Source organism: Corylus avellana, chromosome ca2, assembly GCF_901000735.1.
Source record: "Corylus avellana chromosome ca2, CavTom2PMs-1.0".
Taxonomy (NCBI): Eukaryota; Viridiplantae; Streptophyta; class Magnoliopsida; order Fagales; family Betulaceae; genus Corylus; species Corylus avellana.
This window is the reverse complement of record NC_081542.1, coordinates 11,719,947-11,792,035: the sequence shown is the minus strand read 5'-3', so window position 1 is coordinate 11,792,035 and position 72,089 is coordinate 11,719,947. Positions and strand designations below refer to the sequence as shown.

The 72,089-nt window shown below is 36.1% G+C and overlaps 4 protein-coding genes across 7 annotated transcripts; 3 read left to right on the top strand and 1 right to left on the bottom strand.

The window, feature by feature from the left end:
- The first annotated feature begins 10,687 nt into the window (after positions 1-10,687).
- Positions 10,688-19,354, top strand: LOC132169058 (uncharacterized). The gene is made up of 8 exons (XM_059580148.1): positions 10,688-11,204; positions 11,281-11,448; positions 15,307-15,396; positions 15,493-15,603; positions 16,892-17,175; positions 17,592-17,600; positions 18,082-18,390; positions 18,743-19,354. The coding sequence occupies exons 1-8, from the start codon at positions 10,688-10,690 to the stop codon at positions 19,352-19,354; spliced, it is 2,100 nt and encodes a 699-aa protein (XP_059436131.1).
- A 5,877-nt stretch (positions 19,355-25,231) lies between these two features.
- On the top strand, positions 25,232-31,266 carry LOC132168798 (ETO1-like protein 1). Of its 3 annotated transcripts, XM_059579851.1 has the most exons (7): positions 25,236-25,446; positions 25,669-25,850; positions 25,979-26,184; positions 26,311-28,023; positions 28,368-28,659; positions 30,033-30,342; positions 30,863-31,266. In XM_059579851.1, the coding sequence occupies exons 3-7, from the start codon at positions 26,057-26,059 to the stop codon at positions 31,090-31,092; spliced, it is 2,673 nt and encodes an 890-aa protein (XP_059435834.1). In that variant the 5' UTR covers positions 25,236-25,446; positions 25,669-25,850; positions 25,979-26,056; the 3' UTR covers positions 31,093-31,266. The 3 variants fall into 3 exon arrangements, with proteins under 3 accessions (XP_059435836.1, XP_059435834.1, XP_059435835.1); XM_059579853.1 differs by lacking the exon at positions 30,863-31,266 and having other exon boundaries at positions 25,232-25,446; positions 25,667-25,850; positions 28,368-28,654; positions 30,033-30,163; XM_059579852.1 differs by having other exon boundaries at positions 25,667-26,184.
- Positions 31,267-34,340: 3,074 nt separating this feature from the next.
- On the top strand, positions 34,341-37,732 carry LOC132171168 (probable protein phosphatase 2C 51). 2 transcript variants are annotated; one of them, XM_059582411.1, is made up of 6 exons: positions 34,341-34,497; positions 35,310-35,619; positions 35,983-36,233; positions 36,347-36,473; positions 36,800-36,974; positions 37,226-37,732. In XM_059582411.1, the coding sequence occupies exons 1-6, from the start codon at positions 34,348-34,350 to the stop codon at positions 37,461-37,463; spliced, it is 1,251 nt and encodes a 416-aa protein (XP_059438394.1). In that variant the 5' UTR covers positions 34,341-34,347; the 3' UTR covers positions 37,464-37,732. The 2 variants fall into 2 exon arrangements, with proteins under 2 accessions (XP_059438394.1, XP_059438395.1); XM_059582412.1 differs by having other exon boundaries at positions 34,410-34,497; positions 35,329-35,619.
- Positions 37,733-39,666: 1,934 nt separating this feature from the next.
- Positions 39,667-69,650, bottom strand: LOC132170489 (uncharacterized). Its single transcript, XM_059581487.1, has 21 exons — positions 69,353-69,650; positions 67,694-67,922; positions 67,034-67,139; positions 66,793-66,934; positions 66,341-66,605; positions 65,309-65,676; positions 53,463-53,536; positions 52,713-52,866; positions 52,152-52,338; positions 49,265-49,484; positions 48,618-49,118; positions 48,393-48,450; positions 47,794-47,881; positions 46,570-46,644; positions 46,386-46,469; positions 46,073-46,216; positions 42,565-42,637; positions 41,189-41,271; positions 41,015-41,069; positions 40,265-40,377; positions 39,667-40,190 (listed from the first exon to the last, which is right to left on the bottom strand). Exons 1-20 carry the CDS (start codon positions 69,636-69,638, stop codon positions 40,312-40,314), a joined length of 3,258 nt encoding a protein of 1,085 aa, XP_059437470.1. The 5' UTR covers positions 69,639-69,650; the 3' UTR covers positions 39,667-40,190; positions 40,265-40,311.
- Positions 69,651-72,089: the final 2,439 nt, after the last annotated feature.

Genomic DNA, 72,089 nt, shown 5'->3' with positions numbered 1-72,089 from the left:
CTTCACGTTAGTTTTCCTTATCCATCTCCATGACCAAATAATGTGGGTTCGGCTGATGTGTATGACGAGTCCTACTTGGAGTCCTATCAATTTTCTCCGTAAATTCTTGCACCGCGATCTTAACTAACCCATGAGCTGCGCCATTAGCATCACATTTGTAATACCTAATTTTAAATGATATACATTAGCATTATAGGGTTCTTAATTTTAAACACGACCCACAAACTCAACACCAAATTAGTAAATTAGAGTTAAGAGGTTTAAACCGTTTAATTAAATAGGTTGGGTTATAGTTTTTATCTTAAACAACCATTTACATCTAATTAGTTTAGCTATGCATGGGAGGATTACAATGAACTCCCAAGCATCATTATGCTCCATAAACTGTATAATATCATTCATCATAGCATTAAACCATTCTAATTCAAGTTCACATGTTTTCCCATCCGACCTAACCATATTGGATCATTTGAGCCACCAATTTTTTGAAAAATTAGCGATACTTTATACTGGCTGGTGGATGATTGGCTTTTTGCAGTTCGTCAAGGACTCCATGCCCCTCCACTTCTTCATCCGCTACAACAGGGAGGGCAAGACCCCAAAACAAATATTCACCGAAACCCACAAGGACCTCATCGAAAAAGGCGGCGGATGGCTAGAGAAAACCTCCAAATCATGCTCTGTCGTCGCTGCACTCATTGCCACTGTGGCCTTCGCCACATCATCCACAGTCCCTGGAGGAGTGAAGGAGGGGAAAGGCACTCCAATGCTCGAAAACCAGCCGGCATTCGACATCTTCGCCATCTCATCACTCGTTGCGCTCTGCTTCTCGGTCACTGCCGTGGTCATGTTCCTCGCCATATTAACATCACGATACCAAGAGAGAGATTTTGGGAGGGACTTGCAGACAAAGCTCTTGGTAGGCTTGACGTCGCTGTTCGTTTCCATAGCTTCAATGCTCATCTCCTTCTGTGCGAGACATTTCTTTGTGCTAAAGGATAAGCTGAAATATGCAGCGTTCCCGGTGTATGCGGTGACGTGCTTGCCGGTCACGTTTTTTGCTATGGCGTAGTTTCCGCTCTATTTTGATCTTATATGGGCTACATTCAAGAAGGTACCACAACGTAGCTACAAGGCTGTGCCTCTCTAAAGTGTTTATGCAATTTGTTTTTTTTTTTTCTTTTGTTTTTGTTTTTTTGTTTTTTCTTTGTTTTTATGGGTAACTGTGTTTGCGTTTAACGGAAAAGAAAAGTGTTTTTATATGAAATTATATATTAATGTTGGACTATAATTCCCTTGCTGGTTTTGTTTCTTAATTGCAACCGTATGTGGTGAGTTTTAATTACTAATGAATGATGAGTTTTTTTCTTGTGTAACCTCTTGCTCTCAAAAGCGTAGAAATTTAAAATCTTAAAAGAAATTAGGGGTGTCAAAAATTACCGGAAAACCAGAATCGGAATTGAGAAACCAAAAAACCGAGAACTGGGGACCCGGTTCTGGTTCCGAGTTGGAAAAACCAAGTACCTGATTTTTGGGACTCGGTTTTTACCGTGTTACTATATATATATATTATGCTTTCTTTCCCCCATATCTCTCTCTCAGTTATAATCCAACCACCCCGTCAAATAACCTCGGTTGACCTATTAGTCCTGTCTTAAGCCTGGGTTTTGGCGTCTTTGGGCATGGTTAAGGGTTAGTTTTGGCCAAGGGTATGTGTTGTGAGTTCTTGGAGTAGAGCCTATGTCTAAAGAGAATATTAGATCTTAGCTTTTGAAGATGTGGAGATCCAGTTCTTCTGTTAGCTCTAGGTCTTCCTTACCACCCGATGTCGTCAATATTGGTACCTATATATATATATATATATATATATATATATATATATATATATATATATATATATATATATATATATAAACCGGTTACAAAACCGTGTACAAACCTGACCAGCCGATAACCGGGGTCTCGGTTTTTCCAAAACTAAGAACCGGGTACCCCGGTTCTGGTCCCCGGTTTTAGCCAAAAACGGGAAAACAGGACCGAATTGACACCCCTAAAAGAAATATACCCATGGCCACAAACAATGAGGAAAAAGGAGATTAAATCAGAACATAAGCCTTTATGGGACAGAAATTTGCTACAAACTGATTTGTAGTTAATTCATACAAAACAATCTAATAAAGTGACATGTGCCCCATGACTATTAAAAAAACATGTGAGAAGCATATGTTATTAAAAAAAAATGTCCCCTTTAATGAATGTATGTATGGAGAAAGAAAATGCTGACAGGTTCACATTGTATTTGTGAAAGAATTGCCCCATTTATGTCAAAACGACTAAGGTTAAGCTCCCAACAGCTAAAATCTGTGTTATCTTTTCTTAGAAAGTTCAATCACGTCACTAATGGGAGAAAATTGAAGTCAAATATCAGAAGGTAACAGGAAAATATTAGCATGCAGGAGAAAAGTCTAAGAAAGACAATTCAATCACAACATATATGAAAAATCTCAAACACGTACATAGAGCCAATTAAAATTTAGGGGAAAGTCCACGTACCCCCTTAAACTACCATCTAATTGACAATGTCTCACCCTAAGACCTTGTTTGGTTCACAGATTGTCTAGTCCATTATAAAATGATTAGCTGTCACGGAGAATAAAAGAGTGTGAAATAGATTAGCTATTCTTATTCATTTGTTTGGTTGTAACGCTGGAATAGACTAACTAATCATATTCCTTAGTTTAATACAATGCAATATGTTGATGAATGGAATTATATTGTGATCTTATTTCCTAAAATACCCATATAATACAAATACAATTGATACCATCAAGGACATTTTAAAAAAAAAAAACATAAACAACTATACTGTAATTTTGTTTTTGTTTTTGTTTTTAATTATGTCATGTATGTGGGCTTTTTTTTATTTATTTATATAAAAAATCACATAATCATCATATCAAATCTGGGTCCAAACTTTACTAAAAGATAAAATCTAACAATACCCATTTAGTTTTTCTCGAACAAAAACAATATAGTTGGAGAAAACAGAATCAAACTAAATCTTGAATTCTAATGTCAATCAAACTTAATCAAAAAAAATAAACGGTACAGAAATTAAAAAAAAAAAAAAAATCATAAAGACGGAGAAACATAATGAAAGAGAAACGTTATAGAGAACGAAGAAAAACTGAGAGAACGAAGAAAAAAAAAAAAAAACTAAGACTCACTTTGAGAGGTTGAGATCGTGAGAGCCTCGTGGGTGTGAGAATGGTAGGTTTTTTTTGGCAATTTTATACATTAATTTTAATCCCAAAATTGAGTGGCTTTACTAACTATGTGTGTATGAGATTAGTAGTCCCATGGGAATAGACTATTCCTATAAATAGAGTGTTACCAAACAAAGGACTAGTTATACCTAGTGTTAGCTAGTCCAATCCAAGGGTCTGCTCTGTGAACCAAACAGTGCCTAACTTTCAAATGTAACAATATTGTCCCCTCTCGAACTACAAAAAATTGTCAATGTTCCCCAATGACAACATTACCCTTAGTAAAATAAAAAATAAAAAAAAAAAAAAAAAAAAAAACTTCTAGAAAAAACCTAAAACTAACAAAAAAATAATCCAAGCAGTGCCCAAATTTTTTTTAAAAAATTCGATTTTTTTATTTTTATTTTTATAAAAAATGAAAATTTTTGTTTTCTATAATTTTTTTTAAATAAAAATTTCCGTTTAAAAAAATAAAAATTTTAGTTTAATTTTTTTTTAATTTCCGTAAAAATGTATAATTTTTAAATTAAAATTTTTTATTTTTGTGTTTTTTTTTGTGTGTGTGTGTTTTTTTTTTTTTTTTGAATTTATAGGGGTTTTTTTTTTTTTTTTTTTGTCTTTTTGAGAAATCTATAGTGGCTTTTTTGTCTCATTGCTGGTCTTGGGGGGAATATTGACAATGTTTATTAGTTTTTGAAGGACATTGTCACAATTTAAAGTTTGGAGGGAACATTGTCAATTGTGTGGTAGTTTGATCAGGGGGTATGTGGACTTTACCCTAAAATTTAAAATACTTACTATTAAAACAGCTGCAACAATCAATAATCATATTCAACCACAATTGTTGCGGCGTTTAGTGGCAGCAGTGCTTCGTAGGAGGGAACAACGTGAGAGAGGAGGAGGATGAGTAGCCTGCTAACCTTAGACACAAGTGGCAGTGTGGGTGGCGTTCAGCCAAATTTCATGCAAAATCACGTGCCAGATTTTGGATGGTGGGCATCGCCGGTGATGGTGTGGGTGGCATTTGGTGGTGATAGTGCTTGGTGGTGGGCATGCGGAGGCCGAGATGGGAGAGGAGGAGAGGAAAACTTTTTGGGCAGAAAATTATAAAATTTCAAACCCTAACCTGCTTTACCCACACATGTGATTTTGATTTTTTATTTTTTTTTTAATATATAGCATAACCTTGGTTCTGTTAACGAGGTCACATCTGTCATCACATAATCCATATACTTTACCTACAAAGAAAATGTTTTCTTTTCTTTTCTTTTCTTTTTATTCAATAATGGGACAAGGGTTACATGGGAAGAAACAAATGAAAGGGGGTTGGCTCCCCAACAACAAAAGCCAAGCAAAAAAGGCAATACAAAGATGGAAACAAACAATAGGCAATGGATTGAAAAAGGATTTGAGCCTCTCTAAGGGCTACACAAAGCGGTACACAAGGGCAAAATGACTTGGTTAGAAGCCCCATGCGGTAAAGGCAACCACCACCGTTAAGTGGTTATTGCATGGAAAGCATTACCGAAAACCGAATAGGATATGTCAACGAGGAACAAACACCAGTTACAAAAGACTCCAATATTAGATTAGTCCACAAAAGAGCTAGGAGATGATAACCCAAAGAACACAAAAAAGGCAGCAAAACACAAAGAAAGTTGTCGAAAAACAACAAAACACCAATAACTAGCTGCGACGACACACTACAAAAAAACAATTTTTTTCTCACTGGAGTTTTCTGACGTGGCGCTTCTAACGCGCGTTGATTGTCAGAAGCATAGGTGTCAGGAAAAAAATTTTCCTGACATGCCAGTGGGTAGAACGTTAGAATTTTCTGACGTTCTACTATCTCACACATCAGAATTTTTTGACGTTCTATTGTCTCACACGTCAGAAAAATTTTCTGACATGGTAGAGATGCCACGTCAGAAAATTGAAAAATTAAATAAAAAATTAATTGATTTTTTTAAAAAAAAATTCTGGAAATTTTTTTTTTTCAATTAAAAAATTTATTAATTTAAATTAATTTTCAATCAAATTATTTTTTTTTTGGCAATTCCTCTGCACGGCAGCTTCCTCACGCACCATGGTGCAAATCTGCACCATGGCCACTCCCTCTCTTCTTTTCTCAATTTTCTCTCTCTCTCTCTCTTCTTTTCTCTAGCTCTCCCTTTTCTCCATTTTCTCACTCTCTCCCTCTTCTTTTCGATCTCCATTTTCAAAAACTCAAACCGAAAAATTCTTCAAAAAATTAAAACCAACCATCAAAAAATCAATCTGAAAAAACAAAAACCCAAAAATTAATCTTCTTATCTTCTCCTCTTCTTCTTCTTCTTCTTCTCTTCTCCTTTTTTTTTTTTTTTTTTTCTCCTTTTCTTTTTCTTCTTCTTCTTCTTCTTCTTCTGCTTTCTTCGATCTGCTGCATGCTTCTCAATTTTTTCTCTTCACCCTCCTGTTTTTCTTCTTCCTCTAGAGCTGCCGTACGTCAAGACCGCAGAGAAGTAGGGAGATTGAGACAGGAGAGAGAATGTGTGGGGAAAATAAATGAAGAGGTAAAGAATAAGAAGAGGGAAAAAGTTGAGGGGGGAAATAAAAAGAGGGAAAAAAGTTCAAAATTCCGCCCATTTTCTGAAATTGGGAGGGCCACTGGAGGTGATTTCCTGATGTGCCAGGTGTCTTACGTCATAAATCTACTCAGAAAAAATAATAATAATGATCTATATATATATATATATATATATATGAGATATGCTATAGTGCAATAAAATAACCATTTTTAGCCCATATTAGTCCTATGTGGTAAGAGGTCATAGGCTTATCAGTGGGTGGGGCCACAACAATTATAAATGGAGCCTATGATCTCTTGCCACCTAACACTTTATGGGCCAAAAATGATCATTTTATTGCATTATAGCATTTCTCTCTCTCTCTCTCTCTCTATATATATATATATATAATGTTCTGATGTGGCAAACTACCACGTCAGAAAATTCTGACGTGGTAAATGTAGCCACGTCAGAAAATATATAATTTTTTAAAATTGCTAAATCTGTAATAATTTTCTAACGTGGTACTATTCACACGTCAGAAAATAATTTTCTGACGTGGTAAAATTCCCACGTCAGAAAATTAATGACGTGACAACAAAATATGTACTATAGCCACATTAGAAAATGCTATTTTTTTTTGTAGTGACAGAGAACGGTGGAGCCATGATTTGGAAAGGTCACGTGCAGATGAGAGGGGGTCCACACCCTGGCGCGTGGAAGACACTCACAGGCAAGTGCGATATATCCATGTGCGGCGACGAGAAGACCAGTGGGAGGCAAGGAGGTCTAGTGGTGGGGCGCATCTAAGGGCGGGGCTAACAGGGGTTTACAGATTTGGCCTTGAAAAAACTAGATCTGTAAATTACTATAGATCCAATAAACAACCGGTAATGGGGAGTGGAAGAGAAGTGGAGAGCGGCACGGCGGCGGTGGACAACGGGCCAAGGGTGGAGATCAATCGATAATGGTTGTATTTGGGGGAACCAAAAAGAGCAACTATGTAGGAAGACAAAAACAACATAAAAGAAAGTAAGAAGGAAAACAAGGGGGGATGGGAGGAGGAAGGGACAAAGATCCATCCTTCGTCCCTTAGAAAACCACTAGATCGAGGTGGTGGAAAAACCTCACAAGTGGAGGTGGCAAATTAAGCCTTAGTCATTTTAAGGAGAAGGAAGAGAGTCTCTCGATCTCTAGAAACTAGAGAGAGTAGCCTTCTGTAAGTGTTTTGTAGCGTTACTCCAAAAGAATAATGCTGCACTTACTCTCACTTCTTTACACAATTTTTTCACACTCATAGATAGCCTTAAAACCACAATTGAATATGAGATGGATTATTATTGGATTTTGATTAATGGTGGTTTTAAATTTCTTACTAATAACAAAATAATGACTATACAAATAGTTTTCGAAATATAACTTGAGAAAAGCTTACCTACGCTGGAAAGTTTATCTACTTATTTCTTCTTATTTTCTCATTCAATGACATGAGAGCTAAGTAGTATGATCATGTCCTTCCTTTCAAAAAAAAAAAAAAAAAGTATGATCATGTCCTTGAAACTTTTAAGAAAACTTCACTTAATCCCCTTAAATTTTCATTGTATTTTCTATTCCTCTCCTAAACTTCAAAAACTCTCAATTTAGTGTATTTATGTTTAAAAACTCTCAATTTTCATGCACCCCAGCCTGGTGAAAGAAAACAGAAATCTAAAGAAATTAAAAGAGAACAACATAATGGAATAAAAAGCATACAAAAGATTTGATGTGGTTCGATCTATAACTTAAGTTCACATATTAAAGCATTAAATACTACATTGTGCTCTTATTCAATTAATACTTTTACCAAAAGACTGCTATTTATAGAAGAATTGGGGCACAAAAGATTTTATGAGGTTTGTTGTATAACTTACATCCACATATTGAAACGTTAAAGACTAAATTGTGCTCTTATTCAATTGATATTTTTACAATACAAAAAATTCCTATTTATAGGAGAATTGGGGCAGATAAGTATGGTAATCAAATCTAATTGAATATAATGACAGTCAATCCTAAGGTAATTAATAATTACCATATCTTATATCCTAATATCCCTTAAATTCAAAATTCTGTAAGCTTCAGTTTGAATGTTATTTTATTTTTTCTAAAGATGATAGCAGCCACCTGCGAAGGCTAGAGTTGGTGGCCGGAGACTTGCTGCGGTTGGTGGTAGTGGCAACAAGGATGGGTGTTGTGGGTAGCAACAATGACAGTGACCGGAGATAGGCCTTTAACAACAATAGGCTAAAAATGTTGGGCCAAAATTAATAGGGCCAAAAATGGGGCCAAAATAGTAACTATGGACCAAAATAAAAATCAACAAAGCGCTGAAAGCAAACCAACTATAGGCCTAGGTCATCAAATAAGACCACAAAGGCTAAATGATCGGGCCCAAAAAATGGCCAATATATAAAGGGCCAACATATATATGTACAGCTTTGACCTTTATTTTCAACTAAATTCTTTTTTTCTTTTTTCCTTTCTTTTACATCAACAAATCTAATAAACAATAAACAATACTTCAGAGAAACCACTTTCGGGTGATCCATCCAATGCATTAATTGCATGCATATATGATTTTTCTACTGCCTATTCTGCAAGACCTTAATTTATTGCCACCGTCTCATCAGTCTCTATGGCTCACCATTTTTGCCTCTAATCGTGTTGGAAATGATGTAACAAGTGAGTCAAGTGAGAAGAATAGCCATGATAAATAGCTACCACTGGAGTCTTCGAAAGAGTCATTGGCGACATATTGCCCCATTTCTTTCTTTTTCATTTTTTCTTTTTCCAGATCGAGCCAAAAAGAAAATATTGGCATGCACACTCTTGATATGCCGGGGCTGAATTCTCTTGGAGTTTCAAAGAAAATTTTTGTTGGGAATATACAATACAAAAATATAATTTGCGTAGCAGAAAATAAAATATTCACATACCAAAATCGAATTTTATGAAGAAGGAATTACTTACTTGAATAGAATAGCTAGTCCTTGGCTTTTAAGCAAAAGACTTTGCTCATTGTTCCTCCAAGAACACGTGTGATCTCAAGAGATTATGAGACATTCAAATTTTTTCACCAATATTTAACAATAACCAAGGGAGAGTGTTATTGTTTGGGTTTTAGTTTTTTTTCGAATTTGATGTTTCAATAAAGCTTTGATGGCGAAATAAGGGCCGTTAAAAGTTCTGACACTTTGGTGGCACGAATCTTTAAGGAAAGTATTATCCATGGAAAAATTTTCGAGGCCTGAATTGGATACAAGTCGTCGTATGCCTAGAGAAGTATTTGGAATGTTAGAGAACTTGTAAAAGCAGGTTTGATTTGGAGAGAGAGGGATCAGGCCAACATAAAAATTTGGGAAGATAAATGGTTCCCTAGTCCTTTACATATATAGTTCAATCTTCAATGAGGGTTTTGGACAGAAATGCAAGAGTTCAAGTGCTTATTGATGAAAAAACTAGATGGCAGAAAGTGCCGCTCATTTAGGAGATTTTTAATGAGGATGAGGCGAAGAGGATTTGTAGTTTGGCTAGGAGTCCCTTTAGGCTTTAGACAAACTGATCAACTGTTACATGCCTACTTAATGAAAAATAACATAAAATGATATATTTAAGGTGATTCGAGGTAACATGGGCCTCCAAAGTAAGAAACAAACTGAGTTTGCCAATATAATTCTCTATTACTTTCATTAATCAAGCAACAAGTTATATAGACTAATTACAACACCAAATAGAAACATAATTGAAAGACAACTCTTAGAGATACATATGACATCTCCTAAGACTTCTAATACTATCCCAACACTTAGGACTTAACCGTAGACTCTAATAGATAGTTAATAACTAAATAACATATATAGATACTAATTAAATAATAAGTGAGACTCTTGTTCCTATCCTTTTCTCGTAACAACTAATTTGGATAAGTAGGCCTGAAGGGAAATTCTTAGTTAGAAGTGCATATTAGTCATTTTGTTCAAGTTGCAGGCGAAAGCACCACTGCTTGCATTTTTCTTTTACTTTTGCTTTACATAAATTATAAATACATTGTGTAACAAGACACCGCAGTCCAAATAGACTCAACATGATGCTTTTCTTTCGGACATTTTCTTTTTCCTTCTTCTTCTTTTCTTTTTTTTTTTAAAGTGGTAAAAATCATTTAAAACAAGTATGGGGACGGTTGGTTTCGTGGGAAGACCAGTTAATGTAGTGAAAGAAATAATTAGCCACCCCTTTAATTTACTTTATTATCATTTTTCTGCTTTCTCATTTAAACAACTCGTATCTCTTTTTAAAGTCATGAGATTGGAATTCTTTCTTTCAAAAAGAGAAGAGTAAATAAATTATATATGTTGTAAAAAAAGATGGGGAAAATTCATCCTTAATACTCATCGATCATGTGAAGCATATATAGTTTGCTTCAGTCCCACGTCTTGTGGAGAGCCTAATCACTTTGCTTATTCAACATGACTTCACTTTTCATCTATTTCAGCTTAGTGCAGAATCAGTGGTGTACTCCAGTAAACTTAATTACTTCATACATTTTTCCCTGAACCATGTTTACGGAAAATGTATTATCATAAGCCACATTGCACTGTTCTTGATTTCTTTTTGTTTATTATGTTTCTGATTGTCGGGAGATTAAAGTGGTTGTAATCTATTTGAGAATGTGGAATAGGCATTCCTTTTGGGGTGTGGTTGTGTGTTTTAGTGTGGCAATAGCAGAGGACTCGGTTTTTAGTATAAATCAATACACCAATCCCAGAGTCTCACCAGCTTTTACCACCTACACAACCCAAAACCTAAATCTTTTTCATTTTGTGCTCCTAGCTAGTAATGGCGAGTGTAGTAGGTGGAGGAGAAGAAATCAAGAATGAGTTGTTTCAAATGGCGATGGAAGGCGAATGGGATAAAGTTGTCGAGATATATGGAAGCAACCCAGAGGCTCGCAAGGTGACGGTCACCAGGTCAGGGGACACCGCACTACACATAGCTGTCTCCGATGGCCAAGAAGAGATAGTCAAACAACTTATAGATGAAATTTCCAATGGACAAGAAGAAGGCAAGGAGGCTCTTAGAATTAGAAACGACCATGGGAATACTCCTCTTCACGTTGCTGCATCAATGGGGAGTGTGGGTATGTGTGAATACATTGCACAAGTTGATCCTTCATTGGTGGGTGCTCGTAATAAGGACAGCGAGACCCCATTTTTCTTGGCTGCTTTCCATGGCAAAAAAGAAGCCTTCCTTTGTCTTCTCAGAATCTGTGGTCGCTCTGATGGCTATGAGTATTCCAAGAAGAAAAATGATGGCGAGACTATTCTTCATGTTGCCATAGCTGGAGACTATTTTGGTGAGCATTAAGTTAGTTTGTGTTAGGATTTAAATAATATAATATGCTAAAACAGGTTTGATTTTGCACTTGACAGATTTGGCATTTCAAATAATCCAGCTGTATAAAGATCAAGAGAAAAAAATGGACCTAGTCAACTCAGTGAATCAGGAAGGATTCTCACCGCTGCATCTACTAGCGAGCAAGCCTTCCGCATTCAGAAGTGGTAGCCACCTTGGACGATACCACAAAATCATTTATCACTGTAAGTACACTAATTAAACCGCTTTCCTTCTTCCTTTCTATTGCTGTTGCGTGCTCTTATTTACTTCCCCATTATCATTTCTCTCAACAACTAAATGTCTAGGCAAAAAAGACACCAAATCCTTGAGAGGCCGGCATATAATTGGAGTAATAGTGTAATACTAAGAACCACTTACGAAAAGGTTTTACCTTCACAATGAGTGGATGGAGCATGGGCGGAGGGAGGGGGGGTTGAGAGGGGCCAAATGCCCCCCTCCCCTCAACCCCTAAGGAGAAGAACAATAATTATAAGTTACATTATAAGTTATAAGTTATGAATGACAATAAATTATTATAAGTTAAACAATAATTAAATTTTGTTCAATTATTTATTTATTTTGTTAGTTATAAATAAAAAAATATTTGGAGTAAAAATTGAACAAAATTTTGTTCAATTTTATTCACTTGACGAGTGATCCGCCAGTGGGATGGAAGATCACTCGTTGGAGTGGTTCCCACAAAAGTCATCCGGGTGAATATCCGAATGGGAATGAAAATGTAGTACCTAGCATTACACATGTAATATGGGTTAATAATTGTGTCAGTCGCAATTTTTTTAAGAGGACCTTACGTAGGACTCAATTGACATAAAGGTCTTCCGAATAGAGAGGCTTCTTACAAAGCCTTGAAGGGTCTACTATTGTACAAGTACAAGTTGTACAAGCTCACCAAGTGGCAATTCAAACGGAGAGTCTAATATACAAATGATCATCATCCCAAAAGGAGATAAGTGCATCTTTTCCTCCAAAACTCGATCTCTCTCTATTATATTTTTTTAAGAATACTTTATTAACTTAAATATCAGAAGCTCTCTTGCCCGCCCTTGAATCGCGCCATTTCAGTGATTCTCTTCTTGTCTTATAAGTAACACGTCGTCTAATTCAATCATGCGAAAATCTGCTTCTGCAGTTAGCAGTACCGCCTTTGAGAACAACATTCCTCATCTTTCTAAACGTGCAGCTAGGACTAAGGGCTGGGCAATACAAACAAAAAGTTCCTAGACTACCGAAACAAGACAGGTAAACAGAAAAAAAGAGGCAATGCATCAAATGAATAACGCAGGCCTATACTTTCTTAGTACGAAGACCAAGAAAATTGGTCACCAGTGAAGGCAGTAAGACTTGGTGTGTCAGAGATGGTGCAACCAAATGATCTAAGGAGAAGAACAGAAATGAAAAAGTTCTACAATCCTCCCCAAACCACAAAAATCATATAATTACAAACGGCGACAATAACTCTAAAAAACACAGAAAATAACAATAGATAAGCAAAATACAAAACCCATAACAAACTAAATAGTAGCATCGATGGATGAAAGGGCAGTGGAAGGCCGCAGGGAGACCGGCATAGGTGATTGGAGGTGGCAGAGTGGCGGAGATCAATCAACAAACCATGTCATATGGAGGACACGCGCCTGCGAGTAAGATCTATTTGCAGGCATGTGTTGCGCATGCTCTAGCACGTGTTACACACACTCCAATGTGTGGTGGTTAGATGTGGACGAGTCTGGCGGTAGACAATAGCGGAGACGCCCACAAGCAAGGTGGAGTCGCGCGTGAGCACTATAGCCTTCCTGAAATTGATAAATCTGATTTTGAAAAAATCAAGTCTAAGGATTTCAAGAAGGATGAAGATCCGAGATTGTGAGCGGCTAATGAAGGTGTTGATCGGACAATTTATAGGAGAGGAAGGGGCAATGCAGTTATTGAAAGTAGATAAAACACCAAATGTGTTAGATATATAGGGCCTCTGAAGAGGCTGCTATAGCCTTCAGTTAGGCAAGAAGTGCCTCCAAAGAGGCACGCAAGAAGGGGAGAGGGAAGGAAGAAATGGAATCAGAGGGGTAAGGGGAGGAGGAGTCCGTGGGGTTGGGTTTTATTTAGAGAGAGTTTTGGGAAAGATGAATCCGGATACCCCAAGCAGCTATTAGTGGACCGGCTAGGACTAAGTTGATGGGTCTCCTTTCCAAGATTTGACTATACTTCTCATTTTCACATGAAGTAACGCAAAATATTATCACATCATCAAAAGATGTATAAACGGTACGGTCAAAAACAATCTGGAAGCCAGTAAGGGCCTATTTGGTGTGCATTTGAGCAACTTAAAAGTGTGTTGAACACTCAAAAAATTCGTTTGAAGAAAAAAGTATCAGTTTGGTAAAAAAAATTGAAATGACTTTTAAGGGTCCAAAAAGCCTAAAATAGCCAAAACACACTTTTGGCAAAAGTTTAAAAATAAAGTTTTTACCAAAAAATCTTTTTTACTTAAAAGCTCTATTTCTTAAATACAATCTCAAACATACTCTAAATGTGGTTCTCTTAAATATAAACAATGGCAACATAAGGCATTTAGTCATTGATTTTATCCTCAACTATTAAAGCACTAGTAGCAACTTTTCAATAACCTCATTCATTCCTAAATATAGGAAAAATCTAAATAAAAATCCATAAAAAGTCATGCAACAACTTCTTTATTGCTTCCCTAAAGGTCAAGAATGCTACAATGATACGTACCCAATACGTTGGATAGCACATTAGCACTAGCTAATGACATCAAAATCGAACTTTCAATTTTTTATAATGTTCCACCCTTCGTTAGAATATTCCGTTAAATCTTGTCAAAACTTTTAAAATACTCTTTGTTTTTTCTTATAAAAAAAAGTATGAAGATGTGCAAGAGTAGATATTTTTGCAAATTCAATTAATCCTGACCAACACATGAATCTATGCAATTTTTTATTTTTTTTATAATAAAAAATAAGAGTGTTTTGATAATTTTGACCAGATTTAACTGAAAACCCTAACAAATGAGACATATTGCAAAAAATTAAAAATTCGATACTATAAATTAAAAATTTTTAAACATTGAGATGTAATGTTAGAACTCGTGAAAGGTAATGAGGATTTTGTGAAGTGTTCATAAAAATATAGTAGGTAGCATAGTAGCATACTCTCTCTCTCTCTCTAGATCTCTCTCTCTATATATATATAGAATACCATTTTCTAGATTTCTTTTGCTTGTAATTCCTATTTTCATAATATCGTTTGTATCGATCACGAATTATTATTTATCATTGGTTGTTATTTGGAAGGCATATGGGTTGATCAGCTCCAGCTGGACCCAACAATAAAGAATGTTATTGACGAGAATAGAGATACCCAGCTAGACAAAAAGACTCCGAATAATATGGAGACTTCAATGCTATCAACAAAAAACAAAAGCCGTCCCAAGTATCCGGAGAACTACAGAACATGCGTCAGCTTCTTTCTATTGTTTTGGAATGTGGTTCGAGATGGTATGTCAATGAATTTTTTTCATTTTTATTTTCTGCACATACTTCTTTTAAACTATTATTTCGTTTTTAATGTCTTATTTAAATTATCAAAACAATATTAATGTCCCTCAAAAGCCAGTAAAAGAACAAACATTACAAAAAAAAAAAAAAAAAAAAAAAAGGTTTTTTTGACCTGGCAAACAGTATCACACTTTTCAACACGTCACAAATTAGTGACGTGGCTAAAGTGACACGTCAATAAAAATTTTATTAACGTGTCGCATTTCCGCACGTCAGTAATTTTTGACATGTTAAAATCGCACGCCAATATTCTTATAAATTTAAAAAATAAAAATTAAATAACAAAAATAATGGTTTAAAAAAGTTTAATTTGTTTTTTAAAAATGAAATGACTCCTTTGGTTTTTCAAAAAAATAAAATAAAATTATTTGTTTAAAAAATTAAAAAATTAGAATGATCCCCCTTGATATTTTTTTTTTCAACTTTTTTTAGAATTTTTTAATTTTTTTTTTTGTTGATTACCAGTCAAGATCATGGGAAAGAATAGTGCTCAAACAGATCTAGACCTTGAAAGACATGCAGGGGAAGCAAAACAAACTAACAAGGAAAAAAAAGGTACTGACTATTTTTCTCATCAATCGAAGTTACAATTGAATTTCTACAAAACCATTTATCAAATCCTATCCAAATGAATTATGCTGTCTCGTACAGGATCTGAAGTCACCAATGGAGCTTTGAAGCAACCATTTCCACCTAATTACATCACCTGTTTTGAATTTGTCAAGCTTATATACAAGGCAGTGCTGGTCGTTCTTGGACTAGGTTTGTCAGTATAGTATATAACCTCTAACTTTTTTTTCTTCTTCTTTTTAATTAATAAGACATACAATAAAAAACTTGACAAAGATTTTATCACTTACGTTTTATTTTAAAGATGAGAGATAACCTCCCAAACAGATCCAATAGAGCAAAAGAGGGAGGGTTATGCTTAATGGCCGGGATGCATTATTACAAACAACCCAGTGAATAATGATGGTTAGGGTTTGGAAACCAGTTGGCAAGGTAGGATTTATGGAGGTCAAGGAAAACACGTCTGCCGTAGAATTCTCAGAGAGCCCTAGGAAGAGGAGGGTGGAGGAAGGGATGCTGTGGCTGTTTGATAGACATTTTTTGGTATTGAATAAGTATATATGATTGTTTCACCACCTTCTACCCATATGCAATTTGTGGCATTCCACATTACATAGGTACGGGGATGGATATGTGATTATCTGTATATTTACACTGTTCTTGATAACGACGCTTAAATATATATATATGTATATATAGTTCTACCTAGATATATATAGCACTCATCCCAAAAATTAAATCATCTTCCAAGGTGACTAAATATCGTCCTATTAGCTTCTCCAATGTCCTGTATAAATTAATTGCTACGGTCTTAGCTAATAGAGTGAAAAAGATTTTACCTAGCATCATCTCGAAGAATCAAAATGCTTTTTATTCCCGATCGATTGATTACTGACAATATTTTGGTGGAATATGAGGTGCTCGATCCATACAATGCAGTTTTGGATGAAGGGGAAAGAATGACACATAACGCTTAAGCTTTACTCATGTAAAGCTTATGATAGAGTTGAATGTAATTTCTTTGAGGCAATTATGCGAAAGATAGATGTTGGGACTATGCTAGGAAGATTCAAAAAATTCTTAGTGGAGATTATGACTTTATGCAGATTCTGGGTGTGCTTCTAGAGAAATATTTCATTAAAGCAAATATTTAAAGATGTTAGTTCCTCGATATGGTCAACTGATTGAGGATATAAAGATGTTAATTCATTGCTTCAAATCTTTATGTGTGAAGCACGTCAAGTGAGATGCAAATATCGCTTCTCATAGACTAGCGAATGGGGCAATTCAGCAATCTCTAGAACAAATCCCAATGGAAGAATGCTAGTTTTTGTTCAAATTACTAACACATAAACTGCTACATCTCATTGACACACACACACACACATATATATATAGCTACCTAGCTAATATACTTGTATACAATAATTTGCAATCATTTGTTTCTTATTTTTACTAGTTTGTGTGTTATGTTAATAAGGATCTACCGAGATACTAAAGATACAGGATAAGAAAGAGAAGCACGTGTGGTCCGTTCAAATCATGAATGAACTTCTTCAACGTGTTTCCATGAACGAATATGGTAACACTGGGACGACCCCTCCTCCGTCTAAAACGACATTGCCTACAGACGGCGAGACAAGTGCTTATAATACTATTGCTGAAGGCAGCGTCTACAGTGACAATTTCTCAGAAGATCAGGAGAAGCCAAATAGTGATCCGACCCTTGAATCTTTACAAGGTAACCAAAGAGACAAAAGTAAGGCACTCGAGGGTAAAGATGCGAGTGGAGAAGGTACGTAATAGCCTGTCCTTTTTAGTCCTTTAATTTTGATTAGCTTACAAAACTCCTTAAGGGACTTTTTAAAATGATGGGTGTTTAAAATTTTTTAAGAAAATTTCACTTACTACTCCTAATATTTCTTCGTTTTTGCAATCATACTCTCAAACTTTAAAAAATGTTAATTTAGAGGTACCAAATTTTAGAAATTTGCAGTCATTAAATTTTGATGGGATAGTTAATATTGCAAACTTCTGAAAGATGATAACCCTAAATTGACAATTTATAAGAAGTTTTACTAAGGTTTAAAAATTATTTCAAGAAGTTTTACTTTAGATTTTGATCTGTAAAGTCCCCAAGAGGTAGCTCAATTGGCTAAGGACTACGCCTAATAAAGCGGAGGTTACTAGTTTGAATGCCCTTCCCCCCTCTTGTGCGGACATGTCAAAAAAAAAAAAAAAAATGTTTTGATCAGTAAAAGAAAAATAAATATTTTCTCTAATTCAATCCGTCCATATATAGAAGTTGCCATCTTAGCAATGATTGTCGCAAATTGTTTAATGAAAGCTCAAGCATAAGCATATTAATTGCAGAAAGGGACGAAACCCCCCAAAGGGAGAAGAACGAGACTACCATATTAGTTGCAGCTAAAAATGGAGTCAACAAAATTGCAGAAAGCATACAAGAATATTTTCCGGTTGGCATACGAGATATGAATCCGGACAATAAGAACATAATGCTGCTGACGGTGCAGAACAGGCGACAACAACATGAATATTTGATGGGTAAAAAAAAAACAAACGAACAAATTTAATTGTTTTGCTTTAATCAATCAAATTCCAATTTTACACATTGTGTTATTGGCAGGGAAGGGAATACAAAAGGGAGAGACTCCCATATTAATTGCTGCCAAAAATGGTATCACTGAAATTGTGGAGAAAATCCTGAAACGTTTTCCGGTCGCCATACACGACATGAATACAGAGAATAAGAATATAGTGCTGTTGGCGGTGGAGCACAGGCAACCGCATGTGTTTAAGCTCTTGCTTAAAAGAAACATCCTGAGAGATACTGTGTTTCGTGTTGTGGACAAAGAAGGGAATAGTGCCTTGCATCTCGCCGCAAAGCTTGGAGAGTATAAGCCATGGCTAATTCCTGGTGCAGCGTTGCAAATGCAATGGGAAATCAAGTGGTATCAGGTATATATTCCGACCCTTAATTTCATTTCTATATTAATCTTTCTCATTACTGATTTTATATTAATTTAGTCATGCTTCATAAAAGCATAGTAAAGGAAGATCAATAAGACCCTCTCCATTTTCAAGTAAAATGGAAACGAACCATTTCGTGCAAGATTTAGATTAGATTTCATAGAAGTATATTTTGCTACGTCATTTAAAATTAGCAGCATGAAACCCATTTGATCATACAATAAAATAAAATTTAGACTATAATAACTCTTAATTATTTAAATGGCCCCATATTTATAGCCTAATTAATGTCAAAATTGAACTATGGAGGTCGTTATACCATTTGATTGGCTTCATGTAGTTCGTCAAGGAGTCCATGCCCCCCCATTTCTTCCCCCGCTACAACAGGCAGCGCCAGACCCCAAAAGACTTATTTACCGAAACCCACAGGGACCTCGTCGAAAAAGGCGGCGACTGGCTAAGCAAAACCTCCGAATCATGCTCTGTTGTCGCTGCACTCATTGCCACCGTGGCCTTCGCCACATCCTCCGCGGTCCCTGGAGGAGTCAACCAAGACAGTGGGACTCCAACGCTCGAAAACCAGCCGGCATTCAACATCTTCGCTATCGCATCGCTCGTTGCGCTCTGCTTCTCAGTCACAGCTGTGGTCATGTTCCTCGCCATCTTAACATCACGCTACCAAGAGAGAGATTTTGGGAGGGACTTGCCGACAAAGCTCTTGGTAGGCTTGACGTCGCTATTCGTTTCCATAGCTTCAATGCTCATCTCCTTCTGTGCGGGACATTTCTTTGTGCTAAAGGATAAGCTGAAATATGCAGCGTTCCCGGTATATGCAGTGACGTGCCTGCCGGTAACCTTTTTTGCTATGGTGCAATTTCCGCTCTATTTTGATCTTATATGGGCTACCTTCAAGAAGGTACCACAACGTAGCTACAAGGCGGTGCCTCTCTAAAGTGTCTATTCAATTTGTTTCCTTTTTTTCTCTCTCTTTCTCTCTTTCTCTCTCTCTCTTCCTCTCCCTCTCTATGTTTGTGTGGGGTGACTGTCTGCGTTTGACCAAAAAAAAAAATGTTTTTTTATATGAAATTATATGATAGTGTTGGACTAGAATTCTTCTGCTGGTATTGCATCCTGAAAAATCATAGTGTGGAATTTTATAATGAAATTAAATATGTGAAAGGAGAGGAAAAATAAGTGTCATCCTATATATATGCTAACATCCTATATGCTTATATGTGAAAGGAGAGCCAAAAATAAGTACCCTAACATGAAAAATTACCGTATACGGTATATCCTAACATCCTCTTCACCTTAAGTTTGAGGAGAAAAACGATTGATTTTTTAATTTTTACAATGGTCTCCTAGATGACGGGATCTTGTACATCATATTCGAATTCATAGTGGAATAATCCAATACATCAACTTTATAATGACAAGACAGAAAGATCATATTTTAAAAAAAATAAAAACAAGAGAAAGGCACCTACATGCAATTTGGCCACTTCTTGGCTATAGGACAAAAATCTTTTTCTTTTTGCACTTCCAAATACATGGCAGCCTTGGGAATTTATGAGACCTTCATATCTTATCCTCAATTACTAAAGATAGCCAAGAAAGTGGGCTCCCAAGAGAGTGAATAACTAAGCCCATCCCAATGGGAACCAGAGACTAAGATTAATTATTTACTTAAAAAAAAAGTATTTAGTAACTCTTACCAAAATGCTCTAACCAGAGACTAAGAATAATTATTCAATTAAATCTATCTCAATGGAAAATTCCTTATCTTTTTTTAAATATAGGTCATGGATTCCTTCTTAAAAATGGTGTTTCCACAATGCTACATGTGATCACCCAATGCATCAAGACTTTTAACTGTAGTAATGGTCTCAATACTTCTAAATGCATCAAAGTGACTTCCACTTTATATTTGAGTTCATAATCTTCTCAATATTTAAAATCAATGTCATAAGAAGTCTTAGAGTTTTAGATCATCCTTTTGGCAGATTTTGAAAAGAATGACAACTTTTTACCTTTAAGTGCATTGTATCAACACCAGCACATTAATCCAAAACCACCAGTACTTCACGTGATCAAGATAGATCATCGTGATTGATGTATTACAATCCTAGCAAATAGAATGTCTAATTCCATTACTGGATCATTAAATTATAAATAGCAAGGCTTATTGGTTTAAAATCATCTATGTAATAATCACATTAATCATACCATAAACCATATTCAATGCAATTTATAGATCATTTACATGTACATTTTTTTTTTTTTTTTTTTTTTGCATATATTTAGTGCAAAAGATAAACATATAAATTAGTGCGATAATAATATAATAACAATATTATTAAATGTTAATATAATTTTAAGTGATAAAGATATTTGAAATCAGTTAGTGTGATGATGGATTATATTTGGTATGTATAATTATGGTGGTTGTCATGTCATTGTCATCGGTGGCACTTGTTTGATACACCTGTGTGTATTCATTATGTACTAAAAATAATATTTATATCTATATCATTTCGAGGTATTTCAATTAGGTCTTGGTGTTATTTGTGATGTATTCCTAAAGTATTTAGAAAGAAAAAGAAATATTCATCTGCAAGATTTTATCTCTGATGCCGTAACGTCACATGAAACATGAAAGTTTTTGCTTACGACTTTGCTACCCAAAAGCCAAGGTTTCACAAGAAGCAAGAAGCAAAAGTTAAGGAGTGGTTGTTTTCTACAAGTAGTTTCTATTTGGAAAATTAATTTTAAATAGCATAGTTATTTACATGTTCTTCATAAAGTTTGATCTTGGTGTGAGAATTATTATTTTTCGCTACATAATTATGTTTTTGCACTCATAGTAGTTCCCAACAAATGGTATCAGAACAGGCTTTATAGAAAATATAATAAAGAATGTAGTTTTTTTCCGAACACCCCTAGAGACTCAAAAATTGTTCCAAGACCTAAAACATGCTCTTTAACATGTTAGGATCTAGAATGAAAACCTTCAAGTCATTTGGAGGCTGTTCGCTATTTTAATTAAATTTTGCATTCAAAATAGTGTTGCTATATTTTATAGAAAGGGCTATTAGCTAGGATTACAATTTTTGTGTGATGCACTGATACTATAGACAAGTCCTAAAAATATTTGGACACTTTTTTTCATATGTAAAAATCGTGGTTGACGACTTGACATAATGATTCAAACGGATTTGTGTTTCATTATGTTTTAGTTTGGCCTTATTCAATGCAAAAAGTTCTTAATTGTAATTGAGTTTTATTTTATTTAAAACCTTAATGTAAGATTGCAAGCAATTTTGTGCAAAAGAAGTTTCCCGTTGGATGGACATCATAACAAGCAAGTAACGAGACATATAGAGTTGCTCTCAGACCAGCTCCTCATTGGATGGGCATTAGAACGAGCAAGTAACAGAACATACATAGTTGTTCTCGAACCTCTCCGTTGGATAGGCATCATAACGAGCAAGTAACATGACATACATAATTGGACTCAAGCCTCCTTGTTAGATGGGTGTCAAAACGCGAACGTAACGGAATATCAAGAGTTGCTCTTGGCCTTTCCTGTTAGATGATATGTCCAGGGGTGTAAACGAGCCGAGCTTGAGCGAGCTTCCCTTGTTCAAGCTTGGCTCGTTTAAATTTTACTCGAGCTCGAGCTCAAGGGCGAGCCAAAAAAACCGAGCTTGAGCTAATAATAAGTCAAGCCGAGCCAGCTCTTATATTTAATGTTTTTGTTTAAAAAAAAAAAAAATTAACTTCAAGTACTCTTAAACGGCTGAAGAAATTAGTTTGCATATGAGTATTTACTTAACCTGACTAGTCGAGTATGGAGCCTGAGTCAATACAACAAGGCATTTGGTTTCAAAGAGAGAGGATATGCATCCTTTTATAGATAAGCAAACTTGAAGATTAATGTTTTCTTAACAATGTGGGACAAGTTAACCGGTTGCATTTAGACTGCATTGGGACAACGTCCCTGCCAAAAACTATTTTTTCAACGTCTCTCTCTCAATCCCCCTCACCAGTCATAGCGCATCTTCCACCTAAACTATTATTTCTCACTCTCTCACTCTCGCTAATCAAACAGGTAGTGATGGTATTTGGGTCTGTATGATTCTTCAATAGTTTATGCTTTTTGCAATTTCCCTCAATAGTTTCTGCTTAATTCTTCTTCCTTTCGTTTGGGTCTGCTCTAATTGAATCGAGGTTTTTTTAATGATTGCTCTCTCTCTCTCTCTCTCTCTCTTTTTGATCACGAAGGGTTTAGAATTTTTCATTCTCTAACGCTTAAATATAAATGCAATTTTTAGATTTTAATAATTATGAGATTTATAATTAATTATGTATTACTTAGTTTCTATATATATATATACACACACGAGCTTATACGAGCTTGCTCATGAGCCTAGCCGAGTCGAACCGAGCTTGCTTCGTTTAATATTCGAGTTAGGATTTGTGTTCATGAAGTGCTTCATTTAATATTCGAGTCGAGCACGAGCCGAGCCCGAGCTTGCTCGGGAGACGCTTCACTCACTTAACAGCCCTAGATACGTCAAAATGCAGATGTGACAAGAAGTTTCTAAACTCCCCGATGGGTGACCGTTAGGAGTCTTGAATAGTTTTTCTGAGTAAGTAGTACTCAATTGTTGATTTTAAGAGAGGACGTTGAGAAAGCTTTGTGCTATCATTCTCTTGAAAAAATGATCTATGATTTTCAAAAATTGAAACTATTTTACAGAAATTAAATTTTTTTTTTCTGTTAAAAGAAAAATGTTTTATTTTGTCTATTATTTTCGTCGCACCAAATATCAAAAAATATAAAAAATATTTTTTAAAAATAATTTTATGTCAAAACAAACGGAACCAAAGTTATAAAACGATTACAAATTTAAGATAACACATATATTCAAGAGAAGAAATTATTAGTTTTTGTTTTTGGTGTTTTGGGAAAAAAAAAAAAAAGATTCGTTCAGATCCTGACTGACAGGGAATGTTAGTGGAGTGGAGCCAATTGGCCCAATTGGTAAGACCTTTTATTTTTTAATCAAATTCGTGAATCTCCCTAGTGCCCACCTCCCACAACGGAGGGGGAGTCATTGCAGCGTATCATTCTAAATTTCATGGAGGGAAGTTAGGGTCATTTTAGTCATTAGATACGATATTTTTTTTTTGGATAATTCGAAGGCGAGAACATCGGCGCTTGCTGGTTTCCGTAGATCGTGTGAAAGATGTACATGTGTCTGTTCCTAGTTTTGGGCGAGAGAGAGTTTAATATGTAATCACTCACACAGTTGCACACATTATGCTTACCACTTATTCGCAGAATCGAACCTAGAAAATAAACTGATCAGACGGATCAATGGCTTAAATTAAAATCAGATTGGTGAATTATTTCAGGCACGATTGTTGTTATTCTAAACATTTTTAACTCAAAATTATAATCTGTGTAAGAAATAGGCACTTCAATTTGTATAGAATGATGTACACCGACATATCTATTTTAGAGAAATGTTTATTTATTTTTGTTTTTCTCCCATTAGTCTTTATATTTTTTTGTTTTTTTTTTAAAAAAAAAAAAAAAAAATTAACCATTATATTTGGAGTAGGTGTGGTCATTTCATGGGAAATGTTAGATGGTGTCCTTCTAGTCCTATATAGATATTATTTTCTAAAAAAACAAAAAATAAAAACTTCTTCTAATGTTCTTCTAATATCCTCTTAGTTTTATGTGGATATTATTTTCCCATTTTGTTTTTAAAAAATAATATACATTTAGGATGTGAAGAACACTAAGAGTCTGTTTATGATTGAGTTTGAGAAATAAAGTTTTTAAGTCAAAAAGTGTTTTTTGGCCATATTTAAATTTTTTAGACTTTTAAAAGCACTTTAAACGGACTTTTTGAGTCTTATACGCACTTTTAGACACTTCAAATGCAATCTCAAACAAACCCTAAAAGAAAGAACACCAGAAAAGTACCTAGTATTCTCCATCATTCTTGACACTTATTTAGACACATAAGTTTCATATAAGTCTTCTCACAATTTTTGCTGAAATTATTAGCAATTTGAACACTTATTTATTGAAAATTCCAATTCACTTTACCTCCCTGGCCCTATAACTATTTAGGCATGGTTCTATATTAAAAATCTTGATTAGCAAGTGTTAGGATTCGAATTATTTTAGACTTTCAAAATCTTTATAAGAAAAGAGACTTGGTATTCTCTTTTTAACTCTCATCCATCTCATCTAATTCTTTTTTAAATTGACCATTAGATATGTGATTTATAGGAGTAATGCTAGAAAGAAGTTTCGTCTCTCACATATTTTTTAAAATTATTATTAAATTAAAATTTAATAATAGTCTATTCTAAATTCAACAGTAATTTTGAATTACATATCATATTTGGTCTAAGTAGTGGGCCTCCCTCACCTAAGAAATCAGGATCTTATCCATTCCCATTCGGTCTAATCAAGAGTGGTTGAGGTTTTATCTAACAAATCTCAAGTGTTGCACAACCAAGTAAGTGGTGTGAGTGACATATGCTCAAGACCCTCTTCTGTCCAAATTAATTTCCACTTGCCATTGTTAAAATGGACATTAAATACGAAGGACCCCATTAGGTAGGACAATTATTGCCGTAAACGCAACCAGCCTTTGCAATGCTAACCCAAAAAGACATCAGCAGTCCCGAAAACGACAGAGTTTAAACGCTTAAATTTCACAAAGCGACGTCGTTTGAATCCTTAAATCCAAAGCTAATTTCCTTGTTTTGTAGCACTTCAGTTCAAGTTTTGTACTACTTCCCACAAAGGGTAACTGCAAACTCTTTTCTGGTCTCCAACGGAAGGAAAGTGAGAAAAAAAGGAAAAGAAAAGAAACTTTCCCTTTTACCAAACAAAAAAGAGAGAAACAAAGTTAAAGTCATAATTTTTCGTTTGGATTCCTCTCTCTCTGTCTGATCTCCAGTCTCAGCGCCTATACTCTGATCTGGGTCTGCAAATTCAAGCCACAAACTGAAGTGGGTCTCTCTCTCTCTCTCCTCTCTCTCTCTGCTTTGCTTTGTGGTATTGGTAGTTTGGCGTTTTGTGGAGAAATTGGGTGGGATAAAATGTGGGTTTGGTCATTTTTCTGGTAGAGATCTTACGTAACCTTTTGTGGGTATTTGGTGGTTTTTTTTTTTTTTTTTTTGCTTTTATATGCTGAAGAGACTGATGATATTTTATTCTGTTGTAAACTAGAGGCAACAAAGCAGGTTCTGGTTTATCATTTATGTATAGTAGAATCAACATAATTTTGTATGATAGTGATTGCCAAGCAAAAGAACAAAAATCAATTTTTGTTCTTTTGGTGAGTGACACGAACCCGAAGGAATTGTTTTTGGATTCTTGGAGTGGATCAACTATTTGAAAGAAACCCATATAGGTATGGTGACTGTTCGTTTTATTTGAAACTTTTTATTTTTCAATTTCTTTTTTGCTTGGTATTGGAATTTGTCTCAGCTAAGGGTAGTGAATTGTGAAGGAGCTGTTTTTCTTTTTTTCTTTCTCCAGCTTTTACTGTGTTTGAATTGTGTGGAGAGAGAAACCCATCCAGTTATTGTGGAGATCTGGGAGTTGTTTCATCTCTCAATGAGGACTTTCTTTCCCTCCGAGTCCTGTAAAGAAACACAGCTCAATGCTCTCAACCCGCAGTCTTGGCTTCAAGTAGAAAGAGGGAAACTTTCCAAACTTTCATCACAGTCCTCTTCTTCATCCATGTAAGTTTTTCTTCTCAAAATTTTCAGTTTCAGTAGCTTATTTTATATTTATATTTTTAATTTTTCAGTCAATTAAAATAGTTTTGGGTATGTGTTTTGTTTCTTGGGGGGTTTAAATTGTTGTAGAGAATCTCTAATCAAGGTCCCTGAGCCACAGATACTCCCATACTTTAAACCTGTTGATTACGTGGAAGTTTTAGCTCAAATTCATGAAGAACTCGAGTCATGTCCTCCACAAGAGAGGTCGAAACTCTATTTGTTACAATTTCAGGTGTTTAGGGGCCTTGGGGAGGTCAAATTGATGCGGAGAAGCCTCCGTTTAGCTTGGCAGAAGGCTAGAACCGTCCATGAGAAACTTATCTTTGGGGCATGGTTGAAGTACGAGAAGCAAGGGGAAGATCTTATAGCTGACTTGCTTGGCACTTGTGGTAAATGTGCAGAAGAGTTTGGGCCTATAGATGTAGCGTCTCAGCTTCCTCTTGATATCAATGTTAATTCCCATGAGTGTGTTTCGATGAATGGGAACCAAGTTTCAACGAATGTCAGTTTTAGAATTGGAGACGAGAAAATAGTTTGTGACCGGCAGAAAATATCTGGCCTTTCATCTCCTTTTAATGCTATGCTAAATGGATGTTTCACAGAATCACTTTGTGAGGACATTGATTTCTCTGAAAACAATATCTCAACATCAGGTATGAGGGCAGTGAAGGAGTTTAGTATGACAGGCGGTTTAAGTGATGCCCCTCCAAATCTGTTACTGGAAATATTAGTTTTTGCAAATAAGTTTTGTTGTGAAAGGCTCAAAGATGCTTGTGATAGGAAACTTGCATCGCTGGTTTCCAATAGAGAAGATGCAGTGGGACTCATGGAATATGCACTTGAAGAGAACACTCCAATTTTAGCAGCCTCGTGTTTGCAAGTTTTTTTACGTGATCTTCCTGGTTGTTTAAATGATGATCGGGTGGTGGAAATATTTATTCATGCTCACAGACAACAGATATCAATAATGGTTGGGCCGGCCTCATTTTCTCTGTACTGTTTATTAAGTGAAGTTGCTATGAACCTCGATCCTCGGTCTGACAAAGCAGCTTGTTTCCTGGAACGGTTGATTGAGTTTGCTGAAACAGACCAGCAGAGATTGATGGCATTTCATCAATTGGGATGTGTGAGGCTCTTGAGGAAAGAGTATGATAAAGCCAAACCTCTTTTTGAGTCAGCTGTGAATGCTGGCCATAATTATTCTGTTGTAGGTTTGGCTAGACTCGGTTACATCAAGGGTCATAAACTTTTGGCTTATGAGAGGCTCAGCTCTGAAATTTCCACTGTTACCCCTCTTGGATGGATGCACCAGGAGAGGTCATTATACTGTGAAGGCGATAAATGTTGGGAGGACCTTGAGAAAGCAACAGAGTTGGACCCAACTCTTACTTACCCTTACATGTATCGTGCTGCCTCCTTAATGAGGAAACAGAATGCTCAAGCTGCGCTTGCAGAGATCAATCGGGTTCTTGGGTTTAAACTTGCATTAGAATGCTTGGAACTTCGGTTTTGTTTCTATTTAGCGCATGAGGATTACCGGTCAGCCCTTCGTGATGTTCAGGCAATTCTCACACTCTCCCCTGATTATAGGATGTTTGAGGGACGGGTGGCAGCATCCCAGCTCCGTACTCTTGTGCGCGAGCATGTAGATAATTGGACAACAGCGGATTGTTGGCTGCAATTGTATGATAGGTGGTCTTCAGTTGATGATATTGGATCTCTGTCTGTTATTTACCAGATGCTTGAATCTGATGCTGCGAAAGGGGTTCTATACTTCAGGCAGTCTTTGCTTCTCCTGAGGTATGTACTGCTTTTAATATTTTTGGGCACTGTAATAATTTCATCCCTGGAGTTTGAAGGACTGGAATTATACTCACCTTTTTTTTATCAAGTATATTTAACCCAAATGTTTTCTTGTGTGATTCGGTAACCTGTGATTTTGTCCTTGCTCATCCCTAACCTAATGTGAGTATTCCGCTCAGGGTTTTCAGATTCAGAGTTTAAATATATTGTCTCCTGGGAATTATTTCTGGTTTTGTAAATCCTGAATTTGGCTCCATTTTCCTCCTATTTGATATTTTAGGTTGTTGTACTATTCTTTTCACATTGGGGTCAATAGAAATCTCACACCATTGCTTGATCAGGTTGAACTGTCCTGAGGCAGCCATGCGGAGTCTTCAATTAGCTCGCCAACATGCATCCAGTGAACATGAACGGCTGGTTTATGAGGGATGGATCTTATATGATACTGGCCACTGTAAGGAAGGGCTCCGAAAAGCAGAGGAGTCTATCAAAATCAAGAGATCCTTTGAGGCCTTCTTCCTGAAAGCCTATGCATTGGCCGACTCTAGTCAAGATCCATCTTGTTCTTCAACTGTTGTTTCACTTCTTGAAGATGCCTTGAAGTGTCCCTCAGACAGGCTGCGTAAAGGTCAGGTATGGTTGTCTATCACCCTTATGATTTAGGTTTGATGATGATTTTCTTGTTGGAGAAACAAGTGGTGGATAGAATAAAAGAAAAGTACATTTTGCAAAATTGATGTGATTAAATAATGTTGCACTCATTGTGATTACTCAAATCTGCTTAACGGAGGTCAATAGCTGCACTGGTTAGAAAAGGTTGTTGACAAATAAAATAAAATAAAAAATAAAAAAGAGGAAAGAAAAACATGATGATGGGTCAGGTCCAAAAGGGCCTCTCTGGACTCTGGAACACATTAAACTTTGGCTGACCCATTTCATTTTCTCTGACTACATTTATTGTCTGAATATCCACTTCTGTTTTTGTTCTGTCATTTGTGGTATTTCTACCCAGCAAAAAAGAAGATAAATCCAAAGCATAATATTTTGATCATTGAAGCTCTTGTCCTGTATCATCTTGTTCATATTTGGCTGGCCTTGATGAGAGGCATAGCTTTTCACCAAATATTAATCTGTTCTGTATAATCCTGTCTTTTCTGTCATGAGGCCTGTTTCTGGGCACTTTAAGTTTCCAAAAGTTTATGATACCTTCCTACCGAAACCCCTCAAAAAGTTATTGGTCTATCTGCAAAATTTGATCAGTACAAGAGGTATAATATATAAAATGCATACTGGCTCATGTTTCTAAATTATCATTTGAAAGGATTAAATTCTTCAGCATTTCAAAAGATTTTCTCTACTGATTGATGACATGAGAACGCTTCAGAGGGTAATGTTTTCAGTAATTGGATACACAATATGGAATTTTATTTCACCAAAAGCGCTCTCGGCTCTTATATGATTCTTTTATCAGCGTATCTCAATGCTGACTTATTTGTATCTAGATTGATAGGTGGTAGCCCGGCTTTTTGCCCCTTTAAGTGAAGGATCTATGATGAATTTCCTTTTCTTTTTTCTGGTTCTTTTTTTGTTTTCCACTCTTTTTTGTTTTTGGGAATCCTTTTTTGATAAGTTTTTTGGGAATCATTTTCATTAATGGAGGACGTGAAATTGGCAAATTTGCCTGCGTATATGTTCATGAATCCTGTTTAATCTGCATCCAGTGTTAACCAGGGGATGGTCTAACCAGTATTAGGGGTTGCAAGAATATTTTAGCCTTCAAAGTGAATTGATGGTTGACTGGAAGTTAATATATTTGTTGTAAAATGGAAGCGATACTATGGAAAGCTAATCAGTCCAACATGTTGCCAACCTGTCTTAATGATCCAGATTTATAGAGTTGTGACCGTTCATACTTCATCCCATCTGTTAATGGCATGAGTTACATGCATAGTAAACAATTTTGGATTTATACATCTTTATTTGAATCCTAATATCTCCATTTGCAGGCACTGAACAATCTTGGAAGTGTTTATGTTGACTGTGGGAAGTTAGACTTGGCAGCCGATTGTTACATTAATGCCCTTAAAATCCTGCACACCCGAGCCCACCAGGGCCTTGCCCGGGTTCATTTTCTTAGAAATGAAAAGGGTAATGCATATGACGAAATGACCCAACTTATTGAGAAGGCCCGAAACAATGCATCTGCCTATGAAAAGAGGTCCGAGTACTGCGATCGTGAACTCACAAAGGCAGACCTGGAGATGGTCACCCAGTTAGATCCGCTCCGGGTGTACCCTTACAGATATCGAGCTGCAGGTTAGATTTTTCCTCCTTAATCCCCATTACCTGCATGAATTCAGTAGTGCCTAAGATTTCTGTAAGTCTTAAAGATCTCAAACAATTGAATATGAAGACATCAACAACAACTAAATGATGATTGTTGTTGCTGGTGTAACTCCATACCAAAATCTACAAGGTTAAATGGTTTCGACCTTCGCTCCCAAAAAAAAAAAAAAGAAAAGGTTTCAACCACCCTTTCTAAAAAATTTCTTTAACATAAATTACATGGAATGTTATATCCTGTAGTGCAAGTCTTCCATTGATTTAGTCTTGTTCAAGATTATGGAACAACTATCACTAAGCTGTCAAAGAACAAGAGTTTCTTATTCAAATTCGCCACCTTTAGTGTCATGGTGAAGTTTAGACCTTTCAGGTTGTACCTACATATTCTTTGGTTCAAATTTACTGTTTAGCCCCCCATTCAGACTAGTTAGTTTAGCCTTTTAGGCTTGGATGGTAATTACTGTGTTCATATTGTGGGTTTTGGTTGGAGCAGTGTTAATGGACGGGCACAAGGAGAAAGAAGCCATTGCTGAATTAACAAGAGCAATTGCATTCAAAGCCGACGTTCACCTTCTACATCTGCGGGCAGCATTCCACGAGCACATTGGCGATGTGTTGGGCGCACTACGTGACTGTCGAGCTGCTCTTTCTGTTGAGCCAAACCATCCAGAAATGTTGGAGCTTCACAGCCGTGTAAACGGCCCTGAACAATATATGACTTAGAAAAAAAGGAAGAAAAAAAACAAAAGTCAAGTTTCATCGCCACCTTGTATACTAGTGAGCTTGTGCATGTAAGATCCATGTCATATCTTTTTTACACCCAAATTTTGTAATTTGTATTTTAATATTTTTGGTAATATAATTTAATTTGTCACAAATAGAATATTGTGGACTTCCCTTTTAAGTGCTCATACTCATTAATTTTTGTATTTATTTGATATATAAGAAAGGAAAATATGTGCATAAATTGATTGATAATTTAAAAATCCAATAAAGAGGAGTGCTACACATATTTTTAAGAGTTCACTTCCTGACGTGGCAGTGCAAATTACTGGATAAAATAACAAATGAAAGTGAGCATTTGGAAGTAAGTCTAGCATATTTGAGAGCCTGTTTTGGATTGTGTTTGAAAAATAGAGTTTTTAAGTTAAAAAAAAGCTATTTAGCAAAAGTTTTATTTTTAAGCTTTTGCTAAAAGTGTATTTTAGTTATTTTTTAGCTTTTTGAACTATTAAAGCGCTTTCAATTTGTTTTACCAAACATGTAATTTTTTTCTTCGAATATATTTTTTTAGTGTTAAATACACTTTTAGGTTATTCAAAGGCAAGTCCAAACAGACTCTTATTCAATTGTCATTTTTTCTGTTACGTCAAAAAGTGAGCACATGGAAATATTTATAGCATTTTTAATCCAATAAAGTGGCCAGAGTTAGCTGACAAATGGAACGCTATAATGCATCACTCTCCTCAATTACTTGAGTGCCTTCTTCTATAAGTTCAATCATTAGTAGTTGCTCATGTTTTCATTTCCCTTTGCATAATCACAATGTCATCATAACCTTTTGTCCTGTTGGGTGATTGTAAAAGATGAGCTACTTCCACCAACTAGTGGCTTCTTTGCCTTCACGATAGCTTGAAGATTGTCTTCCCTAAGCATCTCCCATCTCCTCCTATACTAAGGTAGCTATCATAGTCCAAGGCCATTGAACCTTAATTTTTCATTCAAATTTCGACCAAAGTCCATCAATCAATGTCCCTACTAACTGTCTTTTGGACTAGTCTCGCACTCGATTGAAGAGATGTTCAAAATTCTTTGTTACATTTTTTCTTTTCACTTGATTATTTGATTGTATACAAGACTCTATTTATAAAAAAATAGTATAAATGTTACATGTCTCTTTTACTTCTACATTAACAACCATAATTGTAACTCTTGTCAAGAACTCAACTTTCTTGAGCTCTTGTAACGATTATTTCTTGATCTCTTGTAACTATTGTCTCTTGAGCTCTTGTAACCATTGTCTTTAGAACTCTTGTAACTCTTGTCTTAATACGACCCCGCAAACCTAACAGTAGATCATGTACGTTGAGGTTTGATTTTGAACATCAAAAGGCTGAGAAATAGCTTCTATGGCATTAATTGGAACATCGGCGGCTATAACCAAAACTTGTACTTCGACGACTCTAGGCGTCATCAACTACTATGGCCAAAACATGAACATCGGCGATTGTTTAGCTGGCATCGGCTATAATGGCTAGAATTGGGCACTATGGACCTTAAATAAGTTACATGGACCAAACATATGCCTCTTTGGGCATGGAGATCTGGATGAAGAAGTGTTTATGAAACCACCTCTTGGTTTTGGCACAAAAAGAGATAATAGGGTTTGTCGGTTGAACAAATCTTTATCTGGCCTAAAGTAGGCATCAAGACAATGGTTCAACAAATATTCATCAACTATGCTTCTTCATGGATTTACTCAATCCAAAGCAAATTATTCTTTGTTTACCAAGTCTAAAGGCTCCTAATTTATGGCCCTTTTTTAGTTTATGTTGATGACATAGTTTCAGCTAGCGATGATGGTCAAGCTATTGCAGATTTGATTGTGTTTTTGGACACTCAATTCAAGTTAAAGGATTTAGGTCCCTTGAAATTTTTCATTGTGTTGGAGATTGCTCAAAATTCTCAAGGCATTTCCTTATGTCAACGAAATTTACTTTGGATATTCTCAGTGACGTTGGTTAATTACTTGAGTAAGTAATTGACTATGGAGTCAAATACCAAATTTTCTGCTATGGATGGAGCATTACTTGATGATCCCACAGTGTGTAGAACGTTAATTGGTAGGCAATTGTATCTAACAATTACTAGACCTAATTTAACATACTCAGTGCATACTTTGAGTCAATTTATGCAAGCTCCCCGACAGCCTTTTGTGATTCAAATTGTGATGGATGTCCAGACACCAGAAGATCAGTCTCAGCTTTCTGTGTCTTCTTGGGAGATTCAATGATTTCTTGGAAATCCAAGAAGCAGAACACGGTCTCCAGATCATCTGCAGAAGCAGAGAATCACTCAATGGCGGCTATTTCTTGTGAACTAACTTTGATTATTCCATTTACTTGAGGATTTCTAGATACCACACCCTCAAATTGCACTCTTATTCTGTTACAGTAAAGCAACGCTTCACATAGTTGCTAACTCGGTTTTCCATGAGAGGACCAAAATCGACTGCTATGTTGTGCGAGAAAAGATCAAACTTAGCTTAGTTTGAATGCTTCATGTTTCCTCCTCTAACCAATTGGCTGATTTGTTCACCAAGGCACTTAGTTAAGAAGTTTTTCAATCACTCTTATCCAAGATGAACATTCTTAACATACAATTGTTCATCTTGAGGGGTATTGAAATACACGTGACGAGTTAAACACGTGATAAACGAGTTGGATTATTGTTAAAACTAATTAACAGAATGTTGTTAACTTAGCTCCGTTTTTTTGGACGTAAAATGGGTTTTGTCGGAAAATATTTTCAAGGAAGTCATTTTCCCTGAAAATGTTTTCTCCTGAAAACATTTTACGGCATTTAGTGTGCGCACGGAAAATCAATTTATTAAATATTTTTTTATATATATATTTTTCATTAAATCATATTAAACTTTAAATTACGAATTTTTCTTTAATTTTTTTTAAAATTATTTAAAAATTAAATAATTTTTAAATATAGGGGTACAACTTACAAGGGACATCTCACTTATACTCCATTGGTTTAACCTCAAACCCTAATGTTATAGGTGGCATTTTAATCTTTTTAAAGTTTAATACAGCTTTGAAAGTTTTTGGGTATCACTTAACAGGTGAAGTTCCTCTTCTATTTTTGTTTTTGTTTTTTTTTTTTTTAAAAAAAAAAAAAAGGAAAAAAAGGGTACTTTGTGCATATTAAAAAAAAAAAAAATGAAATTAATAGGAGAAAATTCTTGAGATGCCATTGCAAAATTTTAAACTTCATCCACGCAGGGGACGTGAGAGGGAGGGGGAAGGGAAGTCACATCTACAAGTCTTTCACTCCGTCGCTCGTCGTAATCAATTCGTTTGTCTCAGACTCTGCCTTGCCGCAACGTTCACTCGCGAGGTAGCGATCACTCTTATCGCTCTTCTTTTAGCTATAGAATCAGTTTGGCTGTTGGGAAACCGATGGAAAATAAACAAAACGTGAAAACCTTTTGTGCTTGAAGGTTCCGTGGTTGCGATATTCGTGCTCACATTTAGGGATTGTACGGCAAACGAAGTCCTTTAATCTATTGGCAGAAACAGTGAAATGGGTTTCCCTAAATAGAATTATAGTTAATCAATTTCTCAGAAACTAGTAAACACAGCTAAAACACGCCACCCCCATTGTACATAAATACCTAAATGAAAAGTTCATAGTACATGATTTCATTTTGGGGTTTTTGTTATTATTATTTTTTTATTCCATAACTTATCATGTTAAGCTTAATATATGTTTTTTGTAGCAATACAAATGGGTTATGTGCTAATCTTCAATTAATTAATCCATTTCTCTATGTCCTAAAATGTGATTGATTTTAAGTGGTATTTCTTTCACTAATGATTATATTTTATCTGTATATTATGTTTGTTTGCAACCTCTGCTTGCCAAAACTTTGTTTGTGTACTAAATGCCGAGAAATCTGAAGTCTGATTAACTTCTTACTTGATATATTTCCGTAGATTGATAAGTTGAAAATATGATGCCATGTTAGCAGAAATGAACTTTTATGCCAGCCATTTAATGTAACTTTTACTGTCAGTTTATTAGAGAACCTTTGTCTTATTTCTATGCACTTTCACCTGTTGTGTAGTGGACCAAACTGCGATATCTGCGCATTTCTTTGTACTCTCTGATTTTTTCCGGAGTTAAAATCTTCCCTCTGTGAATTCTAGACTTTCTTTTTCTTCACAGGAGTGAAGTTATATCATCAATTGATGGAAGGGTTTAAAATTGGAGTTATGTTAGGATTGTTAGCTATTATGATTCCATCTTCATATGGAGTATCTGTGTCATGTATGATGGCGTATGATGAAGGTGGGGTTTTCGCCGTGTTAGAGTCTCCTGAATGTTCTGAGTGGGTTCTTTCTGCTGGATCTCCTCAAAATCAGACTGTGAACTGCCAGTCTGCTACACTTCAGGGACATAGGGAATACCAAGAGGATCGTATTGTATGCCATCTTCATATGAAGATACTGCTTCTTGGTATTGTCTCTCTTTTGAAAGTTACCATTGCTAGGAGTGATTTTATTTGTAGTTTGGATTTTACTTATAAATTTCTGATGTAACGCATGAGGTTGCATTCTGGGTTTGCAAAAGTTGTGGAAACAGAACAAAACTGAAAGAAGAAGATAGAAAGAGAGAATAAAAATATATACGTACAACGAATACAATAATAGGGCGCCCTAAAATCATTTACTGTCTCATTTGTTGAACAAAAGTAAGATGTCATTTCTTGAAGAAAGACTCTTGTAGGTGCACCATTTTTCAGACAATATATATATATATATATATATATATATATTGTATTTGTATTGTTGCAAGAGTTGAAGCTTGACTTGGATGCAGGCAAAAATGGGCTTGAGGAGGTTACAGTTGGTGTTGTGGCAGTATTTGATGGTCATGGAGGTAATGAAGCGAGTGAGATGGCTTCTAAACTTCTGTTAGATTACTTGTACATTCATGCTCTATTCAACTCGTACAAGCTAATAACGCATTACAAGGGAGTTTTACCTGTAACTGATGAAATATCGCATTTGAAAATATTAAAAGAAGCACTGTTGATGGCAATCCATGACATTGATGTCAAATTTTCTCAGGCAAGTAGAACCTAATCACTTCTTAGTTCTTTGTGCTCTTTAAACTGTTTTTCTTTTTTTTTTTTCTTTTTTTTTTTTCATATATTCATTTATGTTCCATTTTGTACTTTCAGGAAGCTTTTCAAAAGAGGCTTCCATCAGGATCCACAGCCACTGTAGCTCTTCTTGTTGATGGGCAGATTTTAATTGCCAATGTCGGGGACTCAAAGGCCCTTTTATGCACAGAGAAGATTGAATCTGGTCAACAAACTTGTTATCTGATATTTTCTTTTACTTTTTTTTTTTAAAAATTTTTATTTTAATTTTAGGCTAATGATATTGATTCTTTAATCACCTGCATCCAAAAGGTAACTGACCCTAATTTTAGGTTTAGATGAGTTGAGTGTAATTGTATCCATTAGATATGTGCTAAAATAGCGATAAACACTTGTCTCTTAGTGCTTCTACGTGAAGTATGACTTTGCTAAGCAGTTGTTCGTATATTAAACAATATGAAATCCACTACTAAATTTACTTTATTGCTAGCATGATAGCTTGTTGTTTGCTTGTTTCGTTGACCATGGCAGGTAATTTGACAACCAGTCTTTCAGCTACTGAACTAACAGAAGATCATCATCCAGATAGAGATGATGAAAGAGCTCGAATCGAAGCAGCTGGTGGTTATGTTTCTGTGTGGGGTGTGCCTCGAGTCAATGGCGTGCTCGCTATGTCCCGATCCATTGGTGATGTGTATCTAAAGAGGTGAGATTTCCAATCTAAAATGATAGCTTTTTTTTTTCCTGAGCAATATTAGATTATAGCTGAATTTTCTCCTGTCTTTTTAGTTTTTTTTGTTACTTGATTCCGTTTTGTATTACAGTCAGAATAGGTATGAGTAATACACACACAAGGTGAAAAAGAAGTCCCAATCTATTTTCATGTTACACTTTCGCCAATTATCATATTCGCATTTATTTAAGATGCAGCTTCTTCTTTCATTCTTTTGTGGTCAGATTTGGTGTTATACCTGTGCCTGAAGTGACCAGTTGGCAACCTCTAAATGCTGATAGTAGATTTTTGGTGGTATCAACTGACGGTACTTTCGAGAGCTTGACAGCACAAGATGTGTGTGATCTTATTCATGATTCAGGTTCTTGCTCGGCCTCATCCTCATTGGCAGAATGCATAGTGAATACAGCATTTGAGAAAGGTAGCATGGATAATTTGTCAGTTATTGTAGTTCCACTGTGATGGTTTTTTGGGTTAACTTGTAAGAAAGAAAGATGTGATAATTAGATAGTTGGCTATACCAAAATTGTAGTCATATTCTTGTAAGGTCATTATTTTTTTGCTTCTTTTGTAGCATAGGCTCCACGTTTATTTTTTCCTTGGTATTTTATATCATGGTAAAATCAAGCTCCCTCTTTCAATGTGAGAATGGAATGAGGTGTGTGCTTATGTAATGCGTAAAAGAATTAAAGGGGCAATCCTTTGAATAGAAAAGGGACTCATTTTATATAGTTTTTTTTTTTTTTTTTTTTTTTTTTTTTTTTAAATGTCATAGGATTGGGTTCATTTGGGTTTGCGATTTTAAAATAATGATTTAAAAATGTGTAATTTAAAAACATAATTTTTAAAAACACAGATAAGCGTTTAGGAAACTTGTAGTTTGGCCTTTAAAAATTATAGTTTAGCTTTTAAAATTGTGCGTTTTAAAAAAAAGTACTACAATGCCTAGAATTTGAAAACGCAGGCTCTTTACCTTTTCAAATCGCAATTTTTTTAAAATACAATCTCAAACAATTCATTTTTTGTAATTTGGTTTTAAATTGCACTTTTGGCCTATGAAATTACATTGCCAAACGCAACTTAACTGCAATGGAGAAACACATTAACATGTCTATCCACATGATTGACTCACCCCATTCTTCAAGCAAGGCCGGACATCACTTACAGTGATACTACACACTCTTATTCTGGTGACTTTTAAAATCATCATTAATCAAAATTTCATAATAATTATTCTAAATTTAATAATAATTTTAAAAGTAACGTAAAAAAAGTGTTGAAGTGAAGGTGTGAGAGTGTATAGCATTTCTCGATCTACTCTTAACGTGGATTCAAAGGGTTTCAATTATATTAGGCTCTAACAATCCCATTTCGTACTCTCAAATCAGCAATTCCATTTAGGAATTCCCATGTTTTAAACCGCATTAAAAGGATTTTTAATCTAATGTGATTACTCTATCCTCTCTTTGCCCTTTGGTTGTACCATTCTCCTTTACTACTACTCCTATATTTATATCGTATTGTATGAAATGTTAAATCACCACTTGTCCTAAAAGCTTAAGCTAATAGAAAGATGTAAATTTAATCATTTAATCATTACTTTAACATTCCTCTTCACGTGTGGTCTCAAACTCCCTTTTAATAGATGAGGCTTATCTCGTAAAATATTTAATTGAAATGGAGCGTCAATGACAAAGTGAAAATTCGATCCCAGGACCTAAACCCTAAAAAAAGAACCTTTCCTCTCCTCAGCCATTTCGGGTTAAGAAGATGTGAAAGTGCCTCTCTCTATAAGAATAAGAACGGTACGTTCCGAGGCATTAAGTGGGAGAGAAAGGGTTTCATAATTGGGGTTTTGAATAAGACGACCTTTCCATTTTTTTTTTTTTCTTTTTCATATTGAAAAGTAATAAAAATGAGAGGTGTTAAGCTTTTTATTTTTATCATCCTGGCATTGAGCTATTTTTCTGCAAGACCTCCCCTACAATATTGTCACCGTAGTAGAGTTTAACCACCAAGTTCGGGATGGATTGGTGTTGTTCCTCTACGCCTAGGACACCAGAATATCGAACCATGAACGAAGAAAGGCATGAGAGAAAAGCATATTGGCTAATGATTGTGAGGCCCAATTATTGACGGGAGGGGATACCAAATGCCTCTGCACTCCATCCCTTGGATAGATAGAGAGGGAGGGCACCGCAAAGGCCCTTGAAAAACTGATACCATGTTGAACGATAAGAAAGAAGAATTCTCTTATTTCTCAGTATCCAAATGATACAGCTAAGGTTGTTTATATAGAGAAACAACACACTAATATGGAATACAATAAATGAGAACATATATGGAAAGGAGGTCAAATCATATCAGCTACATATCTTCAACATGAGATTCTGCTTGTTTATACTGAAAATTAGAGTTCAAAAGTGTATCGAGTCTCTAGCATTGGAATGAAAAAAGTAAATGCAAACTAGCCATGACCCATAACAAGTCAGACTATTGAAAGAGCAGAATGCAAGAACTTGTATGTACACCAACATATCGAAAAGTTATACATATGTACAGTGAGCGTGACCCCTAGGGTAGATCAATTGACTGTGAAACATTTCTTATAAAATGAAGATCACTAATTTGAATCTCTCATTCTTTGCCCTTGAAGTCAAAAAACTTGTCAAAAAAGGGGGTCAAATTTCATATATACACGACATGGATGGAGCCATTTCTGGACAAGGTAACATACATGGTTAAAAAAAAATTTACATACAGGATATATTATCATCAAACTATAAAACCTATACATGCATAAAATGTATTCGCCGGTACAATCATGTACATCTTCGATCAAGCGCTTCTGTTTGAGGCTGGATTTGCAGTATTTTTCCGAAGACACCAAGCAAATGAGTGTTTTGATCAGTTAATTTTCCAAAAGGTTTCAGCAAGGCTTCCCAATTCCTTTCCCATGCAATGAGAAGAGGAAGCTGACCGTTGGAATAAAAAAATTTAAGAAACTAGTGTTATTGGTAGTAGCAGATCTCTTGTATGTTGGCCCCTCCTATATGTTGGGCCAAGGTTTGAATCCTCCGACTGTTTTAGTGTTTTGGTAAGAGACAATTCAAGTGCTCAGGTTTTTATCGGTAAAATTAACACAACGTAATCCTCATACAATTAGCTGTCTGTACATGATTTCTTCTCCTGATCAAAAAAATTTAAAAAAATAAAATAAAAATTCTTTTGTGTTTAATCAGCATAATAGGGAAGAATGGTACCTTGTTGGGAAAACAAAGAACCAGAAAACTAGTAACTCCCCAAAAATTCATGCTTTAGGAGGAGGTTGGAAATAAGGATGCCTTAATGCTTCATCAACACTCAATCGATCCTCCTGAATTCACATGCATTTGAAACCCGCATCACATTTAGCTATGTTTCAAAGTTACAAGAAGGATATAGCATGTTTAATAACCATAAATAATCAGATACAATGTTTAAACAAGAATATTAGGCAACTCCTGTGTAAAATCATAACAAAATTGGTATTGCTGAGCTTTTTTCTGTAATATGATACATATGCAATTGTTGATGTCAGAACAAATGGCATGCATGAATCCAAGGGGTCACCTGCACTTGAGTGCAAGACTTATTTCTTTTTAATTGATCATAAATTTTGAAGAAATACTCTTAAGCAGAACTTGAGTTCTACATTAACATTCTTATAAACTAAATTTTGATGACCAAGATACCAAATAATTTAGTACGCATTACACTTTTCTGCATGAACTAATGTTTTCAAGAAAAATACTTTTCTGGCAAAATCCAACAGTTAAATACCCATTCCAAATTTCATTCCAATTAAATGATCCATGCTACCAATATTTCTCACAGAAATAAAGATGTACTAAAAAATTTAAAAGACCAAAAAATGATGTCTTATTCTATCAATTTTATGATATTGTTGACAATCAAGGAAAAATAATCTGCCTCACAACATTCAATACTTTACAATTGCAATAAAAACTTACTGGGTCCCAGAGTAACAGATGGCGCACTAACCGCAAAGCCCAAATATTTGGAAACCTGCAAACATTGTTAAGAAAAAAATTACGATGAGCAAAACATTTGCAATAAGAACCATACAAAATAATACAAGAACATCTATACAAATATCAACAAAATGCATAACAGCATAGACAAACCCTAATTTAAGAGGATCTCTACTCTTAATTTGATGGGAAAAAAATTCTTCAGAGCATTTCCAGGAGGCTGGTGAAACTCCAACCTGAATCCAAAGAGATGAAATTTTATTAGCAGATGCAGGATACACACATAGATTATATGCTTCGAGTTAGGAAAACTTTTTAAGCACCATCTTTAGTAAAGTACAGCATTCCTTGAAGCTATGGCAAATTCAAAAGTTCAATATCTGGAAACCAACCCCCCAACCAGCAGAGGTCCATGCCAAAACTCTCACCTTAAAGGATACTACATTGGTATCTGTTCGCACTATAATATTTCAGGCATAACACTTGAATCAGAAAATATCCTAAAGATATATATTTCACGCACTTTTTTATGCCCACAACTCTGGATGTGAGTAGTCACTCTTATACATAAAATGGCACATATGCCAATTCTAGTTCTACAAAGGAACCATAAGCAAGCAGAATTTGCTCAAAAGAGGTAAACCAAAATCAGAAATCTCACACCCCCTCAAATGATCAAAGAATCAGCAAAGTAGAGAGGAATTGACTAATAGATATCAATGACACTTCTAATCAACAAAGAGTCCAAGCAAAACCAGTATAGAACAAACAGCCTCAAATATCGGACAACTTAAGACACAAATTACAGCAGCCAATGTATAAATGATATGTAACCTCATAGAACACCAGTTATTTCCTGTAAAATGCCATTACTCCTGAGAAAAAAAGAACGAGAAAAATCCTATAAAAGAATATGAATATATCACTATATTCCCTCAATTTACATATCACGGAAGCTATTGGGGAAGGGTTATATGATATTTTCCTTAACATTTTTCCAATATTGACTATAAACCAACTTGGAATGCTACCAAATGTTTGACATGCAATTTTATGCAGAATTATTACAGACAGATGCTGTAAGAATAATTTAACTTCTTTATCCTATTATATGTAGTATATTTATTTACCCTTCCAATTGTTTTAAACAGGACTTATCCATACTTAAATTTCTAAATTGCATCATATAAGCAGATGCGAGTTCACATCAAGCTGTGCCAGGGACTATAGATACCATGACCAAGCTTGAGACCCAAAACTATGCTTACTACCACCAACTAAAAATTAAAAAATTGAATTAAGAACTAAGCATGTTACTCAACCATGATGTTCCTAAAATAAAATCCAGGTCTGCAAAGTCTGTCACCTAACTTCAGTGTAAGATAAGAGCAAAAAATGAAGGAAACAGAATGAAACAGTTTATTTTCACACTAACAAACACAGGAGAACACTTAGCAATAAAAGATATATTTTGTGACACTTAACACAAACCCATGGGTTAGCTTAGTAATAGAAGATGGTATACTTACTCCGTCATCTGAGTGATGGTGTTTTGAGGAACTCCCGGAAATTAAGATACACAATTCCATCCATGATCTAAGTCTGTCATCATAAAACATAGCTTCATTATCACTCTCAGGAACTACCCAAAAGAACATATCCAAATCATTCATTCTCTCGTCAGACAGTATAATTTTTCTCTGAATTAGAAAATATTAAAGGCCTAAATTTCACTCTATAGAATATGATATTACTCTATACCTAGAGATTCATTCATATTTTGAGGCCCAGAAAAAGAAAGAAAAGAAAAACAATCCATATCGCCAAAGCATAAGGAAATTATTTTACAATTACTTTTCAATTTCCGTAATCAAATTTGCCTCATCTCTCCTTAAAGAAGACATGATTTGAAATACTAGTGTTAACAAAAATAAAAGCATATTAAATGTTTAAAAAAAAATGTTATGTTAAGTGTAGTGGAGGGACTACAGATCCCCATTCTGAGTGCATTTGACATTGCAATTTTGCAGACCAAAAGTGCAATTTAAACCAAATTGCAGAAAACGTATCATATAAGAGTACATTTAAAAAAATTGCAATTTGAAAACGTTTTTTTTTTTTATAAGAAAAGAAATAAAGTAAATTGCAATTTGAAAACGTAGAAAATTTGTATTTTCAACTCAGAAGCAAAGAGGTGCATTTTTAAAAACGCAATATTTTTAAAGCTAAATTGCAATTTTAAAAATATAATTTTATTAAATGAGTTATGCAGGTTAATTTTGGGTAACGCAGGTTGACCCACATTTGACCCGTTTATTAATTGTCTCTAATTTAATTGATCTGTTTTGACTCAATCCCTTTTACACTAAACCCTAAGGCCTCGTTTGGTTTGTGGAATGGGTATTTAGCTAAGAAAAAAAATAGTCATTACTGGGAATGGAGGATGTTGGAATGGAATAATTATTCATATTCTTTAGCTTGGTAGCAACACATATTTCATAATTGGAATTAAACTAAAATTACTAAAAAATCCATATGATTTTTGGTTTTTTCAAAACTCAAATTTAAAAATAAATAAATAAATGTTGAATGTGTGCGTGGACGACCACCCGCAGGCTGTGCCACCCTTGGAGGGCCTCGTGGTGGACCCATGAGGCACTCCGGGGGTGGTGGGGTCACCCCCGGTCCATCGGGGGTGGCGCGGCTACCCCCAGGGTTTTCTGTGGGTGGCTGGCCACCCATTAGGGTAATGGGACAAAAATTTACTACAAATTGGTTTCAGCAAATTCATACAAACTCATCTAATAAAGTGACACGTGTCCCTTAACATGTGAGAAGCACATGTTTTTTTAATAACATGTGCTTCTCACATGTTCTTTTTTAATAGTTATGGGACACGTGTCATTGTATTAGATAAGTTTGTATGAATTTGCTACAAACCAGTTTGTAACAAATTTTTGTCTAGGGTAATGGGTGGGTGGCCACCCACACACTTACCATATTATGATTTTTTTTTAGTTTGAAAAAAAAAAAATGATTTTTTTGGAAAACTTTGTCTATTCCCTCAGGAATAGCTATTCCTCTCATTTTTAAGAGGAATAGTTATTCTTCTTCATAAGGGAATTAGTTATTCTTAGGAATTAACCCTTACCAAATGAAAGTATAGCTATTCCATAGGAATAGCCATTCCATTTTTAAGGTCTAGAACACAAACCAAACGAGACCTAAGTTTGTAATTTCGTATCAAGTTTACGGGTCATATCAAACAATGCTAGCCCTAATGAATTTTGAGGGCCCAAAAATATAAATCCAGAGCCTCTCTGGTGTAAACACACTAATCTTAACAATCTAAATTATTAGAAAAGGTGTTGTTTGGGGGACAGGCTCCAGCAAACTGATTCTCGATCCATTATCTAAAGGGCTAGGAATACCAAGGACAAATTCAGGATAAATTTAGATTATTGATGGGTCCTGTATGATTCAGAAACCCAACCTGAAATATTTGGACCTCTTAAAGCTGGGATTGGGTGAACATGTGGTGTCATGAACTGGTGAAGTAGGAGAGGATGATCATACACAACGTGAAGTAGTGGCAGGGATGATAGCTGGTATGTGCGGAATGGGAGAAGTGGACAAATTGTCTGGTTCATGGGGGCGGAGCAGTGCTCTGTTTGTGCGTGAGTGTGTGGTGTGTGGGAGGGTGGGGGGGGTCACTAGGCAGTGTAGGTAGGCAGCTTGGCAGCCATCATGGCACATGGGGGAGGTGTCTTCTGTAGAGTGGAAGTGAATTGGGGTTTGCATATTTCAGTTCTGGAGTAAGGCAGGCGTGAAAAACAGGGGTGCACTAGGCAGTGTGGGCAGGCAGCTTGGCAGCCATCATGGCACATGGGGGAGGTGTCTTCTGTAGAGTGGAAGTGAATTGGGGTTTGCATATTTCAGTTCTGGAGTAGGGTAATGTAGTGGGTAGAGTAGAAGTAATGTAGTTGAGGGGGGGTGTGCGCTAGGCAGTGTGGGTAGGCAGCTTGGCAGCCATCATGGCTCATGGGGGAGGTGTCTACTGTAGAGTGGAAGTGAATTGGGGTTTGCATATTTCAGTTCTGGAGTAAGGTAATGTAGTGGGTAGTGTAAAAATGTGTTGGGTACTGTTTAACGTATGGTCTGCTAGTGGGACACTGGTCTGTGTGGTTAAAAAGAGAGGGAACATGTGTAAGACGAGATCAGAAAAGACAAACTCTCTTGTACTGAGGTGTTCCAGCCGAAATTGGAACTTGTTAGTGTGAGTTTCATTTACAGTATTTTCATTTCTCCATTCCGGTCCATCAATTATCTTTTACGAAAAAGAAGAAAGTTTTCATATGCAAACCTTTTTTATTCAAGCCGTAGACTTCAAGCATGATATCTGCGCTCATAAAAAGTTAGTTACATATCTAAGGCTTCATCTCGTCTCCCTAACTAGAGAGTAAGACTGTGAGCTTATATGGAAAAAATTTATCTACAGATCAGTTGACTGCAAAAAGAGAGGGTGTGAAGGGGTGGAGCTACTTGATATGGTAGCACTTTGAAAGCAAAATGGAACCTTTGATCAGAATTCGAAAATGTGAAGTAGGTGGAATCTTTCAGGTGAAGGAGCTAAGAAGCTGCGAAATGAAGGCTGCTAAAAAGGATCATATAATACCACCATAAATATGGAAAGATATGTCAGACAAATTTAAGATCATGCCTACGCTAATCACAAAATAAAGTAATAATTATGCCTAAACATCTCTCAGCATTTTAACATAGTTAATTTTAGTATTACATGTGAGGCAGCTATAGAATAATTATGTTGATTACAGCTACATTGGTAGACTGCCTTGCACCTAGATCAGAGAGTCATCTCAATATCAGAAATCGCAATGTATCAAAATTTTCATCTCAGGCATGTCAATGGTTGTTTCTAACAGATGCAATACTATCACTGAGAGCCATTCAAAATTTATTCTCAAGAAGAATTTGAATATTTAACAATCTTAAAGTCTTCTCAAGAGCAAAACTTACTTATATGCAAGATCTTTTAAGCCTTCGTCCCAACCCTTAAGATGCTGGTCTAAAAGAGTACGTGTTAAAGCACTTATCTGAAAAACATTCGGTGATCCTAGGATCAATTCCAACATCACAACACCAACGCTCCACATATCATACCTGTCAAATAAAGCAAGTAATGATGATTCTCAGTCCAACAATAGAAATGATATTAAATCCAAGCTTGAAGATGCATATGCAGCATGAGAGTGTTAAAAGTCATATTTTCCCCAAAAAAAGGACCAAGAATGCTAACTTTTCATATTGATTATATTAAAGATTGACATACTTCAACGTTGTGCTTAATGGCCCATGATAGAAACTCGCATTAAGCAAAGCTTCAGGTGGAGCATACTCATAAGTTTGTTCAGCTCTGAAGAAACCCAAAAATGAAGATATGCCATCACAACAATAACTGAGATACTAAAACATAGAAACAGCATAAGTAAAAAGCTTCTAAAGAGAAGAGATACCTAGAAGGTCCCGTCGAACCATATAAATGCTTCATTGTGAATTCATCTACTGCACTACCAAAGTCGATAATGCGCCTAATGAATTGGAGAAAAAGGCATTAAATCCTTTCACAACATGGACAAGGACAAAAACCACATAGTTTCAGCAACATTATTATACGTCAAACAGGCACAAAGCAGAATCAAATTTCAAGCATATGCAATAAACTTGCTTTGATGATGCAAATGTTAAAGAGTCAACCTAACCACTTATTTCTTGTTGATGCAGAAAAAGACCAGTGCAAATCTCTAAAGGTGTAAGATGCAACCTTACTATTCTTAATTAATATTGTTTTGGGAAGGGGGAGGACCATTGCATGTACATAATGTCAAAGTAGGAGGCAAACAAAATGTAGGTAACTGAAGCATGCAGAAAACTTCAGAGCATCTAAAGATCACAAAATAAAACATAGTTATAAGACAGAAACAGATTAAAATGTTATGCTCGAGTATGTCATAAATTGCATAATAAGCATGATATCAAAACTATGCTTCCTCTAAATATGTACATATACAATATAAGATTGTTAAATGGTATTCATGTTATTATTGTATCGTTTTCTCATATATATATATATATAGTGAGAGGGATTCAGTCGGCTCTTACTCTTTATTTTGTACAAACTCTAATCTCGACATAGTATTAGAGCCAAGTTCTTAGGGTTTAACAGTTCTTTCTTTCTCTCTTTCCTTTTTTTTTTTGGCTAAGTCAGAGGTGGTTAGGGGAATGAGGATCAGATACAGCTCAAGTTGTTGACTGGACATACAAGTCACAAATCACGTACGTCAGTGGCAGTTATCCCCCTTAGTATCACCTCCAAGTCTCTTTTAGGACTTTTGTTAAGTATGAGGTAAGACATCAACAGTTTATACATAATTCATTCAATAAATAAGAGGATACCTGCTCACCAAAATAATGCATATCGATGCATGCATACAAACATACGTACATAAATACATGCATACATATGTATACATTTATGTTGATAAATATTAAAAAAATACACAAATATGATGAAGTCAATAAAATTTTCAAATTACAAACAAAAGTTTATCAAAAGCATGTATACTTTCAGTCTCTAATAACGGTCAATGAGTAGAAGCTAATGACATTTAGGAACAAGCTTCAACAAAAAAGCAAATTACAGATTAAATATAATAACAGTAAGATATACTCTACAATACATTTTGGTGGTGAAATTCTTATCTCCACTTGGACTTCCTCTTAGGCATCTCCCTGTCTCCTGATCTTCAAAGCATATAACCATGTTCTCTTTCAAATATAAAAGCATTTAATGTTAGCATATTCTGCCAAACAATAATCCCTTCAATTAGTAATGCAAAATCATGATAAAAGAAAATTCTAAAAGACAAGTTACCACAAAAGGTGATTTTCTTTTATATACATGTGTATGTGTGTAGTGTATTGCACCACTGAAAATACAGGCTTCTAACAGGCATAAAAGACAAATTGAGACTGGAAGTAACTCCACAAATTTAAGAATGCATTTTATCGAAAACAAAATTTTATGTCAGTTTCTCTGGCTAATTCTTTTCTTAACCAAAGAACAGGCTAATGCTGGACAATTATGATATAAAGAATTCTGATTGACCAACAGAAGAAAAAAATAGCCTAATGGAGCCTGGATCAACCAATTCCAGCCAACTGATTACTCTAACGATAACAGCGTAAAATATATTCATATATTATACTATGTACATAATGTGTGTCTGTATGATTTTACTTGATAATCGGCTCAAACATAAGGCACTGATGTCCTCACCAGGTTTGATATCCCTGTGGGTGATATTGCGGTCATGACAGGACTTGATCCCCAACAACTGATAACATGAAAAAGATAGTAATTCCAGGTATATAAATGAGTGCTCAGTTAAACATAATAATAATAAAAAAAAATTTAAAAAAAATGGACAGATTTGGTATTACATAATCCAAACACAAACATACGATGGTATAACGTAATCTGAAACCTGTATCGTAGACATACCAATTGCCATAGAATACTGCGCATTTCCTCTTGTCCTGCTTCCGTAGTCTTCAACCAGTGCCACCATTTTGAAGGACGCAATATTTGGAGATGTTTTACTTGTTCAACCCTTTCGCCTACGGCATAATCATCTACATCTTCGACAGTATACAAAAGCTTGGACAAGGACACACCCTCATGACGAAATACAAGCCATATTTCATTAGATCGAGATTCAAAAGACTCTACATATCTAGCAATATGGTTCAGACCTTCTTCATTCATCGCTCTTTTCTGTCTAAATTTGTTCAGAAATACATTTTCAAAACTCCAAGGGTTTTCATCCACTATTGATTTGGTTGTTTCTAATAGGTCAGATAAACCCACGCCTGATTCTTCCACAACAGAATTTGATATTCTAGCTGATAACAAACCTTCAAGGCGATTAGAGGCATTTTGAAAAATCTCACCAAAGTACTTCTCCCGTAGACCACTTAAATAAACAGCAGGCCCTCTCTCCACCTATTTATGATGAGCAAATAGTCATTCATGCTATAATCTTAATATATAAAACATTGAGGATAAAACTATTGTAAAAAGGAAAAAGACTCAAACTTGGATCTAAATGGAATTGTGGAGAACCAATTTTAGTTCACAAAAATTATTACCATTATACGTTTCAAAATGAACAAGCTCTCATCAGCAGGACCAGCCTGACAGTTTTCAGTAGATGAACTACAATTTGAGTTGAAACGACAAGAATTATATGAGATGTTATTGTTTTTCCCAACATGGTTTGAACTATTGCTTCCTTGATGACAATCCCAATGAAAAGCCAACCATACTTCACCATAAGATCCACGACCAAACCTCTTCTTTAGTGTGTACCTAACAGCCACGAAGGACACAGTGTCTTAGGAGTCTCTTCTCATAGAACACAAAGAGTGTCAACTTCATGCATAACAGAGAAAATAACATAAATGAAGAAATTGATTTTCTTCTCTCAATTTTATTTACATACAATGAAACATTCCAGGCCATAGATGGTCCATATTAACCTGGCCCTACTTGAATGGCAAATGCATCAGTAAGCAATAATAGCACACCATCACCAACGAGGAGCCCATGTTTTATCACATCATGCTACGTTCACATCCATGTAAGGATCATAGCCAACATATTCCTAAAATAATAGTGCAATAAAATGTTGATAGATGACATTTTGAAAAGTCTGTATCATGTTATTTCCTTGTGGCTGCATTTACTTAAAATGTCATGTTGAATTGCATTGTTATTTCTTCTGCATGAGAAAACAGCACCATTTTCACCTACATCTTTCTTTTCTTTTTGTCAGACATTGTTCAAATTAACAGCTTTTCTTGAGGGTTTACATTCGAAGTAACAGCTTTCTTGGAGTTTCTTAGCTCATGCCAAACAATATCCTAGAGTTGCTACATTGTTGGAAGACTCAAGGACGGGGACATTCCAACCAAGCCATCTGGAAAGTTATTCCCGCACGATTAATACCAAGCATTTTGAGAGAAAAAAAAAAATCTGCGCTTATTTGAGGACTGCAAGTCTAATGTGCTGTGTCTAAAATCCTCCTTGAGTTCTCTTAGTTGGGCTGTAGCTTACATTCCTAATTTTTCCACCTCGAATCATGTAGATTTTGTTCATTTTTTAGAATACAGACACCATTAGGGTAGTTGTATTCTCTTGTACGCTTTGCCTTTTTTCTAATAAATTATGGTTCATCAAAAAGAAATATAGGGGTGTGTGCAGATCAAGTATCATGCATGGAAATTGTTTGATAAAGTGCCACGAGACAAACTTTTCGAATAAAAATAAAAAAAATGCCTCGTGACACAAGACAACAGCAAAGAAAAATTCTCAATTTATAAAGACATATTTGCATGTCATCATCAAATTCCATTGATGAGAAGCATCTCAGATTGTGAGGGCATGATAATGAATGCTTCACACAAACATTTTTGTGATGATTAAATAATATGTTAGTTTCATTTTAGACATTAATTAAACATAATAGAGGTGCATTGAATGAGGATTTATACATGCAATTACTTGAAGATAATGTCTTCCTGATGTCAAAAATGCGACCTTTTAACATATAAGCTTCATAAGGCTTGTTAGAAGAGTTAGGGTTTGAGTCATTAGGGTTTTGGGGGTATTTTAGTCTCTATGGTATTTCCCTAATCCTATATAATAGGATGCTTGTATTAGGTTAACATAAGTTGAATAATATAATAGCCTCCGCCTTTTATGTTTAAACCGTTCATACAAACTATAACATGGTATCAGAGCTTGTTTCGATTCTTGGGTAGTTTAGTTTTCTTCTTGGTGGCAGCACTGCCCGTGTGGGCTAACCCACACAGGCAGTACCTTCAAAGAGCTCCAAAGTGTTCCGTAGAGCTGTTTTGTTCTTGTTTTATGGTGACCGGAACTCCTTCCGGTGAGAAAAAAATATATATATATATTTTGTTTGTTTTTTATGTTATGTGATGCTGGCCGGATGGTTCTGCGGTGGTTTTCTATCTTGTATGAAGTGGCCGGAGTGTTCTGTGGTGGCCGGAAAAGTTGCAGCGGCCATCGGGAAAAAAAAAATATTCCGACGATTTGATGCTTTTGGTGTTGAAACGTTACTGTGTGGCCCTCTATTGATTCTGTAGTTGCTGTTTTTGAAGTGGCCGGAGTGTTCTGTCTTCTCCGGCAAGTTCCGGCGATACTCCGGCAATGGTCCGGCGAGCCTCAAGTGACTGTTTCTGTTCTGTTTTTCAGTGTTTTTCTTCTGTTTTTAGGTATTGCCGGCCTGTTCTGTGTGTTTCTGACCAATTTTGAAGCCCCGACGAAGTTCCGGCGTATGTCCAGCGAAGCTCCGGCAAAGTTTTTTGTTTTTCCAGTATCTGTTTTCCGGCTAATCTTGTTGGTTAATCATGTGAAAATTTGTTGTTTGTGATTGATGTATCCGACCGGCCTTGGATTCTCCGGCGAGAACCGATCAAGTGATCGTTGCATCCGACCGGCCTTGGTGTTTTTCGGCGAGAACCAATCCCAAGATCGATGTATCCAACCAGCCTTGGATTCTCCGGCGAGAACCGATCAAGTGATCGTTGCATCCGACCTGCCTTGGTGTTTTTCGGCGAGAACCGATCAAATGGTTGTTCAAGTTACCAACAAGTTTTCGACCGGCATTGAAGTTTTATTTAATTAACTTGTGTGGTCCAAGCTGTTCCAGCTTGAGAGGGAGTGTTAGAATATGTTTTCTAGTTGTTTTTCGTTTGCTTGTATCTCCCAAGCTGGATTCATATGATGTATATGCTCCAGCTTGAGGGGGAGTGTTAGAAGAGTTAGGGTTTGAGTCATTAGGGTTTTGGGGGTATTTTAGTCTCTATGGTATTTCCCTAATCCTATATAATAGGATGCTTGTATTAGGTTAACATAAGTTGAATAATATAATAGCCTCCGCCTTTTGTATTTAAACCGTTCATACAAACTATAACAAGGCTAAAGGTCATTAAGCGGGAAAAATAAATGTACCTCGAGTCCGGCATTGCATATTCAAATGATCCATAATTTGAACCAGTATCATGGAGAGGAATTGATTCAAGCAGACCAATGAAACTTGCAAAGCCTTCAGGATTTATGCATTGATCTTTAGCTCCATCAATGGTCATACCAAGGTATAAGCACAAGTTCTGATCATTATACTGATATAGAGGTCCACCTAATATCAAAATTAGAACAATGCAAAAGTTGCTCATTGTTAATAGATAGATGCTTTTAACAAACATGAAAGACAAATGCCTATAATTATTCGCATACTTATTCTTGAAGCACCATACGTTAGTCTACTACACATTAACATTATGCATGACTGAATCTAAATCTAGCTGATATATTAATATTGCAGCAAAGGGAGAGCGATTATTCAAACAGGATACTAATACGTATTTATCTAAAAATAAATGTAGAGAAACTTAGTAGGCTTTTTAATCCAACTGAAAGCAATCACAGGACCAAAGGTTTCTTGCCTAGAGGAAATACATGGTGATCAAGCATATACCATGGATTAAAGACCCTCATGACACCTTCACTTACCACACTGTTGATCAAGGACCTCAGGTAGAGCCTGAGGAAGGTCATGCACATAGTCTCCCTGGTCATCCTTTCGAGCTTGCAATGGGTAATCCATGTGCTCATCAAGGTTTTCGGACAAATGAAAATAGCCAAAATTGTCATGTTTTTTCTCGACCTAGACCAAGAAATGAAATCAGTATCATTCATTAAACATTTCCCTGTACTGATGGTGCAAGCCACAAATTAAATTAACAGTGGTCTCATATGAACCCAAAATTCTTACTGGCTAAACAGCAACAACCATCCAGTCAAAATAGTCAAATGGCTCATTCAATCAAAATAATCAGTTATGCAAGCTATATATCATAAATATGTATCAGCAATTGTGAAAATTACAGAAAGATGGTAGTTAGTATTTCAAAATTGTTATGTTGCGTATGAGAGGGACCTTTTCCATTATGAGTGACGAAAAAAGAAATTATAAATACTATTAGAGGATAGAAAAATTGCAAAAGGACATCAGTTAATTGCCAAGATGCATAGTAGATGATCCCGAGATTAATGACCCTCAATACTAAGACCATGATCATTAGTTAAAACTAACTTATAGTTTGTTATATACAAGGAATCTGTCCCAGGTTAATTTGAAATGTTTAAACACATACCTAGCAACAATGAGAAAAAATGATAATTTATTTCCTTATGAGAAAGCAAACAGATCAAAAAAAGAAAAAAAAAAAAAAAAAAAAAATTCTATGCTTTCAGACGTACCAATAACCTCTCAAACTTGGCCATAACCGGATGACCATGGTCCAAATCCACTAGGTCAGAAGTGATGTCATCAGCTGATCAGGTTGACAAAAGAAATGATGAGTACAAAAGTAGATCAACAATCATCACAATTATCATATTTATTAAGATAAAAAATGTAATACAGACAACAAAGAAATCACTCAATATAACCCTTCGTAATCAGTTCATCATCTTAAGTTCTTGACATGGTATGCAAGATTTTAGACTACCACTAATCACCATGGACACAACACAAGTAAATATTTTGAACAGGCATGTGTTCATAATTGAACACCAAAAGACTATCACAAACACATCTAAAGGACAGGTGTACCCAAGTCAAACACATGCCAACGTGCCTAACATAGACAAGACTCAGACACAGGTAATCAGAAACTGGACAAGATAATTGAAATTAATGAAGTCATAATATCTGAAGAAGTGGAGAAAGCAACACAATGGTTTTATCCTTTTTACTTTTTTTTTTTACAAGTAATGTATATTCAATTAAAGCGCAGAGGGTCACAACCCTAATAAAAGAGAACTCATAAATTATAGAAAAATAACAATATAATCCCAAAAACTCAGAAAAATTAGTAATAGTCAAAATATTTCATGTCACTCTCCATGTATATGTAAAATCTAATACAATGACCGAAATAGCCCAACATATTCTTTTAACCTTAACAAAATCTTCTAACACTCCCCTTCAAGTGAGAGTATAATATCATATAAGCCTAGCTTGGAACAAATAAACCCTAACCACTTCGACACAAGAATTTTGTAAACAATCAACCTCAATATGCTTGGTCCTTTCATGGTAGAGCAACCTGGCTATAACAAAACAATGGGATAGGAATAGGAGTTGAGAATCCAATCTCATGGAGAAAATATTGTAACCACATCAACTCAATTGCAGCATGAACCATTGCCCTGTATTTTGCTTTGGCACTAGACCGTGCCACTACCGTTTGCTTCTTACTCTTCCAAGTGACTAGATTACTGCCTAAGATTGTACAATATCTGCCCACAATAAAACCTTCCACCTTGAGATGTTCATTCGATCTACAATATCCCAAGACCAAGAGCTATCTTCAAATACCAAATAATACACTTTTTTTTTTTGATAAGTAATAATGCATTAGAGAGCGCAGAGAGGCGCAACCCAAGTACACAGGAAGTATACAAGAGAGCGACTAAGTAGGGGAGAAGGAAGAAGAGAACATAAAGAGAAAATCGGGAAAATTAATCACTAGAGGAGCAAGCCAGCCTGCAGTCCAAGTGAAAAGAGTGTACAAAAAGAAATGAACAAGGTCCTCAAGGTTCCTCGACGAATCCTCAAAGCATCTCGCATTCCTTTCCTTCCAAAGACACCATAAGAGACAAAGGGAAACCATCTTCCACACCACGGCACTACGGGTTCTACCACCCGCCCACCAACTAGCAAACATCTCCTTGACGCTTCTAGGCATAACCCAACTCATGTTAAAACGAGAGAAGATGACGTCCCACAACTTGCGTGCAACCCCACAATGAAGAAAAAGATGATCCACGGACTCCCCATCCGATTCACACATACAACATCGATTAATCACAACGATACCTCTTTTTCGAACATTGTCCAAAGTGAGAGATTTCCCAAGGGCAGCCGACCATGCAAAAAACGCCACTCTCGAAGGAGCCTTGGTGGATCCACTACATCTGATCTTCCCCTTCCCCACGAATCGTAGTCGCATACAAGAGAGAGAAGAAAGAGGCTAAAGCCGTCTCCTCCCAGTCATGAATACTACGAGTAAAAGTAACATTCCAGTGGACCATCCCATTTACGCACTCGCGGATATCTGCGATGGAAGCATCCTTATTGCTAGCAATATTGAAAAGACCTAGAAAAACATCCTTAAGGGGCATCTCACCACACCAAAAATCCTCCCAAAATTTGACTTTCCCCCCCGAACCAGGATCCAATCTAAAGTGGCACTGAAACGACCTCCAACCCCTACAAATGTGTTTCCATAGCCCCACCCCATGCGTTCCACGAGGGACTTTAGAGCGCCAACCACCCCAAAGCACCCCATACTTAGCCACCAAGATACTTCTCCACCAAGCTTCTTGCTCATTAGCAAATCTCCATAACCATTTTTCCAAAAGAGCTTGGTTAAAAAGACGCAAACTCCGAATCCCTACACCACCCTCAGCAATCGAAGAACAGACCTCGTGCCAACTGACCAAATGGAACTTAGGCTCTTCCTTGAACCCCCCCATAAAAAATCCCGTTGAATCTTCTCAATGCGATTCGCCACGGAAACAGGAATGGGGAAAAGGGACAAAAAATAGGTGGGAAGATTGGATAAGGTGCTCTTGATGAGAGTGAGCCTCGCTCCCTTGGACAAATATGAGCGCTTCCAAGGGGCCAACCTTCTAGCAATTTTCTCCAACATGTCATCCCAAATAGCCAAAAGCTTGAACGAAGCCCCTAGCGGAAGACCCAAATACTTCAAGGGCAGAGAACTAGTGCCACAACCCAGAATGCCGGCCAACTCACCCGTCTCATCCGAACCTCCAACAAGAACCAAAACAAACTTGGCCCGATTTACTTTTAACCTTGAGACCGTCTCGAAACCAATAATGAGGGCTTTAATATATCTAACTTGATCAGGAGCAGCCCCACAAAAAACCAGAGTATCATCAGCAAAAAGAAGATGAGAAATTGTTACCCGCTCAGACTCTCTGGCACCCACATAGAAACCGTTAAAGGAGCCCCTACTAATAGAAACATTAATCATCCTGCTGAACGCCTCCATGACCACAATGAACAAAAAAGGCGAAAGGGGGTCACCTTGTCTTACCCCACGCGAACTCTCAAAGAAACCGGAAGGAGAGCCATTGATCAACACCGAGAACCGCACCGACGAGATACAATGTTCAATCCATGAGCACCATTTCTCACCAAAACCGCATCTTCTTAATAGGTAGAGTAAAAACTTCCAGTTCATGTGATCATAAGCCTTCTCCATATCCAACTTACACAAGAGGCCGGGATCCCCATATCTGACACGGCTGTTCAGGCACTCATTGGCAATAAGCACTGAATCCAAAATATGTCTACCTTTGACGAATGCATTCTGCGGATTGGAGATGACCCGATTCATGACCCCCCTCATTCTATTGACTAAAACCTTCGCTATAATCTTATAGGTGCCCCCACAAGGCTGATTGGGCGAAAATCCTTCAGATCGGAAGCCCCATGCAACTTCAGAATAAGAGCAATAAACGTAGCATTGAGGCTTTTTTCGCATTTACCTCGATCATAGAACTCCGCAAAAACAGCCATGATGTCCTTTTTGATCACCTCCCAACAATCCTGGAAAAAAGCCATAGAAAAGCCATCCGGGCCTGGAGCCTTGTCCCTGTCCATTTTTTTAACCACTTCCCACACCTCCCTTTCCTCGAAAGGGACTTCCAGACTAGAAGACTCATCCACCTCCAACCGATCGAAATGAAGATTATCCAACCTCGGTCGCCAACTAAGAGTCTCTGTGAAGAGTGTCTCATAAAAACGAGTAATATGATTACTAATAGCCTCCTGATCAGAAATAGTAAAGCCATGAATGTTCAAAGACTCAATATAGTTCTCTCTTCGGTTGGCATTAGCAATCCGATGGAAATATTTTGTACACTTGTCACCCTCTTTCAAACAACGGATCCTAGACTTTTGCCTCCAACTGATTTCTTCTTGAAGAAGGGAGAGTTCTAACTCCCTTGTGAGCACCCTTTTCCTCTCAATCTCTTCCGTGGATAAACCTCTCACTTCCTCCACCCTGTTCAGATCTTTAAGATCTTCCATACGAGCCTTAATACAGACCCCCACGTTACCAAACTCTTGAGCATTCCATCTTTTAATATCCCACTTTAGAGCTTGCAACTTCTTGGAAAGAATGAAACTCGGAGTACCCTGAAAATGATACGAATCCCACCAACTGCGCACTTTCTCCGCAAAACCCTCCACTTTGAGCCACTTTGAGCCACATATTAATACCAAATAATACACTTAACAACTTCTTAATGTGAAACCCTAGAAGCCTCCAAGAACGACTAACAACACTAATTACATATGAGATATATGGCCTGGTAATAGTAAGATAATTCAACTTTCCAACTAGACAACGATACCTACCATGATCTTCAAATAATTCTCCTTCATCCTTTAGTAATTTCTTATTAGGATCCATTGGAATTCAATGGGACGAGCACCCAAAAGATCCATACCTTCTAACAAATCAAGCACATATTTTCTCTGAGATAAATTGATACCTGTCTGAAATCAAACAACTTCAATCCCCATAAAATATTGAAGTTTCCCCAAATACTTTGTATGAAACCTCTACTGCAAAAACTGTTTCAGTCAAGCAATGTCTCTTGAATTATCTCTGTTAATCACAATATCATCTACATATACCATAAGAAGAATATAGCTTGCACTAGTATGCAAGTGAAATACTGAATGATCTGTCTGGCATCTCTAGAGACCAAACTCCAATACGGGCTCAAAGAATTTCCAAACCATGCCCTCAGTAATTGCCTGAGACCATACAAAGCCTTTTTTAACTTATAGACACAACCCTAAGACTCTCCCTGAGCAACAAACCTAGATGGTTACTCCATATAAACTTCATCATGTATGTCCCCCTGCAAAAAGGCATTTTTAATATCCAATTGAAACAAACGCCAATCGAGAGATTAGCACCAAAAAAAAAAAAATTACACGAACAAAAGAAATTTTGGCAACATTAGAAAACGTCCCATCATAATCATATCATATGTTTGTGTATAACCCTTAGCAACCAAACGGGCTTTCAATCTTTCAACTGAACCATAAAGATTACTTAACCATGTAAACACATTTGCGACCAATAGTCTATTTACCAAGCGGTAATGGAACCAGCTCCCACGTCCCATTTTAATGCAGGGATGCCATTTCCAATTCCATAGGTTGCCTTCAACCAAAGTCAGATAACCCATCATGCACTGTCTTTGGCATAGACACACTATAGATATATGAAATAAAGCAAGAGAGTGACGGAGACAAACTAGTGGATACAAACTGACTTATAGAATGTTGGGTAATATAAGAGCGTTTACCTTTTCGCATAACAATAGGCAAGGAGTCGAATGCAAGTGGGGACAAGTGATGGTTGAGGGCGGCGTGTATAAACTTGGAGTGGAGCAGGCAAGCCTAGAGGCCAGAAGTATGGAGGAGAAGGAGAGGCAAACTCAGATAGAGGTGGAATTGGCATCAGAATGGATGCGACATCAAGCTCAAGGGTAGAGTCGCCCAAAGAAGTACCAGCAGGAAAGTAGGGAGTAGACTCAACCAACGAGACATCTGCGCTAGGGAAATAGCGGCAAAAACAAGACTAGCAACGATATTCCTTCTAGGTTGTAGAATAACCAAGAAAGACATAGTTAGTAGCCGACGATCAAGCCTATCAGAACCAAAACCCAGATTATGAACATAGCAAACACATTCAAAAACCTTCGGTGGCAAGGAGAATGGAGAAGGGGGCAGATGAAGAAGGAAACAAGAGAAAATGAGGAGGCACCATCTAAGACCGAGGGGGGCATTTGATTAATAAGATAAAAGCAATGAGAACAGCATCACACCAAACTTGTTTTGGGACATGCATATGAAATAAGAGAGCATGCGCAACATCCAATAAAGGACGATTCTTGCGTTTAGCTACACCATTTTGTTGTAGAGTGTGAATACACGAGGTCTAATGGATAATGTCTTTATCAAACAAATAAGATGCAAAATAACCAAATGCGTATTCTTTAGCATTATCAAAAAACGCAAGATACGGATTTTCTTAGCAAATTGAATCTTAATGGCACTAAGAAATAACTCGAAATGATTTTTCATTAAAAATAACCATGTCATACAAGAAAAACCATCCACAAATGTCACAAAAAAGTTGAATTTATTGGGCACTGCACTGATCGATCTCCATTAGGACTGGCAATTTTGACACGACCCACGAACACAACATGAAGTTACAGGATTTGGATTTACCCCTTAACGGGTTCAGGTCGTAATCGGGTCAACCCGTTAATTTTTTATTTTGGCAGGTCAACCCGATTACGACCCGCCTCACCCGTTTATTAAAAAACACAAAAAAGCCAAACCCTAAACACTAAAACAACAGACATCAATGCCCTTATGCCTTTCACACTTTTCTCTCTCTCTCTCATATGCATCTGCAATTCCACATCTCTGCCTTTTCCTTTCACTTTCTCGATTTCTCCTTATCTTTTCTTCACTATCTCCTCTCTCACAGTCTCAGTGTCTCACGGTCTCCTCTCCACTCTCCCTCACACATTGTCTCCTCTCTCACAGTCTCCGCTATCCTCTCCACTCTCCTTCGCACGCTGTCTCCTCTCTCACGATCTCCGATATCCTCTCTTGCTCTGATTTTGTATTTCATTTTCTGTAGCATTTTTTTTAAACAGGTCAAACGTGTTGTGTCGGATTACCCGGTTATTTTTTGTGTCGTATTCATGTTTAAGAGTTCAACCTGTTTATCTAAACAAATCGTGTTCGTGTTTAGGCTAATCAGGTGGCGGGTCATTACGGGTCGTATTCCTGTCAACCCGCCAACCTATTTTGCCACCCTAGTCCCCATACATCAAAATGAACTAACCCAAAAGGACTCAAAACCATATGAACAACTCTTAATGAAAAAGTGACAAGGTGATGCTTACTAAGCTGACAAGCTTGGCAATGCATGGACAACTCATTATTAGGACTAGGTATTTGACGCTTCAACATAGAAAGTGAATGATGGCCAAGAGGACAACGCCACTAAAGAGTAGAGACTAACGACTACAAAACGCAAGAGCAAGAGATAGGTGCGCCATCCAAATAATATAATCCACCAACTTCATGCCCTACCAATCATCCTCGTCTCGAGATCCTAAAAAATGCACAAATGGTAAAAACTAAGGCCTTGTTTGGTTTGCGGAATAAGTATTCCGTTAGGAAAATGAATAGTCATTACTGGTACTAGAGGATTGATAAGCGCCGAATGTTGCATATTCAAGCCTCTTAATTTACATATGTTAATTTCTTAGCATTGTTATTTGTTTGATTTTGTTTTGTTTTTGTGTTTTAGGTCTTATTTGACAAACCATTGGAAATTGAGCTTAAAAGACAACAATTGGAGCATTCTGGATCTAGGATCGATCGCAGCACTCCTGGGATCGAGCGCACCTGCGCTCGAGCGTCTGCGGCCAAGGATCAAGCGCATGTCTGCGCTCGCGCGCATATCAGTGCGCTCAAGCGCGCATAATCTCAGATCGAGCGCACACGGGCGTACAGTGCACGGCAAGAATCCTTTTCCAGCTTGGACTTGGTTTTCAGTCTCCCAATTGGACTGGGAGACTGACTTCCGATTTTCTGAGGATTTCTAGGGTTTTAAGGTTTTTCAAATCCCTATAAATAGGGCTCTAAACATTGTAAACAGACACACCGCTTTCTAGAGCAAAATTCAGTAAAATTGTCTTTGGAGCTTAGAAGAGCATGAGCAGCTAAACCCAATTGTAGGGTATTGATGTAACCCTTTCCAAGCACTATAGTTTGATTGTATTTAATTTCTAGTTTTTCTATTTATGCATGTTGATTGTATAACTATGAGGATTGTTACAATTGATTTCTGCTCCTCATATTAAATGCAATTGTTCTTTAATTCCAATTCAATATTAGTAAAATTATTATCTTGTCTTAGAAATTATTTTACTATTATTGAACTCAAATCATTCTTATTTTCTGTGATTATAAGAATGATGGTTATACAATGGTTCTTAATTGGCATGTAATCAATAGGGTTAGATAGACCATACCTAGGAAAGACGGATCGTACTACACCCTAGTTTAGTATAATTTAAGTAGACGATCCGTGCCAACCAAAGATGGGTTATGCTATTCCATTGATTGCATGAATTTATTTTCATATGTTTTCTTGTTTAATTTATAACATGCATATAAAGAATTGCTAGAATTAAATATGGTTAACCATTGGTGTGCGGATCGTGGTGAAATCAATACCCTACTCTCTCTCTCATATATAATATATCTACTCCTTTTATTTTCATGCACTTTAGTTTTTAAGCAAATCAAATCAAAACCCCTTTTAATTAAGTTAACCTTGATCTTTTAAAATTTGATAATTAAACCCCTGCAGTCCTTGAGGTTCGACACCCTCAATATAGCCCTATCCTACAGGATTCGTACTATTACGAGTGGTAATTTTTATTATTGATATTTTTAGACACAAAAATACCACATCAAGGATGTTAGAATTGAATAATTATTCATATTATTTAGTTTGGTAACAACACATATTTCATAATTGGAATTGAACTATACTAAAAAGCCCATATGATTTCTGATTTTTCCAAAACTAAAATTTAAAAAAAAAAAAAAAATTTGTTGAAGGTGGGTGGCCAGCCGGCCATCCACAAAAAACCCTAAAGCATCAAGGGTGGCCGCACCACACCCAGGGTTTTCTGTGGGTGGCTGGCCACCCACACGTTCAACATTTTTATTTTTTACTTTTTTAAGTTTGAAAGAAATTAAAAAAAAAAAAAAATGGTGTTTTTTGGAAAACCTTGTCCATTCCCTAGGGAATAAATTCCTCTCATTTTTTAAAGGAATAGTTACTCCTCTTCATAAGGGAATCGTTATTCCCATGGGAATAACCATTTCTAAAAATAGGCTCATACCAAACAAATGAATGGTTATTCCATAAAAATAGCCATTTCATTCCAGGGGTCTATTCTGCAAACCAAACGGGGCCTAATAAAATAATCAGGGAAAAGTATACATACCCCCCTCAAAGTACCACCACCTCACTGTCAATGTCCTCTCAAACTACCAAAATTTGTCAATGTCCCCCTAATGAAAAAAAAAAAAAAAAAACATACCCTTCAGAAAAATTCAAAAAAAAAATAATAATATAAATAAATAAAGGAAGGTTTCAAGGGGTGGCCCAAACCAACCCCATTGGCAGCTCTCGACGCTGAAGTCTTTGGAAGACGACACAAATGGGGCCCGGGCCCACCAGTCTATCTTCTCCAGCCCACCTCTCGTCACCCATTCATCAGCATTCCATATGCTGGAAAACAAGTACATGGGCTTCTAATTAGGGAAGAAGTCATTTGCTTCCCCGTTGTTTTTTAGTATTTAGTTTTTCCTTTTTTCTTTCCCTTTTTTCGAATTTACAATGGTACTTTTGTCTTATTGAAATAATTTTAAGGTCATTTTTGTCTTTGTACTGGCCTTGGGGTGGACATTGATAAATTTTGATAATTTTGGGGAAACATTAACAATGGAGTCGTAGTTTGAAAAGGGGTATATGTACTTTTCCCAAACAATTAGGAGATTTGGTAAATTTACCAATGGATAACAAATTAAAAGGAAAAATAGGAACATGTAAAACATAAAAGAACTTGATATCAAATTTGAAGTGCCAAAGCCGGAAACTCGAGAGAGGGAACCATTAGCGAGGGTGACACTTTGAGGTGTATCAAGAGGGTGAGAGAGGGACGTAGACAAACTAGTCACATGTTCATTTGCTCCAGAGTCGATGACCCATGAGTTGCTAGTGGAGGATAGAAGACAATGAGACGCAGTACTTGACTTAGCGAAGAGGAATAGACCTTCTAATTGGCTAAGAATTGAGCATACTGTACTCACTGTATGGAAATCATATCAAAATCCAGAGCTGGACTCAAACTAACAGGTGGTTCAAATGTGGTCGATGAATCCTCCTGCAAAGAAATTTAATTGGCAAACCCAAACGGTTTGCCACGTATATCCCAACAATAATCCACAAAATGATTACTACGGCCACAATGAGTGTTTTTACAAGGCTCACGACTCCCAGCCTGACCACCACCTCGAGAACCATGACCACCGCTACCCCCACGTTCCCCATAGGGACTACGAAAAGCACCAAGGGCGACAATAAAAGCAGTGCGACCTCCATTACGCTCATCATTCAACTAAGAACTAGTATTAAAAAGAGTAGCTTGCTGAATTTGAGGAAAAAGAAAAAAAAAAACTCAAGAAGAGATGTGAGCTCCAAACCACCCAAATCCGTGCATGAACAGATTCATACTCCAATTTCAAGCCGAGACGAAACTGAACCACATCCACATCTTGAGATTGATTTTCCATAGTATTCAGGTCAGTGGAAAGTGGTTGATACATGTTCCTCTCCTTACAAAAGGCCACAACCTAATTGTAGTATTAGTCCACAGTCCATGCACCTTGCTCAAGCCCAAAATATTTTTCCACGCCTCATAAATCCAAGTGATATTCACGGTAACAATGTACACATGTCCAAGATGATCACAAATATCCTTAGCAATAGAATGATAGATACACAAGGATCCAATGTGGGGCTCAATATTGTTCAACATAAGGGAGATAATTTGTTTATCTTCTTCTTCCCAAAGGCTAGGGGAACTAGTGTTCTGAGGCTTATCCGAGGATAAGTGATCGTACAAGCCCTTTCCTTTGAGAAATGCTTCGACAGATCGCGCCCAAGAAACATAATTCTTCCCATTTAGTTTCACATAAGTCATAGGAGCATTAACTAGGGGCACCTAAGGAAACATATCTACTTTAGCGGCCATAATATTAATCAAACTCAGAAATCAATGCAACAACAGCAAAAAATACTCCAAATAATCCACCACAATAATGCAACTAACAACCACCCACAATAACCAACCAAATAAATCAGAAAACCCCACAAAAATAGTGCTGAAAAGGGCCAAAAAACAGCTCAAACTGAAGCACATCAGCCAAAATATTGTAGAAAGAAAGAGGACCGGTTGAAATACCATCTCCAACAACTACCCAAAAACCTGCTGGCGACAGTCATACCTTGCTGGCAACACCACCTACAACATCCACAGAACCAACTGACAACCACAAAGCAAACTTTTCAATGACAACCCAACCTGCCACCAAAGTACTTAACCATTACACCACTCTCCAACCACCATAGACGCCAACAACCACCACATAAACCTCTGATCGACACAACCATACACCCTGATCGATTGTTTCTACACAGGGTAGAACTCATACCTCAGCAATTGCAATACTGATTATGCCGTTTTCACCAAAACCACCAATGACAACGAATCTGACAGAGCCAATGACAACATCATACCACCGATGACAATGATATTGGCACGATCTACCCCCAATCACAGGCATAAAGCCAACTTTTCAGAAGTCCACGATCAGTAGTACCAAAAAAGGGAAGAAAGCAAAATACAAAACAAAACAAAAGGAAGAAAAAGTAGAGAGGAGCAGAGGCAGTCAGGGGGTCTGCAATGTAGCGTGCAATGTAATCAAATCCAAGGCTCTGGTACCATGTTATAGGGTTTGAATGGGAAGAAAATAGAGAATGAAGAGGCTACGTTTTCTACCTAGCCTCTCTCTCTTACCTTATATAGCAAAATCTAATACAAAAATATCTCTACATATTCTTATAACACAAACAAACTCTTCTAACATCTCTCAACCACATAGTGAAAACAGTGAACCCACCAAGCTTAATTGACGTCCCAAAATTTCACAAAATGACCATTGCATTTTTCCCTTGATACGGAGCAAGGGAAAAAGATGGGAATAATCACTTCTGAAGTTTTGAGCTAAAGATGTGGTTGTGTTCTAATACAAAATGAATTTCGGCTGTCCATGCCTATGCAATCTACCATCTATAGGAAAGTTTCAAAGCAGAGAGAGTCACCTGAGCATCCATAACTGAACTTCTGAAGTCCAGTTGCAGTGAAATCTATATCTCCCTCTCCAATACACCTTTCCTTCAGCAAATGTTCAGAAAAAACAGTAGATCCCAAAGGAACCACAACAGCTGCCACATTATCCAGACTGCCCTTTTCAAAGGCAGTGTTTACTATGCAATCAGCTAGTGAGTACAAGCATGAAGCGGAAAGTTCTGATCTCAGCGTACCATGACTCTGTACTTCCCACAACAAATCACAAACATCCTGTAAGCTCAACTTCTCAAAAACACCATCAGATGCAGCCACCAGATAGCTATCATTCATGGCCAGAGGCTGCCAATCTGTCACCTCCGGTGCAGATATAACACCATAACTGAAAATAATTCAAAGAAATACTAAATCAGAATTTCAATAAATAGTTTTTTCTGCAAAGTCAAAAGAGGATGTTAGATGATCAAAAGAAAAGAATTGCAAGTTAACAGGCCTTCATTATGAGCTCTTTTAGAGGTCATGACGCCATGACTGGGTCAATTGAGGAAGGGAATAATAAGGCGTATTTGTTTCTACACAAAATGTGTTTTGGGAAACATTTTGACATGTTTCGTATTTGGTGCATTTAAAAACCTTAGTTAACAGGGGAAAAAAAAAAAAAATCCCTAGTCAATGGAAAACTAAGCAAAACAAAAGTGTAAATTATTTTCTATCTATTAAAGCTTCTGTCTCTAAATGCCATCACAAGTATGCTAGGCCCGCCTGCTGCCAGCTACCACAGCAACTGCTGAACCTTCCACATGGTCATGTTGGTTAATGAGTACATGGTCATGTTGGTTAATGATTTTCAGTGCCATCCAAATGATGATTTTTTTTTTTTTTAAAAAAAAAATGATTTCAAATTCTGGATTTCAGCAAATAACAGAAAATTACTAATTATTCCAAAAAAAAAAAAAAAAAAAAGTCTTCAATTTTCCAACAAAATGTCTTGCTTAAAAACAAACAAACTCCAAATCTACATAATTTTCGCTTTTTGTGAACCTGACCTTTTAAAGGGCACATCACCAATTGCTCGGGAGATCGCCAGCTGACCATTTACTCGGGGCACACCACCCAACTCAAGAACATAGCCACCAGCAGTTTCAACGCGAATCCTTTCATCATCTCTATCTGGATGATGATCTCTGGTCAATTCCTTAACATAAAAATGTGCCAATCCGTTGGAGGAAGCCGCTTTGAAGTTGTCATCATCTCTTACACGTGAAATAGCACCGTTGCGTCCTTTCTGCCTGTATAACCTTATTAAGGTGGCTGCAATCCCCAAATACCATCAACTGAATAACCTTTACCATGTTTTTGATAAAATGATATGGCATGGTAATCATACAAGAATACTATGCCATAAAGAACAACAGAAAAACATTGTCTAACGTTCCAAACATCCCATGGTAAGAACATGTGCATTAAAACAGCGAATTAAGCCCAAGAGCCGTCTAACCTTTAGCCTCTGCAGGAGACTGGAATTTTTCAGAGCACAGAAAAGCCTTTGAATCTCCAATGTTGGCAACTAAAATTTGACCATCAGCTATCAGTACAACTGTGGCTGTAGAACCAGAATCAAGATTCCTTCTAGACGCTTCCTTCAAGGCTCAAGTGAATTGATGTCAACATAAGAGCAAAAGGAAGAAAATAGTACACAATAATTCTGAAACAAGCAAAGAAACATTAATAGAACTTGCCTTAGAAAAAGTCCCATCAATATCATGGATTGCCCTCATCAATGCTTCTTTTAAAATTGCTAAGTGAAGAGAATCATCAAAATTCACTGGCCATGAATACTTAAACCTAGAAAAGCATTCAAAATTTAGAACTACATATCAACAACATCCCCCCAGATTAAAAAGGACTGTACCAAACAAAAGTTTCATGATTTAAATACTAAAATCCTCTAAAAGAATTAAACGGGATAACTTGCTCAAAATACAACAGGCTTATGATTAGCAAAATTAAGAGTGTGCACAAGTGACCGACATATCCCTTAGCTAATGTAGAACACTGCAATATTGTATTAACAGTAAAAAAAGGTTTTATTGTAAAATAATCCTACAGGTTTTTCATAAAAAAGTATGTAAAAATTCTTTCTATCGGCACACATGTAACACACGACCCACCACCGTGCTTTTGGTTTTTCTTTTTTCAGATTAAGATTTTTTTCCAGTTGTTTAAATATACATATAGGCGTATTGCTTTAACTTCTCTTTAATGTTAACAACTCTATCAAAACCACAATGGTAGAAGTAGAACACTCCATGAACCATGCAATAATCAAAAACAATGACATTGACATGAATGTATCAGTAATACACAAGAGCACCTCCCAAGATCCAAGTCATGCTGACCTAGTGGTTCTTTCATCCCAATTAAGCATTTGAAAAAAAATATCATGTTCTCTCTTATCCAGAAATCTTGCGCCCCATTTCTTTGAAAATGTTGCATCCAGAAGGAAATAAGTATGCAAAACGAAATACTCCAATAAAAGTTTCGAAGCCATGTCACTAGCATCAGCACCATTATGACCATCAAAAACTGCCACCATTCCAACTGTAACCTCCTTAACCCCTACTTTACCTGCTCCAACAACAGACAAAAGCCAAGTTTAAAATGAACGACTAAAAATAAAAGGTAAACTACTGTTCATGTATCATTTATCCATAGATTTTAACTCGGTGCAATTTGGAATTATTTGAGAGTTTCAGTATAAGTAAATGCACATGAAATGACTTAAATTGCCATCTACAAGTACACATATTTTACAATTTTTTTAACAATAAAACTATTCTAACTGAACATTATTTGAAAATCGATACACAACGGTCAGTTTGACAATGGGATTGATGAATGTTTTTTTAGTTAGAGAAAAATACACTTAACCCCCCGAAATATCACCACTTTATTATTTTAGCCTCCAAAATTTAAAAAGTGACACTCGAATCTCACAAACTACCAAACCGGAAAATTTAGCCCATCCGCCATTGAGGGTGGTTCAAACACCACAAATGGCCAAATAGGAGTGGCCTAAACCACTCTCAAACCATTTGGGGGTGGCAAATGGGAGTGGCCGAAACCACCCTCTAGCCAGTTGAAGATGGTTCAAACACCCCCTAGCCATTTGGCCATTAGGGGGGTGCCAAACCACCCCATGGCCACCTCCAGGGCAACCATAGTGGGTGGTCGAGCCACTTCCTTTAGTCAAATAGGGGTGGCCGGCCAACGCCAAATGGTTTGGGGATAATTTCGGCCACTTCATTTGACCATTCTCCAAGCGGGCTAAAGGGGAAGCTCAACCAATGCCAAATTTTATTTTTTATATTTTTGTATTTTTTTTTTTTAACACTTTCCTTTGGAGCATTTTTGAAAGTTTATGAGCTACATTGGAGGCTAAAATTGTCAAAATTTTGTAGTTTGTGAGGATTTGAATGTCACTTTTTAAACTTTGAAGGCTAAAATGCAAAAGTAGTGATAATTTATCAAAATTCCAACTTAGGGGTTGATTTGGATGAAAGATTCAAATTGGTATAAAAATTTTAAGGGAAAACTTTACTTAACCCCTCTAAATAGTATGTTTTTGTAATCACCTCCTTAAAGTTAAAAAACTCTCAATTTAGAATATCCAACTTTAAAAAAATTTGCAATGTCACCCCTCTATTAAGATTTTCGATTATATCGTAACAGAGACCTTGAAATTTTTCAAAATACCCCAGTTTTTTTTTTATTATTATTTAATTCAAATAATTTTGTAATTTTATAAATTTTATAATATATAAAAACCATTTCACTTATTTGCCATCTGATTTAACCCTAACAGGAAGGTGATATTGTAAATTTTTTAAAGTTTGATAGAAAAAATTAAGATTTTTTGAGCTTTAGAAGTAATTGTAAAAGCGATAGAAAATTGAGGAGCTTAATTGAAGTTTCTCCAAACTTTAAAATCCTCCTAGTAATGCAATTAATATGTATTTATAAGAAATCCCAAAGAGAGAGTGTGCGCATGGTGGTACCAGGAAAGGGGATACGAATGTCGAGAGCACAGAGGATGCGGTCTTCCTGGGACTTTCGGCGACCCTGAAGCCTGGCGGATTGGCAACGAGCCATGGTGGTGGTGGTCCGGGAATCGGGACCGTAGTTGGAGAGCTTCCAGCGGGGGCATTTCGGGGACTGAAAAACCGCCGGAGCACCACCTTCTGTGTACACCGTCAAGCACGTCGACGACTCGCCGTAAGTGCGCGTTTTTGCTGACGCCAGGAACGCTAGCAGAAATAGCTGAAATTTGAATGCTTGAAACATCTGCTACCGTTACGTGAGAAATGAATAATGCCAACCCTTTACATTGAATAAATAAATATATATATCATAAATTACGCCAAATGAAAAATGCAAAATCAATCCTAATTTATTTGATTTGCATTAAGTTTTTTTGTGATACTAAAATGATTCAAAGACCTCCTAGCTATTATACATAAATAATAATTTATTTTTTAACGTCGAATTTCATCAAAATATTTGACGAATTTCGTTAATGTACTATATCCGTGCTAACAAAATGACAATATGTTACTTATAAAAAAAATGGATAAACTACGAGCGACTTGAGAGGTCGTCACAGCCACTCCGTTTCATTTTAAAAAAAATAATAATTAAGTTTTTAGTTTTCTATTGTATATCTTTTATTTATTTATTAAATATTTTTATTATAAGTGACACATGTATTTAATTAATTAGCGTTTTATATCAAAGATTTCTACTAATTTTATATTAATGTTTTAAAAACTTGAAATTCAAGTTTTCTTCTTGTTATTTTTTTTTTTCTTTACACTTTTTTTCATTTGAAACTAATATGGGAATATTTTAACAATTTTTAATTTATATGAATTAAACTAAAATTAAGGTTCTTATGATATTAAAATTTTTTGTAATTTATACATTCATGCAATGTTCTACTTGTGATTGTGTTACTAACTCACTATGTTTAATAATATACTAATGTATAACCTTTAGTTTTTTTTTTTTTTTTTGAAAAACCCGTGATAGTTTTTTGACACGACTTTTTTTTTAACTTAGATGAAAAATATGTTGAGAAGGCGTTTAACTTTTAAAATGTATTTTTTATTGACATGTCCACACAAGCGGGATGAGGAGTTTAAGCTTTCAAATTAAATTATAAGAATCGCGGGTTATGTGCTACTTTCCCATAAAATTTTTGTTACATGAATGCGTTAACATACACACAATGTGATAGATTGTTAGGTTTTGAAGGAACCTAAATCTTTTAGATTCGTTAAAGGGAACCTAAAACATTTTCAAACACAAGGTTTGGATTAATTTTTTGCTTACTTTATTCATAACATAATAGCCTTTAAGCAAGCTATTACAATATTTTTTAGGACTGAGTCATCAAAACTCTTACATGGAATAAAATAAAGACAATATCAAATAAAAATAAACACACAATAAAATATTTTACTGTGTCATATATTTTACTATATCATATTAATATTAATAATTGTTCCGCATAAAACTCCATTCTCGTAACATTTTTATAAAGAAAAATATCATTTTGTATTTTTTTTAAAATACCAAATAAAAGAATGACCAAAAACATATATTATTTCTTCACACATTTTTTTCATTTGCTATTTATTTATTTTTTTCAAATAAAAAAATAAGACAAAAGTTAAACTTAAGTTGGATAAATAAGTTGAAACTCTTATCATTTTCCTTTGTTGAGAATTGCCAAGAGCCACCCCCAACCTCTAGGGGTGGCGGCTAGGATGGCTCGCAAGCCACCCCAAAGAGGTGGCTGCCGCTATTTTCCTTTTCTTTTTTATTAAAAATAAATATTTTTTATTTTACTTTTATATATTATATATTTAATATATTTTTATTTTTTATTAAGAGCGACACACATCACTATTTAATTGACACTGACATGACACATAACGAAATTTGTCAAAAAAAAATTTACAAAATTTGACTGTAGGGACTAAATTGTTTTTTGGATATACTCCAGGCATCTCTGAGTTAGTTTTGATACAATATAGAACGATTTATAATTTAAAGCAACCACAAAAACCAATTTTGTATTTTATCTCTTTTAATTTTTGTTATTAAACTGGGCACAAGTTATTGACCTTTAGTTGAGACTTAAAAGTCATGAAACTTGCCAAATTTTAGAGAGAGGCAAGACAAGTAAGATGATGATGTCAGAATATAGAATGTAATTTGCAATTTGGACTAATTAAGATCACAATTGGAGTTGCACGGCAAAATATTATGTACACACAAACAAGCATGTTTTTTTTTTCATATGCAGGTAGACAAGAATGTTATTTTCTTTTTTTCTCTTAGCGGCTACCGGGCAGGTGGGGATATTAAAGCTAGGAATTGCAAGCGTTTCTTCAAATTCGAGAGTTTGATTTCTGAAATAGAAATTTTTAATCTTATTAGCATTAGTCATCTTGAATCTTACTAATATCTTGATGGGACTTTGTCAGACTATGACATTTTTATGAAGAAAAATGGTCATTACAAGTAAGAAAAATGGGATTTACAAATGTTGTCATACAAATTGGTATGAAAACTTTGCTTAAACATCTCTGTCTACTAAAGGAAATATTCCTTTATATTATTTTATTTAAGCGGCATAATGATCTAGAAATAATACAAGTATCTCCATGATTGTATAATGATTCTTAATAATTTATTGTCTGACTTGACTTCTTCTCCCAATGGCATTCT

Excerpts from the sequence above, each read along its gene's own strand:
- LOC132171168 (XM_059582411.1), top strand. The coding sequence starts at position 34,348 with ATGCCATTGCAAAATTTTAAACTTCATCCACGCAGGGGACGTGAGAGG. Across the intron at positions 34,498-35,309 it reads CCGCAACGTTCACTCGCGAG|ACTTTCTTTTTCTTCACAGG; the intron begins GTAGCGATCACT and ends TGTGAATTCTAG. Across the intron at positions 36,234-36,346 it reads TTGATGTCAAATTTTCTCAG|GAAGCTTTTCAAAAGAGGCT; the intron begins GCAAGTAGAACC and ends TTGTACTTTCAG.
- LOC132168798 (XM_059579851.1), top strand. The coding sequence starts at position 26,057 with ATGAGGACTTTCTTTCCCTCCGAGTCCTGTAAAGAAACACAGCTCAAT. Across the intron at positions 26,185-26,310 it reads CAGTCCTCTTCTTCATCCAT|AGAATCTCTAATCAAGGTCC; the intron begins GTAAGTTTTTCT and ends AAATTGTTGTAG. Across the intron at positions 30,343-30,862 it reads TTACAGATATCGAGCTGCAG|TGTTAATGGACGGGCACAAG; the intron begins GTTAGATTTTTC and ends TGGTTGGAGCAG.
- LOC132169058 (XM_059580148.1), top strand. The coding sequence starts at position 10,688 with ATGGCGAGTGTAGTAGGTGGAGGAGAAGAAATCAAGAATGAGTTGTTT. Across the intron at positions 15,604-16,891 it reads GCTGGTCGTTCTTGGACTAG|GATCTACCGAGATACTAAAG; the intron begins GTTTGTCAGTAT and ends TATGTTAATAAG. Across the intron at positions 18,391-18,742 it reads GGGAAATCAAGTGGTATCAG|TTCGTCAAGGAGTCCATGCC; the intron begins GTATATATTCCG and ends GGCTTCATGTAG.
- LOC132170489 (XM_059581487.1), bottom strand. The coding sequence starts at position 69,638 with ATGTTTCAAGCATTCAAATTTCAGCTATTTCTGCTAGCGTTCCTGGCG. Across the intron at positions 66,935-67,033 it reads TTGATGGGACTTTTTCTAAG|GAAGCGTCTAGAAGGAATCT; the intron begins GCAAGTTCTATT and ends TGAGCCTTGAAG. Across the intron at positions 41,272-42,564 it reads ACCATCACTCAGATGACGGA|GTTGGAGTTTCACCAGCCTC; the intron begins GTAAGTATACCA and ends CTTTGGATTCAG.